The 71,054-nt window shown below is 43.4% G+C and overlaps 5 protein-coding genes and 1 long non-coding RNA gene across 6 annotated transcripts in view; 2 read left to right on the top strand and 4 right to left on the bottom strand.

The window, feature by feature from the left end:
* lmo4a (LIM domain only 4a) overlaps nt 1-9,847 on the top strand; it is a 12,745-nt gene extending 2,898 nt beyond the window's left edge. Inside the window, exons 2-5 of the mRNA XM_035389904.1 lie at nt 5,173-5,430; nt 7,897-7,993; nt 8,408-8,566; nt 8,868-9,847. Coding sequence (XP_035245795.1) covers nt 5,180-5,430; nt 7,897-7,993; nt 8,408-8,566; nt 8,868-8,876 — 516 coding nt within the window. The 5' untranslated portion in view covers nt 5,173-5,179 and the 3' untranslated portion in view covers nt 8,877-9,847. The remainder of the gene's footprint in view (nt 1-5,172; nt 5,431-7,896; nt 7,994-8,407; nt 8,567-8,867) is intronic.
* Nucleotides 9,848-31,422: 21,575 nt separating this feature from the next.
* Nucleotides 31,423-34,888, bottom strand: LOC118212602 (tubulin beta-4B chain). Its single transcript, XM_035390653.1, has 4 exons — nt 34,713-34,888; nt 33,060-33,168; nt 32,860-32,970; nt 31,423-32,677 (listed from the first exon to the last, which is right to left on the bottom strand). Exons 1-4 carry the CDS (start codon nt 34,767-34,769, stop codon nt 31,617-31,619), a joined length of 1,338 nt encoding a protein of 445 aa, XP_035246544.1. The 5' UTR covers nt 34,770-34,888; the 3' UTR covers nt 31,423-31,616.
* LOC118212603 lies at nt 32,200-37,736 on the top strand. Its single transcript, XR_004762277.1, has 2 exons — nt 32,200-32,282; nt 37,596-37,736. It is a non-coding gene; the product is annotated as an uncharacterized LOC118212603 (long non-coding RNA).
* LOC118212601 (tubulin beta-1 chain-like) lies at nt 36,766-39,785 on the bottom strand. Its single transcript, XM_035390652.1, has 4 exons — nt 39,607-39,785; nt 38,381-38,489; nt 38,173-38,283; nt 36,766-37,990 (listed from the first exon to the last, which is right to left on the bottom strand). The coding sequence occupies exons 1-4, from the start codon at nt 39,661-39,663 to the stop codon at nt 36,927-36,929; spliced, it is 1,341 nt and encodes a 446-aa protein (XP_035246543.1). The 5' UTR covers nt 39,664-39,785; the 3' UTR covers nt 36,766-36,926.
* A 7,634-nt stretch (nt 39,786-47,419) lies between these two features.
* On the bottom strand, nt 47,420-58,094 carry glipr2 (GLI pathogenesis-related 2). The gene is made up of 12 exons (XM_035391812.1): nt 57,996-58,094; nt 55,250-55,276; nt 53,134-53,343; nt 52,825-52,902; nt 52,415-52,612; nt 51,925-52,035; nt 51,534-51,743; nt 51,109-51,186; nt 50,719-50,916; nt 50,151-50,369; nt 48,743-48,820; nt 47,420-48,453 (listed from the first exon to the last, which is right to left on the bottom strand). The coding sequence occupies exons 2-12, from the start codon at nt 55,254-55,256 to the stop codon at nt 48,290-48,292; spliced, it is 1,551 nt and encodes a 516-aa protein (XP_035247703.1). The 5' UTR covers nt 55,257-55,276; nt 57,996-58,094; the 3' UTR covers nt 47,420-48,289.
* Nucleotides 58,095-61,422: 3,328 nt separating this feature from the next.
* On the bottom strand, nt 61,423-70,519 carry LOC118213115 (Golgi-associated plant pathogenesis-related protein 1-like). Its single transcript, XM_035391813.1, has 6 exons — nt 70,259-70,519; nt 67,728-67,772; nt 66,227-66,436; nt 65,328-65,405; nt 63,219-63,368; nt 61,423-62,334 (listed from the first exon to the last, which is right to left on the bottom strand). Exons 1-6 carry the CDS (start codon nt 70,275-70,277, stop codon nt 62,327-62,329), a joined length of 510 nt encoding a protein of 169 aa, XP_035247704.1. The 5' UTR covers nt 70,278-70,519; the 3' UTR covers nt 61,423-62,326.
* Nucleotides 70,520-71,054: the final 535 nt, after the last annotated feature.

Here is a 71,054-nt window from a genome sequence, read left to right as displayed (position 1 = left end):
GCTCCTTTATAGTACATCACCTTGTATTGTTCCGAAGCTCAGAGCGGTGTGCTGAAGTGGTTATGAATCAACCCGGCCTGCACACGGATCACACCAGCTCTGCAACGGAGCTGTAATGGTAGAATCTGATTGGCCTTTTCCTTTTGTGTGCAGTAGGAAAATCTTACTCAAGTTCTAAATTGGCTGCCCCGCGGCATACTCTGAACTACCTCTCTAAGCAGGAAGTGGTGCGGTTTCTGATGAACTTGATAAAAATGTGGTATTTCTGCCAATGTGTAAAACTTGTTTACTAGCACAAGTGATGAAATAGTCTCTCCCACATTCAGTGGAAACAACGTGACCATCCATTATCTTTGCCTGCTTATCCTGGACAGGGTCGCAGGGGGTGCTGAAGCCTTTCCCATCTTGCATTGGGCAAGAGGCAGGAATACCCCCTGGACAGGCTGCCAATCTACCACGTACACCATTCACCATTCACTCACGCACTCATACCTATGGGCAATTAAGAGTCTCCTTTTAGCCTACCTGCATGTCCTTTGCCTGTGGGAGGACACCGGAGTACCCGGAGGATACCCACACGGTCACGGCAAACTCCGCACAGAAAGGCCCAGGCCGGAATCGAACCCAGGACCTTCTTGCCGCTGCACCACCGTGCCGTCCGAGACTGTGTGTTGTTCATTTAAATAGGTGGATTAAACAGCCAAGCAGTATGCGCTGAAATGTACAAGTGACACTATGACAGTGACATCTGTCTGTATTTAATAAAGTCATTTGATGTTCCTCTGCCAGGCACCTAACCCCTAACTGCTCTGGTGAATGAGAGGCATCAATTGTAAAGCGCTTTGGATAAAAGCGCTATATAAATGCAGTCCATTTACCAGGAACTAATTGAATGGTGCTTAATTGCCCAGGGCGCAGTAGACTCAGCACTCGCACACTGTCGAGCTCTCCCAAATTGGCTTACATTTTTATATTATGGTTTTACAGTGTTTTTCCCCTTTTGCCCACAATTTGGAATGCAGACATGAGTTGGAGGAAGACTTCATGTGAAGCTCCACTGGTGGACTTTCGTTCACCCGAGCAACCACTCGGGTTATGCGATGAGACGCTGTCATGCTGAAACCCTCCTAACCCTTGGTGATTCTGTGGTTAGTAGTTGCACATCGCCTTGCGTGACTGACGGTCACAGCCGAGATTTGATACTAGAAAGTGGAGGCGGTGGGGGCCTGTCCTTGCAGTTGAATGGTGCCTTAACAAGATGAGCCACCCTGCAGCCTTAAATCGGTTCACACTTTTACAGCAAGTAGCCTACCTCCCACCTCTTTGAATTTATATCACTGTTAAATTAATAATGACAAGAATAGGAAGTACAATGTGTGTGCATGCATACGTGCACGAAACAACATATATTTTGTGTTACATATTTTTGTAGTGCCAATGTGTATGAAAACAGGGCCTTGGGGCCATTGGATGACAGACACGTTAACAGTGTTGCAGTAATGTAAAAAGTGTAGCAGAGCTCTGAAATGTGAGTTGGTACATGAATGTCAATTGCAGGATATGACATCATCCCTGGAAAAGCAATTAGACTGCAGTTTGAGGGTTCTCTTAGCTGCAGACCTTGGTCTTTAGCTCAGCAGGCTAATTGTACCTCTTGGTGTGTGGAGTGGGTCCAGACCTGCTGCACCTACCACTGTTACAAAAACACTAATCCTTAGTGTATGGAACCCAGGCTCTGGCAGTGGCAAGTATGGCTGGCCGCCCAGCGGAGTGGCCCGTAATTGGCCGTAGTGTGGCTGGCCGCCCAGCGGAGTGGCCCGTAATTGGCCATAGTGTGGCCGCCCGCCCAGCGGAGTGACCTGTAATTGGCCGTAGTGTTTCAAAGGGACACATTTCTGACTCCCTCGGTTATTTGTGCACCTGCTGCCTTCTGCGCTGTACAGTGTTTGGATTGAAATCGCAACAGAAATTAAATCAGTCACGAGGCTATAGCCAGGCTATGGCGAAAGCAGTATGGAGCATGCCATTTGACTATCAATGTAGTTTTATGTAGGTGACTGGTTATTGACTGTGGGGATGGAAATTCAACTCTAGAGGCAGCGGAGAGGCAAAAACAGCCAGCAGGGGTATTTGATTTAGGGGCCTTGCACAGTGGGGTGGTTGATAGGGTGGGTCTTGTCTTTCTTGGGATAATTTATTTTACTTTGTTTATAGGGTCAGGGATACAGCTTCCTGTTTTGGAGTACAGGAACATAGACTGATCTCTGTCACTGGTTGGGCGGATTGGGGCTTCACAGGGCTGGCTTTCCTTACCAGAGCACGGTTGTGAGGCAAGCTGGTCTACTGCTCTTTTAGCCAAGCTCCACATATCATTAACCCTCCACCGCATTGACACGTCCTGCCAGCTGCTACAGATGAGATGAGAAAAGACAAGTGTATACACACATAAACGCAGACACACTCTGCTTCGCAACTTTGAATCAGTAATTCCTTGGAGAAGGCTCACTGGTGACCTTTGAACCTTGCTGAGGCTCTGCTGTGCTTGTTGGTTGTGGGGGTGTGCATGGGGGTCGGGGGCTAACGCCAACTCGGTTATCCACAAATTTGTTTAGCGATCTGGGTGACCCCCTTACATCTGTGTAATCATCAAATTTGTGCCAAAATGGCATCCTGGCTGAGGCCCACAGCCACGAAAGGCAATGTTTACTCTGGGAAACAGGCCAGTGGAGGAGATGGCATGGGATGAAGTCCCAGGGCACGGGCTGTTTAATGAGCACAGCTCACCTGGGTCAAAGGTCAAATGCATACCTGAAATACTTATAATTCTTCGGACGCCTGGTTAAAATTTGAAAAGCTCTCCAAGAGATAGCAGAGAATTTAACGAAACATGCTACTAGCCAGAAAGTACAGTATGAGTAGACTATGTGGTGGAATGTTAAAATGAATGACCGTGAAATGATTGGTTTTCCGAAGGGTAGGAATATTTGTAAACGCATAATTATTTAACCCAGGTCTTGAAGAAAGGTCAGTCAGAGGACCTTTTCTGACTCCCGTTGCTTTTTTCCTCAAAAAGAACATCAGGTGGAAAGAATAGTTTGACGCTGAAAGGCGTTGAAGGAAAACTGAGGAAAGTGATCCGTCAGATGGAGGGAAATTATCACCAGTTCCAGAGATGCTTCCAGCAGCTGTCATTAGCTGCTTTCACTCCGGCCTTTATCTGCAGAATGTATCTCATTTCCTGATGAATCCTGACAACATGGGTCATGTTAGATGATCATCTACACAGTGGAATCCAGACGTGGACTGGACTTGTCCAGTTAGAATTTCATCTGGAGGTAGTCTGGGTTGGATTCTGTGATTGGAACTGAATGCAAACACCAGCAGTTCTGTTGACAAAATTACACTGGCGAGGAACATCCCATAATAGGCATGTGGGAGTTGCATGGATATCCTGTTATACAGCTGGAAATGTACTCTCAAAATGCACCAAATCAAATATACACATTTCTAAAAGTAAGTGTGGGAAGATTGTGTGTGTATTATGGTTATTCTAGGGGATATGCATAGCACGATCTTTAGGGCAGCCGACTTTAATTCCGTATACTTGTCCCTTGTGTGGCTGCGGGTTTGAATCCTCACCATGGCTCTTTCTGTACTGTGATCTCATCCCAGTGCAACAGTACATAAGAAGGACGGACTGCCCGATTGCCTTTTACAAAATAAAACAGATCAAGTGTGAACAGATGGCAACACGTAAGCCTCTCTGACATACAGACATCTGATTTGTCTGCTGTATATGATACGTGTGAACAGGGCCACTGTGTCATTGCTTGCCTTTGTACCAGACCCGGGTCAAATAATTGTCTGAAATATTTTAACCCTTTAAACTTCAGTAAAATCATCTGAAGATTACTAAAAATTTTAAAAAGTAATGCATTTTGAATAGCATTCAGAGAAAAATGATTTCAGATTCAGATTTTTTGATTAGTAACTTAAATTCCAAAGGCTCTTCTGGAGTGTTTTTTGAAAATGTGAAGAGTTGAAGTAGTTTGAATACATATTGAATGATAAACGGACTGTGTCCAAACGTCGCCGTTGCTGCTTCTGTTGCTGTTTTTGTTTTTGTTGGCCTTTATCGTGAGTCGTATAATTTCCAGATTCTCTTGCGAGGAGGCGGAGCTGAGTCAGAGAGCTGGAGTCTGGAGCTCGTTACCGTGATGCTAAAACGAGAATATCCCCAATGGCGCACTAAATTAATTTAAATTTCCAAAAGGGGAAAATAATTGTTGCAAATGAGAACCAGAGACAGCCTGGTGGTTATTCCTATTGTACTGAAAGTGCCGTTTTGTATTTGTTTACTCAAACATAAAATGCAGGCTTTGCCAGAAGCCTGACTGACTCTGCCAAGTAGCAGAAAGCCCCCCGGAGCCTGACTCTGACCTGGAAAAAGAGGCTGGGTTCATTTATACTAATGAAATGCTCATTCTTATACTGCCACATTTATTGATTGCATGTTTAGATCATTGGTTATGTGTTACAGGTGCATTCTGGGAAATGAAATTTTCCCTCACTTCTGCTTGATGCAGAAATATGGCTCGCTAGTAATGGAAGTAACTTTGTTTCTGAGGCGCAGTATTTCAGATATATATATATATATACCCTATGTGGTTCCATTTGGCAGTGTCTGTGGGCTACTAGTAGAGAGTGGGTTCTTACCTGGGGGCCAGGTGTGGTAGGATGATGAGCAAATAGGGAAGAAGATTGCTTCTGTTCCCGTGTAATTCAGGTACTCACAGCGTTTTGATCTGCATATTGTGTGTGTGTGTGTGGGGGGGGGGGGGGGGGTACTACTATGTCCATTAAGTCTGGCTCTGTCCTCTGTGTTGTGTAACAGAGAGGGTGAGAGTCTGGGTGACTAGCAGACTGAATCAATCAGACTGTTCCCTCCATAGAGTCCCTGTCCCTCAGTCAATGGTTACGTCTCGCCACCCCCACCTCAGTGTGAAGTGAACCAATCACAGACTGTCCCCTCCGTACAGTCCCTGTCCCTCAGCCAATAATGATGTCTCTCCATCCCCACCTCTGTGTGAAGTGAACCAATCACAGACTGTCCCTCCGTACAGTCTCTAACCCTCAGCCAATAGTGACGTCTCTCCCCTCTCTCCCTGGCAGGCTGGCGATGGTGAACAGCCGGGTGGAGCCGGCGTCGGTGGCGGTGGCCGGGGGAGGGGGCGGCGGCGGCGGCGCGCCCCCTAGGTCGTGCGGAGGGTGCGGGGGCAGGATCGCCGACCGCTTCCTGCTTTTCTCCATGGAAACGTACTGGCACACGCGCTGCCTCAAGTGCTCCTGCTGCCAGGCCCAGCTGGGCGAGATTGGCACCACCTGCTACAGCAAGGGAGGCATGATCCTGTGCAGGAACGACTACATCAGGTGGGGGGGCACAGTGGGTGGACACAGTGGGTGGACACGGTGGGTGGACGCAGTGGGTGGACGTGTCCTTTTATCCTGTTGTCTGTGGTCTGTAAGCAGGGATGTTGCCGCTGTCTCGGTGGTGGAAGAGTGGAAGCATCGGACCCAGGTGCTTTGGTGTGGTGCTTTCATGTCGCTCCACACAGAGCACAGCTGGGAACCAGCAGTCTGCTTACTCAGCCCTAATTACGAAGAAATAAACAAAGCTGTGATAGTAACAGATGTGGTCTGAAACACTCGGGGCATCGTCCAAATATGTTTTCGGCTCATATTATCTTATGACACATTTTGACCACCTAGGCCCAGGGAATACAACCGCTTCGGGAAACGGAAATTAAAACTGGGAACGGAATAAACATTTTCCATTGCCGTTCGGGCCAAAAAGTAAACCACGTAATGTTAATTTTCGATTTTATGGAAAAGTGCTTAAATCTTTCCTTACCAGGTGTCTTTTTATCTTTTATGGTTCCAAGGATTTTGTTCCAAAAGAACAACAAACAAAGACAAAGAATTATTCAGTAACTGGCCACATGCAAATATCATTGGGAAAGCCCCTTATTTCTTGTGTGCATTTACTGAAAAGGCACAACTTATGTGGCCTTATGAACTGCGACACTGCTAGCACTGCTACAAGCGCTCGATGCAGTTTGGAGAAATTAATCACCCTTGATGACTTTTTCCGTGTTAGCTAGGAACACTCCCCCTCCCCAATTCCCTTTGAACACTTTGTTCTTTCCATCATCTCTTTTGTGTGAAGCTGGGAATTTTGGGATGTGGGACTGACACCAAGGAGGGATATGGAGATATTTCTCTCGAGAGGTTTTGAGAAAGTTGTTAGTTAATATTACTATAATTGTAATCCGTTAAATGTTTTTTTATTGGTAGAAGTTCCTGTATAGCACGTTCCTGGTTTGGAAATGGGAGGAGGAACAGGAAGTGCGGTCAGAGATCAGCTTAAACTGCTCTCCAGCGCTGTGTTGGTGTCGCTGAACAGGTCATCGCGGCCTCTTCTTTATTAAACATGAACCTGAAGGCCGAGACAATGTATAAGAGCATGCTTACTCAACCGTGGCACTGACTGATGATGTCACGGACCATGACCCCAGCTCACCGCAATTAGCACTGGTGGGCAGCTGCAGTTCTGTGTGTGTGTGTGTGTGCGTGCGTGCGTGCGTGTGTGTGTGCGTGTGTGATAGTGCTAACGTGTGTGAGCAGGTGTGTGAGTGTGATAGTGCTAACGTGTGTGTGTGTGTGTGTGTAAACTTCAGCATATTAAAAATGCACAAAAGGACAAGGTCTCCTCAGTTATTGGTGCACCACAGAGGCAGCAGCCTTAAAGCAGGGGACAGAACATTAATTAGGGAGAGCAGAGTTCCTCTCTGGCGCCTCTTATTAAATTACTGTTTGGATTAAGATCAAAAATTCATTACGGTGTGCAGCCAGAACTGGGACAGCGATAGGGAAGGAGGGAGAGCGAGAGGGCGGGGGAAGGGCAGAGATGAGAAGAGAGGATGGGAGGGAGGGAAGGAGAACCAGTCAAACGGGTCCGGTTGGTGCCACACTAAATTAAATGTAACCAAATCTCCTTTGATTAAAAGCAGCAGTCAGGTTTCCCATTAACAGAAAAAAAAAAAGAAAATCTCTGGCGGTGGTTTAACTGCTTGCAGTAAGGTCCAGGTGTATAGAGAGGGGAAGAGAGGCTAAAGAGTGCTTATCTGAGTTGGCCTGGAAGAGAATGTCAATTCGGGCCACAAGGGAAAGGAAAGATCTTCTAAGCTCAGTGTAACATAGTCTTTAAAAAATAAAAAAGAGGACTCTGCAGTGAGACTGTAACAGAGCGCAGGTGAATTGACACTTGCGTGTTCCTGCTTCCTTCGCCTCTGGCCCAGTGAAACTCTATACCTCTGCAAATGATGATCAGATGCCAGAGAGATTCGTTTACTCAAACGGTGCCGCCCACTGGCTACTCAGACTGAGTGGGATCGAGCCTGCGGCACCAGTACCCCCGTACCCCACACCTCCCCCCTGCTCACGACTCACTGCAGCATGCTTTTTCCACTCGTCTTGCGAACGTGCGAGTCTCACGTTGCTGGGAGTCCGTTTCCAGGGCCGGCAGACCTGTCCAGAAGGAGCACAGCCTCCTCTCTGTTCTCGGTCATAATCAGCTGAGACACAATACCAGGATCTGAAGACTGGTTTTTCCAAGTATGACAGAAATGTTAAAAAAAAAACAAAAAAAACATTTGACTTAAAGCATAAGAATTATATATGTTGGCTATATGTGGTATATATTACTGCCACAATAAAGATGAGTAACAATATATAGCTTATATTCATGAAATTGGCAGAATTTTCCCTTTAAAGCAAGGAGGTTGATGGTTTTTGTGGTTTTCTAATTTGTTTTTGTTTTGGTCTGTTTGTCCGCAGGCTGTTTGGACACAGCGGTGCCTGCAGCGCCTGTGGTCAGTCCATTCCCGCCAACGAGATGGTGATGCGGGCGCAGGGCAGCGTGTACCACCTCAAGGTGAGTCCGCGCAAAGCGCAACACAGCCGTAACCCACTTCACGGCTCACCCGTTCCCGTCCCCACGGGGCTTACCTGTATCACCTGCAGCTGTCTCTGACCCAGGTGTGCACGGCAAGGACCGATCCATTTCGGGATTTTGTGCCAACTTCTTCTTTTAATTGTTTAATTAGCTCAATCACCTCTTGATCTGACGTTTGTGTAAGCACCAGGTGCAGCCGCAGACTGTGTATCCTAGAGATTTAAATTGTGTTCCAGCACAGGAGTTGAACCAGCATAACTTCTAGAACTGTCTAGACTAAAACTAAAAGGTAATTGGTTGGAGTGAAAACCCGCACGCGGACCGGGCCCTGCAGGACCGGAGTTGCGCAGCCCTGCTCTGACCTGGCTCTCGCCTGTCCCCGCTCCGCTGCAGTGCTTCAGCTGCGCCACCTGCAGGAACAGGCTGGTCCCGGGAGACCGCTTCCACTACGTCAACGGCGCCGTCTTCTGCGAGCACGACCGGCCGGGCGGGGCGCTGGTCAGCAGCCACCTGCCCCACCTGCAGAGCAGCGCGCTGCTGCCCGACCAGAAGGTGAGGGAGGGGGAGGGGCCAGGGCTCAGGCAGCCAATCACAGGACCGAGCAGAGCTGTCACCGAGTTTCATTTGTCAGTCGATAGGGTGCTGGAAACAGGATGGATACGTGTTGGTAAATGATCTCATTACTCGGATTGATGCTTTGGATGCTAATTGTAAAGTAAAGCGCCTCACATCTTGCGTTTTTGGAAAGTGACCCCGGGAATTCTTTCATGTGTTGTGAGGACATTTTTTCTGGCCATTTTAATGAGCTTTATTATGCACATGCAGTGTCTGACACTGTCCCCTCTTCGTTTAGGTCTGCTGAGGTTGCTGTAGTGGGTCCGAAGATCATCTCCTACCCGACAAGCCCCCCCCCTTCCCCCCCCACCCCACACCCCACACACACACACACACACACACATATGCCGCCCCGCCCCCATCTCCAAGGGCATGATGGCTCCTGAAGTCTTATCGCTATACAGTATATAGTCATAAATCTAATTATCTCATACAGATGAAGAGATTACGATGACAATGAGGCCGATGTTGATGGTGACGGCCAAACTGATGATGAGGAAGACGTACACATGTTCATAACCCAGAAGGTGAGGGGCTGAGAAGGGCCTGGTTTGCCAGGGCTTTCCTCTTTCTTGAAAAACGGCAGACCAGGTTTTCTGAAACTGCACAGAGCGTTTTTATTCGGCGCTGCTGATCACATGGGCGCTCATGCGATCACTGACACAGGCATTATCCTCTTAAGATGTAGTCCAGCAAAGCTCTAATGCCCCTGGGAGACCATGTCAAGGAACTACAAATCCCAGAATGCCCCTGTGGAGGAAGCCACACAGGGAGAGCTGAGGTCGTTCTAAGGGCAGGCTCAGACAGACATGGCACCCCTGTGCTGCCAGAACTTTGTCTCCTGTAGCCGAATACCCTCGTACTTGACTTCACACAACGCTTTGCAAGCAGGGAGGTCCACCTCCGGTGCCATGGAGACGCCCGTCCGCCTCATTTTGTGCTAACTCAGCTTATTTAGTTCACTCTGTTCCATCTGAAATGTTCAGTTCATTATGTGCTATTCCTGCTGATTTCAGTGCAGCCAGCTAAGCAAAAGCACTTAACACTTGCTTCTCTTCTTCTGCAGTTACTGTTTCTTATACCTGAGGACATTTAGCTGGATGTATCATTATCTCACTCTCTCTCGTGCAATACTCTTTTGCTCAATTGTAAAACAAGTTTAGAAGTCTTTCATATGCCACCCACAGAATTAAAAGACATTAGCCTGATGGGAATGGATTTTGCTTCCAGTTTTTTTGAATTACATTTCAGTACCTATAACTGGCATGGTGTAATAGTACACATTGTGATGTGATCATACGTCTGTATGCAAAAGAAATTTCCATGTTTGGTTCCAGCTCTACAGTGTGAAAGGGGCATAATGAGCCAGCCTGGTTCCAGCTCTTCAGTGGGAAAGGGGTATAATGAGCCAGCCTGTTCTGTATTTCTACAGGAAACAAGCTTGAATCCATAAAATGTTTTCTGTTTAAAATGTTCATGTCTTTGATCAACACAATTTTTACACAAACCTTACTTATTAAGAAATAAGGGTGATGAATTTCCCGCTAATGCAAGACCACTCCTGTTAAATGTCTTCATTATGAATATAATCTTCTTAGAGATTGCATAGGGAAAAAACTCCCAAAAGAATATGCCAAAAAATCCGCATATATAAGAATCCATATTCAAGAGAATCCATATACTGTCCTATGATAGCCTGTGTTTTTCTGTTTCGGCAGTGTAGAGTTCTGAGATTCACAAGGCATACAATAAGTGTATGAGAACATCTAGAAGGGGTAGAAGTGGGTTGATAACTATGGTGGGCAGGGCTTGATATTAAATTTTTGGCTCACCAGCCATTGTGGTCAGTGGTTTTCCAAAGTCACTAGCCACTCAGCATTGTTTTCATGTGCTCATGGGAGTTGTAGTATCAGCTGGAATGGAGTTAATTATTTCAGATGTGAAATAAACTGTTTGTAAACTACAATGTTTTTTTTTTCATAGAAAATGCTACCAAAAGTCCCCAGCCAAAGTGGTTAGTAAGAGTGACGGAGCTACATGCTCTGCATTTGGCAGGTGGCAGGTGTCAATGTCAAGCCCTGATGGTGGGAAAAGTATGTAATGGGGGGGGGGGGTGGCAAAATGTTTTTCTAATGTGGTACAGTGTATTCTGTGGTTGAAGATTATCACCTCAGTGAAACATCCAGTTTCAAAGAAGAGCTTGATTTGAACTGGAGGCCTTTTTTTAAACAAACTAAACCAAGGGGGTGAAAAAAGCAACTTATTAAATAATAGTAATGTGGAAATCACCCAGCCAGCTGTTTTGCATCAGGTCATGATTACTCGCATATTTAAAATATATTTCATGTAAAAAGAACAGGACGACAAAAAAAGTAGCCTCCTTTTGGAAGAAAGGTTTGTTTCAAGTATGGCGGGTGGAATAAAGCCTGACTGTCCCTCAGGAGCAAGTTTAAAGGCTTTGAGCTCTGACCATTAGCGAAGCAATTAAACACAAGTGCTGTATATCTTGGGTCTGTGCACTGGGGACGGTTCAGAAGCTACATGTTGGGATTTAATGAGGCCTAATCGGCCAGGCCGGCTAATTAGGAGGGAGGAGCCGCTGCTGCAGCCTGTCCCACCAAAGAGATCCGCTACGCTGGCTAACCGAGCTGCCCTAGAGTGGAAGTGAGAGGAGGGACACCCGTCACCTCTCCTCTCCTTTCAAACCCCCCCCCCCCCCCTCCTTTTCTGTTATTTTTAGCTCAGTTCTTTTTGATGGTGTAAAATTAAAGCCAGTTTACAACACTGAAGAAAGGAAAACAGGTAAGCTGCTGTTATTTGTCAAATGTTCAAAAAGGCTGTTGTTACCATTGTTATTTCAAGAAGGAAAAGTAGAAGTGCAAGACGTAGCGAGGCACTCAAAGTTTGTGCAGTCAGGATTTGGAGGTGGGTGTGTGTGTGGGTGGGGGGTTAAGGATACACCCTCTTCCCCTTACACCCCCCCCTCCAAATTACAATTGCTCATGGAGGCCAACTGCCCCACCCCAAAAGAAAAATAATAATAATAAATTCTTGATTTTCTTTCCCCCCCCCCCACATTACTGATTTTAAAAGTATCAGACAAATTCATTAAAATATGCAAATGACCATAATTGCAATTATCTCCATATCTTTATAGGTAATGGGGGGGGAGGGAGGCACCCAAAGTTACACTTTGTATTCAGACCAATCAAGCCTTATTTGCATATTACTCATTAGCTCAACATATTCAGAACCCAATTAGCGGCTCTCACGAATATATTCCCAGTAAAGAGGCTTTATCTCTTATCAGAAAGTTTCCAGGTGTGTGGATTGGTATGCAGCTCCAGAAAAAGAGGTGATTTTTTTTCCTCCATTCTGTAATTAATCAAATTAACACATGCAAATTAGTATAATTGCATTGAGATTTTGCACCTCATGTTGTGTGAACTGAAGAAGTGGGGGGGGGGTAGCGGGGATATTTATACCAGATGATGAAGAGAATCGCACCCAAACCAAAAACCCCTCTGCCCCATGAGGTCGATCCTGGGGCACATTCAGAATGCAAGCCGTTTTATTACAGTTCCCCTTGAATGCTTCATTTTCTCTAAATGGGTTTGCGATGTTCGGCAAAAAAAACTTTGAGATGCGCCACACTCAGAAAAGATCCACACGCAGCATTTTTAGTTAAAATGAATGTTTCAAATAGAAGACTGCATACTCTGTGCTTTATTTAGCAGAATGCAACCAAAGTTTCAGCACTATGTGCCTTTGACAAGATTTGATTTAGTGGGTGCAGTGATTGAGAATATGCTATGATTTAATAGGTAGCTGGAATAAAAATGAATTCAACACATGACAAATTGACACAATTAGATACCAGTTAGTTTAAAAGCTGAGAAAGGCAACATATACAAATGATCCATTGCAAATAATTTTATCAGCTGCAAAATAATAGCAAATGGGTGCAATGCTGAATTCACTCAGACTAAATGTCATTATGTACTAGTTGTAATAATAATAAGCTTTTCAGGGTAAATTCCTTAAAATTATTTTATTGGTCAAAAGCACCTCAGCAATATCAGTGGATCAACAACAGGGGTCACGTGATTCGCAAAATTATAATGTAAAAAATGTGTACCATTGTTATTGTACCTTTTTATACCTGTCACCTATTAAAGTAGAAAATGTGGGTCAGTAGAATACATACCTCCACCACTATGTAGTTGTCAAGGTAAACCAGTTCTGCATGTCAGATATTCACCAAAAGTTAAAAATTAAACGTGGAGACAAGTGGCGATGTCATGCCCTTTCTGGTGTTCTGCCCCCATGTGGCCGGGAGGGTCTGTAAACAAGCGTAACCCAATGTTTCATGGTGTTGCGTGAATCAGTTCGGATGTTATATGCCTTTTTCTGAAAAGCCCACCCACTGCCACATCTCGCCTTTGGCCAATTGGAGTGAAAAGTTTATCGGTTCTTCCCTCCACCATAACCATGTTTTCAACAGAGTTTTTTGGTATTGTGTGAATCTGTTCGGTAGTTACATGCCTTTTTGTGACAGGCCACGCCCACCACCATACACACCTTTGGCCAATTGGTGTAGAAAGTTAATCAGTTCTCCTAAGCCTGGAGAAATGATCCGAGCGCTAGATCTGTGTCCAGGAATTCAGCTTCTGCGGATACTCTCACGGAACCCACAGTAACGTGACACCAGAGCCGATTCCGTGTTCGTATCTGAGTCAGCTGCCGTTTGTACACACTGTACCGATCAGGCCTGCCAGGGAGGGTGATGTCACCAGGGATAAAATGGGGAAACGACAGATACTGCATGTAGTCACATAGAAACCAGCTAGACCAATCGCAGAGTACATTGGTGACAACAATCGGAATAGCACCAATGATAACTGGTGTACGGCTTCTCGCTGCACTGCCAAGATGTTTTAAGCCAGGATCCTGTAACCGGAAAAAGTATCCTCCAATCACTGTTGCATTGTTCTGTTTCTTATTACTAACATACTCCATGACTGGTGGAGTTCCTCTCTCATTTCTGTACTAAAAATAATGACGCATTTGTTCAATAGGAATGGCACTGTAGCGGTATTATCTGCCTCTCTGAGGAGTCTCGCCTTTTGGTGATGATTTTGGTGATGATGGCTGCACCACAGAATGAGAGACCACAGTTCAGTTCCCTCATCCAGTAAAGAGGACTCTGCCTCCTCGGGAATCCTCCATTTCAATTTCAGCTTAGTGAATCTGTGAAATAATTTAACCGAAATTCAATTAATACATTGAAGAATCCCCAAGGCACACTGCAGGCAAATTTTATTCAATTAATGAACTGAATTTCCATTCATTTCTCAAATTGACCGAAATGAAATATAATTGACCCCCCACCCTTGCTCAGCGCACTGGTGTCAGCGGTGGAATGGGCTCGCGTGAGTTTTGCACAGGGTCGGTCTACACACAGGGCTGCACTCTGGTCACAGCTGTAAGACAGGACGACGTACGCTATCCGTAGCTCTTCCCATTCGCCCGCTCTCGTTGCCCTTTCCCTCTCCCTCTCCCAGCGGTGGGACGCCTGCCCTGATTCCCAGGTCGAACACTGAATCTGCCGTCTGGGCCCAGTTCCATGGGCTGTGCTGCGGTGCTGCCGCACATTCAAAAGTGCTTCTCCCATCCAGCGTGTGCAGGTGATGTAGCCTTGAGAGCAGGCAAGCTCGAACACGGCAAAGTGAGGAACTCGACGACAGCCTACTTCAGCCAGACGGCGAGGCAAGAGGGGACAGGGAAAAGCGAGAGAGGGGAATAAAAATCCGTCCAATCAGAAAGCTTTGAATAATTAAACTGATCAGTTTAATTAGCTCAATTACGTTAATTTGACCACGGAACACGGCCATATGGCGAGAGGAAACAAAAGAGTGGGGAACTAATTAAAAGTAAAATAATGAGCGTTTTAATTAACCGGTTCCCCCAGACGTCAGCAGGCTGGTATCTGGAGCTGTAATTAAAAAGTGCTGTAACGTTGGCAACATTTCATCCCCATTTTTAATAACCGCCAGGGCTTCATCCATCTAATTAAATCTGTAAATGAATTAGCAACATTGAGGGTCCCTGCATGATTTTACACCCATCGCACCCTCACTTCCTACCTACACCTCCCAAATAACTCTGTATAGCACACACACACACACATACACCCACGTTTTCAAAACATCTGTGGTGAAAGGAATTGTGGGTATGCTATGTGCCATCGTGCCAATTCTGTAATTTGTAGGTAAGTAGTTAAGTGTACAGTATATGCGTGTAATTTTATTAGTGCTTGTGTATGTTTGTGTGTATGTGGATATGACTATATTAATGTGTGGTTGAATTTGACTGAGTGTGTGTAAGTATGTGCACAAGTTTCAATGGGTGCATGCGTGAGTATGTTTGTTTTTGTATATGTATATGTCTATATTTGGATGTGCATATTATATTGGTTTGAGGGAGTGCTTGTATGAATGTGTATGAGAGTGGGTACATAAGTCTGTTCTTCTGTATGTAACTGTGTAAGTGTCTGTCTCTGCCTCGGTCTGTTCCTATGTCTAATAAACACTGCAGTCCTGGAGCACTTGGACAGAGAGCACCACACTACTCCCCCCTCCCAGCCTGGAACACACTCGCTTCCAGCCCTCCAATTTGAACTCCCACACCCCCCACCCAAACACAGACCAAACTCCAGCACCCACGCCTGCCCAACAAACATAAACCAAACTCATATCACTTCGACTGATGAGAGAAAACCCTGCAAATATTACTGACAAAACCACTTCCTCTTTCAGAGTCTCCTTTCTCTGCCATGCTAGCTATAATCACAGGCAACAAGGCATGTCCAGCATTTTAAACATGCCCCTGTGCATGCTGGGATATCAAAAGCCTAATTAATGCTCAGACACACCTGTGTGGTAGCCTCTGCTTGGCAGACACTAGCTGTCTGTCATTTACCCAGGTGTTTTCATTTCTTTGTACACTACTTGCATGGTATGACACAAATATCAACGTGATCGAGTTTAGTTTTGTCGTGTTTGAGCAGAACATTCTAGATGTTTTACTTTAAATAAGTGCAAATACTGTTGTTGTGAAAGCTCCAATCAGCAAATAATCATTTAAAAAAGCATACATACATCATCATAAATCAAAAATTTCCATGAAGATTTTACCCCAGTATCAAGTTCAAGGATTTGATCATTGTCCTTATCATGTACGTGTGGGACTATTCCCTAAATTACCACAATTACACATATTTTTTTAGTATTACTGAAGCCAATAACAACAGCCTACCAGTGTCACAGTAAGTCCCAAAGGTTTTCTGTGCCTGCTTAGAGAAGGCTCTTTCAGATTTTTCTACCTGAACTCTGTCCGTCAGTAAAAATCCCATCTGTGAAAATCACCAACCCCCTACATGTCTGATTAGGGTTTCATCAGAAATGCAATTTCAGTTCCAAAGAAAGCTTATTTTTTTGGTCGCGCCATGCAGCGTTTGATTTGTTCGTTTAATAGATGATGGCAATGACATTCACGGATTTGTTAACAGAAAATCAGCGGCAGATTGCAGGGAAGAGTCCCGACAGCCTCAAGGTCAGGAGTGCTCGCAGCCTCCCTCCTCTAAATTTGGATTTAGGCATGACAGGGAATGTGGGCTTTGTTACAAAGAAATAATGTATGCATGTGCACACAAAGGGCCAAAAATGTGCATGTGAATGTGTGTGCATGTTTGTATGTATGCACGAGTGATTGTGCGTGCATGTGTTTGTTTGGCGTGTATTTGTGTTTGTTGTGGTGCGTGCATGTGTCTGTGTATGTGTGTGTCTGTGTGAGTGTCCATATCTATATGTGTCTGTGTGTGTGTGTGGTGTGTTTTTTTTCCTGCAGATTCACATGTACGTTTAGATATTTAGCAGATGTTCCTATCCAGAGTGACTTAAACAACTGTATACAATGAGGTTTAAACAGCAAACAACACTGCAGAGTTACAACTGATAACCCAAAAGTGCACTTTGAAAAGGTACGGTTTCAGTCCGCAGTGTGTGTGTGTATGCATGCGTTTGTATGATGGGCATATGAAACTGATTTATTTCTGAGTTGCTTCAGTGTAGTGCTTCTTCTTAAGATGCAGGTTAAACTGTGGTGAGTTGGGTCTGTACGATGTGTCTTTGTGGGGCAGGTAAAACTGAACTGAGTTGCATCTGTGCGGTGTGTGTCTGAGCTCTAGATTAAACAGGGGGCTAAGCTAACGACCCGTATTCCAGCGTGATGCTAATGAATCAGGGGCCTCCTTGTTGTTGTGTTGGGCAGTGGGGGTGCAGGGTGTACCCTGCCTCATGCAGGGCCTGAGTACAGACAGGGCACACTTTTACTCTCACCTTTCACAACCTGCTAATTACTGCTCCTGTTTACACACACACACACACACACACATACACTTTAACACAGATACACACACACACACACATGCACACACACCCACACACAAACACATGCACACACACACACACACACACACACACTTAGACACAGGTACACATGTGTACACACACACTTAGACACAGATACACACACACACAGGCGCATACGCTTCGACAAAGATATACACACACACACACACTTAGACACAGATACACACACACAGGCACATACGCTTCGACAAAGATATACACACACACACACGCACACACACACACACTTAGACACAGATATACATGCACTCACACACACACACACACACACACACTTAGACACAGATATACATGCACTCACTCACACACACACACACAGTTAGACACAAATATATGCAGGCCAACACACAGACGTTTAGACACAGATACAGAAGCAGAGGACAAAAACATTTGTAGACAGATACATGTAGACATAGAGGCAGATGCTTTTAGACACAACCGCATGCAAATACACATTCAGACACACTACACATAAATATATCCACACACACAGACACATGTTTATGTCAAGCAGACATACACAAATACAAATATTAATTTACACACAGACACAAACACATACTGTACTGTACATGCACAGACACACTCATGCGTACACACACCTTATAGCCTGTTTTTAGCCTGTTTGTGAACATTGGCGAAATAGTAGTTTTTAAGACTATGCTTAAATAAATCGGCTTTACACCAAATCGGCCCATTTGTTCAGACAGCTATCCTCCTGCTCAGGGCCTGTGGGTCACTGTCCAGTCCTGACAAGTTCCTGCTCCATGAGATCAGCCATTTCCTGTCACATTTCCTTTACCTTCTTATTTTTAGGAATCTTAATCTCTGTCAAGGCACTATTCCAGTGTGTGGATGGACCCCACAGTCTGCTATCTGTTAAGACACTGTTCCAGTGTGTGGATGAGCCCTACTGTCTGTTATCTGTTAGGCACCGTTGCAGTGTGTGGATGGACCCTACAGTCTGGTGACTGTTCCAGTGTGTGGATGGACCCTACAGTCTGGTGACTGTTACAGTGTGTGGATGGACCCTACAGTCTGGTGACTGTTTCAGTGTGTGGATGGACCCTACAGTCTGGTGACTGTTACAGTGTGTGGATGGACCCTACAGTCTGGTGACTGTTACAGTGTGTGGATGGACCCTACAGTCTGGTGACTGTTTCAGTGTGTGGATGGACCCTACAGTCTGGTGACTGTTACAGTGTGTGGATGGACCCTACAGTCTGGTGACTGTTTCAGTGTGTGGATGGACCCTACAGTCTGGTGACTGTTTCAGTGTGTGGATGGACCCTACAGTCTGGTGACTGTTTCAGTGTGTGGATGGACCCTACAGTCTGGTGACTGTTACAGTGTGTGGATGGACCCTACAGTCTGGTGACTGTTACAGTGTGTGGATGGACCCTACAGTCTGGTGACTGTTACAGTGTGTGGATGGACCCTACAGTCTGGTGACTGTTACAGTGTGTGGATGGACCCTACAGTCTGGTGACTGTTACAGTGTGTGGATGGACCCTACAGTCTGGTGACTGTTTCAGTGTGTGGATGGACCCTACAGTCTGGTGACTGTTACAGTGTGTGGATGGACCCTACAGTCTGGTGACTGTTACAGTGTGTGGATGGACCATACAGCCTGGTATAAGATCTGGAGCATGCCAGAACCTGCTGTGGCCAGTAGACCCACAGGGCTGTTGACCGGCGCGTTCCCTAGGGAGGGATGTTTCATCATGCACCGGTGACCCTCTCTGGCCATTCGGCATCCACAGGCTGTCTGCACAACTCGCACGTGAAATTTCCTCCTCCGGCTCAGTGTGTGTACAAGCCTAACTGCAGGGAGAAAGGTATTAGGGCCATGACATCACATATTTTTGAGAACAGCGAATGCTTGAGTGCACTATCCTGAACTGACAGATAAGCACACAGTTGGGCTTACATTACATTATGGTGCATTACTGCCATTTAGCCGACACGTTTATCCAGAGCGGCTTGAAAGACAAGCAAGCGAGCACGGATAGAGTAATGAGAAAATGAGGGGAAGAAAGAAGACTGCCGTTTGTCCCCTAGAATCTGATCCAGACCCCGCCACTGAACCCCCAGCCCCTACCTTTCGGCTGAAGTGATGACTATGACACAGCAAATTTTGGTCTTTGGAATAAACTCCCTGGGAGCTGGAATCAACTCAATCTGAGTGTTCATGCGTGACCATCAAATAGAATCCAGCCCAGCGTTAGACAAACTCTCTTCTGGGAGGTGATCTCTTCAAGAATTGAATTTAAATTTGAAAAGCTTCCCTTGAACTCGGGCATTAAAAAAAACAGAACGATCTGTGAAGGCGGAAATGAAAGGAAAGAAGCGACCTGTCACTGCGCCGTTTCCCCCTCCGTGACGGGCGGTCGAGGGGGCTTTCTTTAGAGGTGGGTGCAGTCGATTATCACCGGCTGAAAATGGGAATGTCAGCGCGTGTGAAAGAGTGGGAAGAACAGCCATCCATTCCGCATGTGCAGTGCCCCACTTTGGAACGGAACTGCAAGTGTGTGTGCGAAAGCTGGGGATTGGGGGGGGGGTGAGGTGAGGTGTGGGGGTGGGGCTTCCATTTGAAAGTTCTGCACAGAATTCTCTATTCTCCTGCGTTCTAAATCGCGCTGTCTGTGATCTGTTTGTGAGGTAGGGTGTTTCCCGCCATTATGAGGTTTCCCACAAGACACCTCTGCTTTGCTGCGTGCTAAATTGAACGGATTGCATTTCACTGTGAATATGGGGGTCGGACATTTTAGATATAATTTAAGGTACCATAATGTATTTAACGTAATGATGCCTGAATCCCAGATGGCCAAAAATCTTGGTGTCGTTAAGTCTTTCACTGAGGATATCATGACAGGAACTTGAGAGTAACGGAGCTGTTGACAGAATTCACTGAATCCATCCTTTCCTTAGTACATGTGCAGCTCATTATTCAGATCCTCAGATCCTGGCGTTGTCCAAACTGGGACTTCACTATATGTGTGTGGTCCTGCTCATGAACCAAAGAAAAATAGAAAACAATGCGCTGTAACTGAAGAACTGAAAAAGATTTGCTGCTAGATGTATATCTTCCACCACATATGCATTCACACATAAATACACACACACACACACACACACACACACCCTCACACCATCCTAGACACCTACCTACACATGCAAACGCATAAATGGTGCCTCTGACCTCACACTGTCCCTGACTCAGCCATCAGAATGAAAAGATAAATAAAAGCAAACATAAATCAAACCTGCAAACCTCCCTCGCCATCCCACCTCAGACCACACAAGCATGTACGAGCCTGCCCAATTCTCCAGTCACTCACAGATAATGACCGTTCCAGCATCCCCCCAGTCCCTCCTGCTTGTCCAATAACCTGGACTATGATCAGATCTCTCTCTCTCTCTCTTGCTCTCTCTCTACTATTGCATATTTGTCACACTAAATGGTTTTCATATCTTTAGGGAACCTGAGTAAACACAAAACACATTTTTGATTAAAAAAAAGATTCAGCTAACCATTCAGATCTAAACCTCACTAAATTTTGAACCTTACCATCAGAGTAAAGTCGTAACCACAAAGATGTGGCACACTATGCTGCAATCATAGGAAATTTCAGAAGAGGTGAGAAAATAACATTGCTGAATTATATTAATCTGGAAAGGGTACAAAGTCATTTCTAAGGTTCTGGGATTCTACCAAACCTTAGTAAGAGCCATTATCTTCAAATGGAGAACACTTGGAACAGTGGTGAATCTTCCCAGGAGTGGCCAGCCTGCCACAGTTTCTCCAAGGGCACAGCAACAACTCATCCAGGAAGTTAATCTAAAATACTACAGGCCTCTCTAGCCTCAGCTAAGGTCAGTGTTCATGACTCCACAATAAGAAAGAAACTAGGCAAAAATGGGATTCATGGGAGAGTAGCGAGGCAAAAACTCTTTCCATAACACACACTGTCTCTATGTGGGTCCTGTAACATTGTAACATTCAAGACATCAGGCACATGCAGTATGTGAGTGCAGAAATGCTTTTGAACCCTTCCTTTCTAAAAGGGTTGCATGAACAGATTTTTTTTTCATAAAATAGCAACACATCATGAAGGTCACAGCTGTTTATATTCCCAGTTAGGGAAAATATATATATATATATATTTCTCATGATCAAAGTCAGAAATTAAACAGCTGGCAGGAAAATCTTGACGTACAGATCGGCAAATGATAGCGCAGAGAGATTTGGTGGGTGTGTGGATTGGAGGGGGGGGGGGGCAAGGGGTGGGGCAAAACAGCCCCAGTTATTAAAAAAATGAATAAAAAACAAAATGCAATATGGCACATCTGCGCTCATCTCTTACCTACTACTAATTTCCTGGATTCCCAGGTGTGGCTGCTGCTGTTGCTTCCACATCTGGGATTACTGGGTGTAAATCGGAATTCCAGGGAGGGTGGGGTGGGGGCAGTGGTGAGAGTGTTCTGGAGCGGCATGAGGATGTGTCAGCAGGGTTTTGGGGAGGGGTGGGGGGACAGGGCAGGGTGTTAGGCCCTGTGTTAAAATGCAGCGCTGGAGCTGCTGGGAGGTTTCAATAAAAAGGTTTAATTGTGAAAGTGAGACCCCCGCTCACCGCGCTGCAGCTAATTGGCTATAAATGAGTCCATCTGGTTTCGCTTGGCGCTGGGCGAGGCGGCGGGAGAGGCAGCGCCGCTTAACCGCTTCCCTGCCGGGCCTCTCCACTGCCTGTGCCCTGCCGCCGGCCTGTTACATAACCAAGAAGCAACGCTCGAAAAGGGCCACTGATGACGGTGAAGATCCGAGCTTTTCACTCTCCGCGGGTTCATTACAACCGCAGTGTGTGTGATGTGTGACTGCGGCTTGACCGGTATGTGATTGCAGCTGTTCTCACAAAAAAATGCTTCTAAAATAAATATAAAACGAGGCTCAAGATGGAGTTGGTGTTTGTGCTCTGTGCTGCTGTGCAGTAACACCACCGTGCTAAACCATTACACCACACATCCTGTACGCTCACCAGATATCCAGCTCCCGTGTTCCTACTTCCCTCTCTGCTTCTTAATGGTGCAGTTTGTTTTAGAACACTTCTGTTATGTAAAATCTCATGTTATGTTAAATTTCCTTCACATCGCGACAAATGTCAATAAATTTAAAAGGTCTAAAAAAAAATCTAGTTTCTCTGACTGCCCCAGGCTCTGAAATCAGCCATTCCAAATTTCACCTTGCCTGAATCTTAACAACCAATCAGAACAGTCTGTCTGCAAGGAGGCTTCCATACCTGTCTGTCATTCCTGTTGCACGTTCACACTGCAGAGATAGTGATAAAGCTAGCTAGCTAGTAGATAGGTCGAGATATATCTGATGTAAACTTAAATAAATTGTCAATTAGCTAGTTAGTCATTGCTCACTTGCTTGCTTTTTAAAGCTTTATTAACACAGCCAGCTAGGGATAACTTTACTGCTATCAAGCCAGCAATACTGTATCAAACCAATAATATCATGTTTGCAAAAGCCCACAGCAGTAAATAAAAACTATAGCTATGTTCATTGTTTACGTTCATTGTGTGATTTTATTGTGTTTTATTTTCTACCTGTGAATGAGACATGATGCGCTGCACTCCTCTCGCTGCTTTTCAGCGCTCTCTCTCTCTCTCTCTCTCTCTCTCTCTCTCTCCAGTACTCAGATGTTAGGCAGCATGTGTACATGTGTTTGGAGGGAGGGGCTTTGGAGGGAGAGCTGAGGGGAGGGGGTGGGAGGTGGTGGAATGGTTTTTTTTCTTCTTCAAAATCTAGCTGTCTCTCTGGAAGCAAATGTGTTTATCAGGTGAATCAAGTAGAAAGAAATTAGCCAGTCAAAAAAAAGTTCTGAGTTCCTTCCTCCTTCCTTCCAATCAGAAGCCAGTTCCTTAATTAGAGAAAAACGCTACCAGCACGCTGTCTGATTCTGAGGAATCGTCCTGGATCAGGGCCTTGGTCTCTGCAGGGATAGACAGAGATACTTAGCCTGGCAGAACAGCAGAAAGGAAGGAAGGATGAGAAAAACTAATCTTTCTCTGTAGATGAAGGAAGAGGAAAGAGGAAAACGGAAGGGAAAGAGAGATGGACAGATACAGAGGAGACAGAGAGATTGAGATAGGGCAGATTAAGAATGACAGACAGAGAAAAGAGGAAGTGCAAAATACTTAGTATTGATAGAACGAGACGGGAGCAGACTGTATTTTGCTGGCAGGGCCAGTGCAATCAGGACACTGTGTGTGTGTGTGTGTGCGCACATGTGTGTGTGTTTATGTGTGTGTGTGTGTACGCACGTGTGTGTGTGTGTGTGTGTGCAGCTTGCTAGTCAGCAGACAGAGCATGAGCACCAACAATCTGGGGCACACTCATAAACACAGTGTGATCTTTCCATCAAATATACAGAATGCACAGGTATCATTAGCAGCGACTGAAATTAAGAGTCGTAGTGTAGTGTAGTGTAATGTAGTATATAGGTAACTTAGAGGTTGCCGGTTCCCAGGCAGCGGCGCTGCAATTGTAGTCTGCTGATATTTCTTGTATTTGCATATTTCCTTCGACTGCTCCAGGAAATATGCTGCTGCTTTTATGGATTTGAAAAAGCTGTGTAAGTCTGTCTGTATGACTGAAATCATAACAATAAACTGTATATATGAGCATATAAGTCTCTAGAAATGCGTCATCATTGTGGGCGTGGGGCGGGGGGGGGTGAGAGTTAGAGACACACACACACACACACATGCACACACACACACCAGGCTAATTAATGAGAGGATTAGAGCATTCTCTGATCCTGGGACCTGCTCAGCTCTGCGCAGCTCCCCCAGCTACACTCTTTCATTTGTACCTCATTTACAGTCAGCACGACTAGATTCCCCTGCGTCTGTAAGTGTGTGTGTGTGTGTGTGTGTGTGTGTTTGTATGGGTGTACACATGTGGTGTGTGGGTTAGTGTGTGCGTGAATTACAGCAGATTGAGGTGAGGTGTCCAGGACAGAGCAGGGGAAACAGAGATCCCTGGGACACCCCCTCCCCTCTTCCCAGTACCTGCAAAAAAGCCTCCCAACACACCCATTATGTTCATTAGACTATGCAAGTGCTGAACATCTGTGGGGATTGCCGTAAATCAGTTATTTATGGTAGTTCTCTAAATTATTCTCATTTTTTGACATATGATCTATTTGCACGGATGTATATTTCACTGAAGCAAATTAGGTTCAGTGCTTTTCTCAAGGGAACAACTGCTGTGCCCCACTTGGGATTTGAACTGGCAATCTCTGAGCTACAAGCCCAGTCCCTGAACTGCTAAACTGCACTGTCCCACATTGAGACACTGCAGAGGAAAGACTACAGGATGCATAACAGGAATCAATCGCAGAGGCACTCATTGAGGGAGTGTGTGTGTGGGCTGAAGGAGTGGAGGCTTATGTTACATAATCACAATCTGAATTTAAATTGAAACAATCTGAAGATGCACTGAATTAAGTACTGAGAACAGCTGTGTGACTATGTGTGTGTGTGCATGTGTGAGGGGGTGGGTGTGTGTGTGTGTGTGTGCGTGTGTGCGTATGGGTGTGTGTGTGCGTGTGTGAGTGTGTAAGGAAGGTGGGAGGGATGTTTTTGCATAAGTAAATCAATAGTGTGTGCGTCTATGTGTGCATGTGTATGCATATGTGTGGTCAAGTGTTAATTTGTGTCAGAGAGGAGAGCGAGATAAAAACAATCAAATAAAGAAATGTCCAGAGACCAATGAATTCTCCATCCGGTTTCATTCATGGATGGATACCCTGCAGTGATGGCAAAATGAGCTGGACCAGCGTCAGTTCTGGGGTCCAGCAGAACCTCCTGTTACAAACCGGTATCACAGATTCTATAGACCCATCAGATACTCAGCTCCATGTTCGGAAGTTCTGTCTCCGTACTGTTGAAACAGACACATTCGCAATTTGATGCATCTTCTGCAAGTTCATTAAGGAGCAGTCGTTATGTCTACAGCACTGTGTAAATGGACATTCTGCACTGTAAAATTGAACTGGAGACACCTGTGACCAGCCGGAACCTCCTGTGATTAGAAAGCACAGAATACAGAAGGAACATAGGAGCTGAGGTTGAGGTGGGGAGGCCGGTAGTCTAAGGAATCTCTGCCAGTGCTGATTAGCAAAAGGAAGTACAGAGAATGAGGGGCAGATGTACTGGAGTAGAATGTATTTTCATCGCATTTCTTTGTTGACAGGTTTCCTAGGGGGGCAGTGGAGTTTTGGAGGGTTGAAGAGATGGGACACTGCACTAGGGACACTGACTCTCACTTAGATAAGAATCTGTCTCTTGTACCCTCACTTTAAACCATTCACTTGATGCGTATTACTTTCAAAATGGCTGCCAGAGCCTCTGAACACCTCTCCTCTTACACACTGAGAGCATGCACCATACTTCCACTTTCATTTTTCACACTGAATGTTTCTCACATTTTATACTGTAAATATCTTTCACATTTCATACGAAGTATTCTCCTCTTTTACACTGAAATATCTCTCTTTCATGTTGAATATGTCTCCTTTCTTGACAGCTGTTCCTGGAACAGTCTGAGGACACTGCGTGTGAGCGAGACTTCATTTACACGGAAACCCAAAAATAATTACACCCAGCTCTGGTTAAGACCCAAATACATAGGAGGTGACATCACAAATGAGCAAACAGGATCTGGAGATGGGGTGATAATATCGCCTCCTCCCAATCTGGATTTCCTGCTGTTGAGTGGGTGGAGAGAGAGAGAGAGAGAGAGAGAGAGGGAGCCGGAGCCTGCCAGAAAGACAGAGATGTCTATCGCTGCTTGGGTCGGAAATGAGGGCGGGATTAGAATCCTGCACCACACAAACCCTGGGGCCAAACCACATGGCTGTCCCCTCTCCCGGGAAACAAAAAAATATATAATTGTAAAGCAAAGGGGTGCATTCCTCTCCTCTCCTATCTGCCTATCTCTCTTGTTTTCGTTCTCATTTTTTCTCATTCTGTCTTTCCGTCTGTCTCTTTCCTTTCTTTCTCCTTATCTTCCCTTTCTCTATTTTCAGTGGATTTATAAAATGCAAATGTGTTGGTGCAAAAGAACGATCATTATTTCATCAAACAATTCTAAACCCATGACGTAATAAAAAAGAAAAAGATTTTTTCAATAAATAATAACAACATTAACAATGCATAAACACCGTAAATATATATAATTAGAAGAGCAACGAGCAGCAAATTCATCAAAATGATCAGCTTAATATAGCCGATTAAAGATTAAAGCTGTCCTCTTTGTCTCTGTCAAGAGGAGGAGAATGAGCAATATGATGCAGTGAGTGTTGTCAGATGTCCGATCTGTCTCTTGCCAGTGAATGGTGTGTCCATGGAACCTGGGGAAAGTCACCACCTCAGACACGTTCCACTGAACCCTGCGATAACATCTGCTCTGACATTTCCCAACCGTTATATTTGAAAGAAGGTGGCGATGACATTATATTTAAACATTTAAAAAAAAAAATGCCCTCAAATGCCTTTTTCATGGCCGACACTTTCAGATGTCTCATTGCAAGCCACATGAAAATAGAGATTGCGGTAATCTTCCGGAACTATTTATGGACCCATGATGGGTCACACGCTATGGGGTGGGGAACACACTGCCTTGTGACCTTGGATCTCACAGATTTTTAAAAATCTTTCTTTCTTTTTTTTTTGGGGGGGGGGGGGGGGTTAACTTCTGGAAACATTCTTGGAGCATCAATGTAAACTTGCTATTGATAGCTCACTACTTTTCACACAAATACTGTTCATCTTTACTTTGATCAAATTGCAACTGCCATGACGTATTACACGTTGATTGAGCTAAATGACCATTATTTAAAAAAAAATTTGTTTTTCTTGCTCTTGGTCTTGGGAAGGTGTGTTCAGTCATGTACTTAACCCTTGAAAGCATACGTGGTCTTGGACTTCTTTCCCATCGTCTTGCAGGGCTTTGACATGAACACTTGCAGTCATAGGGTAGCCTCACCCTGTACGTATGACTCTTGGTCTCATTAAAACTAAACTGGACTTTTTCCATTACTTCAGGTCTTCGACAAGGTCACACTAATAGCTCTGGAGATCTTCTATAACTCTCAAGACGTCTTGGTGCTTCCTGATCACATGATCTCATTCTTATATACAGTGTTCATGGTCAGTCTTGTACTTGGGTCTCAGGCAGGCTGCTTGCTCATGGCTCCACTGGTGGGCTTTCAGCCCGTAACTTTTTTTGGACCAGGTCCTGGAGCCACACTGGTTGTGTTTCTGTATCCGTGAGCCGACGGCCGCTCTCTCCAGTTCTGGTGGAGCCATTTCAAGGGGAGTGTGACGTTAATTTCTCAGGTTGAAATGTAATTATGGCCAACACAGCATCCCCCTCCTTTTCCCACACAGAGAATTAGCTACCAGGCATTTTAAACCTAATTAATTTTCCCACCCGGCTGTAAAGTTTGAGCTGCGGTGCTAATGGCTACAGGGCTAATGCCGTTTAACATTAACAAAGCACTAACCCACCCTATGTTCAGAGGGAGGTTCAGCCTTGTTAAAAAATGTTTGTGTAAACTTATGACCTTATCTTTTCCCAAATCTCTCTCAAAATTAAATTCAAAAATACTTTGCTGGCATATTCATAATAGGCATACTGCCAAAGCAATCATCTGCATAAAATGCTAATCAATAGTAACAATAATATTTCATATCAGAGATATTCATATTTACATTAATAGCCTCTTATTGAATATTATTTTCTTTCTTTTTACTTTTAATGAGAGGGAATGAAGCTGCCTTAATTGTGATCGCACTGGAACAACACTTCTGCTCATTTTTCCACTTAAAACTCTGACCTATTAACTTCCCTGGCTGTCGTCATCCCAGGATCTGAGCCGAGGGATACGGTTGGGAACCCTTCCTGTAAAAATCAAAACAAGAGCAAAGCTTGCTGTCCTCCACTGCCCCCTGGTGGTTCTTGCACATTTGCACACACACACACACACACACACACTGGAAAAACTTCAATGAGAAGTCCCTATTCTTTCACACACATAATAATTACTTGCACAGCAATGTGCAAAACTGACTTTAAATGATTAACATGAGTGGCCGTGGCTGTTATTTGTTGAGCAACAATGCAATAACAGCCCCATGCCTAGCCCCACAGCTTTTCGTGTTCCATGATTCGCAAACCTCTTCAATCATCGCAGAGTTTTAATGAGCGGGCGGGCATATGGCCACCGAGTGAGTGACGGGACTGTCCTGTCTGTCCATCCCATGTGTTTATTCCTTGTTTAAAAAAAACTGCCTCTAACATATTTGCAAGAGTTGGTCAAAATTTGCAATGGTTGGAACCGGATTGGTCTCGGCTGCGCCGGCTGGTGGAGAGAGCACGCGCACCTGTGTTGCGTTAATTAATCAGCACGTGTTTTCCTCTCCACATTCGGGGCCGAGGGCGGGAGCTCATACCGGGAGTGCGTTTCTTTATTTAGTTTCTTTGTTTAGTTTTTGTTTACGTGTTTAACAGAGCACACAACTAAAGTAAACCGTCACTGGAAAGTGTTCGCTCCATTTTACTTTCTTTTGTCTTTGTTATTTTAGTTTTTTGTTTTTGCCTGGAACCCGAGGGAGAAGGGTGAAGATGTTCGTTTTTTTCATGTTTTGTGTGGGTGCGCTCTCTCTCATGTGACAACAAAGGGTGTTTCCCGGAACTTCCGCATCTCCCTTCCAGGGGTGTCATGCTGACCTGCGACAACAATATTTCAGGTACGGAAGATGAGAGGGCAACCATGAGCTGCCTTTACTCTGTGGTACAAACTTTAATTAATTATGCAATATATTTCCCCTCAAACATTCTCAGCCCACAGGACACACCCACAAAACATTTTGCAAAACATGGTGAACTGTTCAGATCTTGTTCAAAAGAGAATGTTGGAAAGGCAACCAATATCTACAAAGAAATGTCTTCTTCTATAACTAGCAAAGTACAATGAGTCTGTGTGCTAAATTTACAGAGCTCCAAATATCACCAATCCAGAACCTGTGACAATGCTGTGTTTAGACTGCAATCTACACCTTAATTAGATGAACACTCAGGTTCTGATTAACAAAGTTCTGGTATGGCAGACAGGATAGTAATACAGCAGCAATAAACCATTTCTCCCATGATCCTTTGCACATGACTCAGACATTTTGATCAATTTAAGTTCCTCCCTCCTCCTATCCAGAAGTTTCTGCACAGCCCTGTGTTCCATAAAATTAGGCCAGATTGTGCCGTCTCTATAATTAAAGCCACTTCTGCTGCACTAAATGTAATTATTTTGTGTTTGGCTCATAATATATAGGGTTTTTCCAGCTTAATTAAAGTACCCAGGCCCCTCAGTGCCAGTTGTGAATGGATAAAATTAAAAAGGCTCAATCTACATTAGTGTAATATAATTAAATGTGTTTTCTTGGGTTATAATGGGAATTAGGAATGGTGTTCTTTCTGTGGTCACCATCACTTTGTTTTTTCTTTTTTTTTCTGACATGCAAACTGAATGGAATCAACTATCTGCTAAAATAATACTTTGAAGTTATAAAATGCTTGCAGTACGCATTTAGGCATTTTCATAACACAAACATTCCTGCACATCACAGGACAGATGCTTGTGGACGTTCAGGGATGAGAACACTATGAACACAACCAATTGAAAACTAGAAATGGGGGGTTTAAAAACAAAACCAAACTTCTAACTTTCAGGCCACACCATTCATTCATCCTCACACATAGACCATTCTCTGGACAGAGCCTTAGACCCTCATTTTCTGGACTTGAAATCGGTACACCCCCGATGGCACAAAGCTCCAGTGAAGTTGCCAGATCAATGCGGGATCCCCCAAATGTCAGCAAGAGGAGTCAAAGGTAGATTGAGGATTTTGAAAGGAGGTATTGGGAGAACTGTCTTGAAATTTTGAAAAATATTTTGCAGGATTAAAAATCTCAAGTGCCTGATTCAACTCAGAGCCATTCCACAAATTTGTCTATAATCTAGGTAGATAATCATATCATACACAATAACAAACAATAACCATGCAACTAGTACAAAAGAAATAACACAATTGGTTCATTTAAAAAAAAAAAAACTATCTCGAATTAGATATGATATCTGTATTCAAAATTGTTCCATTTTCAATTAATCCATACATCTGTAAACTTTGTATGGTACCTCTGTTAAAATCAGGCAGTTTTCATCGGACCTCTGGTAGGGTTGGAAAAAAGCATTCCTATAACCAGGTTCTGTGCACAAATTTAGCACATTTGACCACATGGGGGCAGCAACACACCGCTTCCAGGGAGGGGAGGCAATAGGTAAGTCAACAGAATCAAATGGCACGTCAATTTGATCTCACAAAACACAGCAGAAGACACGTTTAATTGACATAAAAAGCCAGAATTGTTAGCCCCTACAGTAAAGGTAATAGTCTGTTCACTTAGCTGTGGAAATTCTTGCAGCAGTATCACGATTCACTCCAAGCAAGGGGGTGTAACTCTGATGCTTCTCTTGTATAATCCTCTTCTCTTGCTGTGCCACAGGCCATCTGTCCAGCCCTGCCCTCTGCCCCATGTTAAAGCCTTATTCTGTGCTTGGCGTGCAAGTGGTCTACTATCCCGGTCTGTCTACTATAATCTATAGAAGGGCAGTCACACACCCATCTCCTGTCACTAGGACTCATGTTCACAGGCTCTTGTTCTCTCCTCACTAATCCATTTAGACCAGCTTTGGAGAACGGACCACTGTATCAAAGCTTTGCTGTTAAAATAATTTACTTTGATTACAGCATAAACAAACTGGTTTTTAAAGATATCTGGATTTGTGCCGTCAAGTTCTTTAATTTGCAGGGACAAACGGGTCATGCCTTATGAGTGTGCATCAGATAGAAATACAAGTCGTTTTAAAATGACATGGAGAATGAGCTTGCAGCAGAGAAAAACAACAAAAGACCCAGCGGTAACAACTGTTGCTAATGCATGCTCATTCATTCCCCTGTGTCAAACTGCTCCACAAATCCCACATCTATAAAGCACAAAAAATAATCATGTACTGACAAGCTATTGAATATAAATAGAACTAGCAATCAGAGATGCTTCAAGAGGAAACATGGCAAAATCTGTAAGGAGAAACTTGAACATGCTTGTGAAACTGACTGACCATGACTTCTGAAGAAATGTCAACCGAGATGAAAAAAGAAAAATCACACAAATTACCATGAAAGCTACTTTTTATTTGAAGTCTGCATCAATAAAAAGTTGAGAGAACTTTTATAACATATATATGCCAGTAAAACAGGGAAACAAGCACTGACAGAAAAAGGAAACTCGAGGAACACCAAGAAACAAAACGGCAGAGACAAACTAGAAAACTTTTAAAAATGCATGTGACATTAAGCAGTGCAGTTTAAGCCAGCTCCTCTTCTCCCTCCTCCTCAAACTCTCCTTCCTCTTCTGCAGTGGCATCCTGGTACTGCTGGTACTCAGACACCAGGTCATTCATGTTGCTCTCTGCCTCCGTGAACTCCATCTCATCCATGCCCTCTCCAGTGTACCAGTGAAGGAAGGCCTTGCGCCTGAACATGGCGGTAAATTGCTCAGAGATGCGCTTGAACAGCTCCTGAATGGCAGTGCTGTTTCCAATGAAGGTGGCGGCCATCTTGAGGCCACGAGGTGGGATGTCGCACACAGCGGTCTTGACGTTGTTGGGGATCCATTCCACAAAGTAGCTGCTGTTTTTGTTCTGCACATTCAACATCTGCTCATCCACTTCCTTCATGGACATACGTCCACGGAAAACAGCAGCCACTGTGAGATAGCGGCCATGACGCGGGTCACAGGCAGCCATCATGTTTTTGGCATCAAACATCTGCTGGGTGAGCTCTGGAACTGTCAGGGCTCTGTACTGTTGGCTCCCCCTGCTGGTGAGGGGTGCAAACCCAGGCATGAAGAAATGGAGACGAGGGAATGGAACCATGTTGACGGCAAGCTTGCGCAGATCTGCATTGAGCTGGCCAGGGAAACGCAGGCAGGTGGTGACCCCGCTCATTGTGGCAGAGACCAAGTGGTTGAGGTCGCCATAGGTGGGCGTAGTGAGCTTGAGTGTACGGAAGCAGATATCGTACAGAGCTTCATTGTCAATACAGTAGGTCTCATCTGTGTTTTCTACCAGCTGGTGCACAGACAGGGTAGCATTGTAGGGCTCAACCACAGTGTCTGACACTTTTGGAGAGGGCACCACGCTGAACGTATTCATGATACGGTCGGGGTACTCTTCTCGGATCTTGCTGATCAGCAGGGTGCCCATGCCGGAACCTGTACCCCCACCCAGGGAGTGGGTGAGCTGGAAGCCCTGCAGGCAGTCACAGCTCTCAGCCTCCTTCCTCACCACATCCAGGACTGAATCGACTAGCTCTGCCCCCTCAGTGTAGTGGCCCTTTGCCCAGTTGTTTCCAGCACCACTCTGGCCTATGAACACAGTGAATTAACAAAATTAGCATCTTGACAGATGTAGTACTTTTTTTCCAGAGCACAAATAATCAATCATCCTTCCTCCATATGACTCGGAAGGGTTGATTATTCCATTTCAGCCATGCATTACTTTATTTGTACAATACCCCCTTCTTTACACCTCAGAAATTTCCACTTACCAAAGACAAAGTTGTCTGGCCTGAAGATCTGCCCAAATGGTCCGGACCTCACAGAGTCCATCGTGCCAGGCTCCAGATCCACCAGGACAGCACGGGGGACATATTTGCCACCTGTTAAAACAATTAAAAATGAGATGAGGTTGCACAATTTAAAGTGCACATTTGTTGAATCGCTTGGAGAAACAGAAATGGACTCTCACCCGTAGCTTCGTTATAGTAGACATTAATCCTCTCCAGCTGGAGGTCACTGTCGCCGTGATAGGTACCGGTGGGATCGATTCCATGCTCGTCGCTGATCACCTCCCAGAACTAGAACAAAGACAGGTGTTTGTACCATATGGCTGCCAGGTAACACAAAACCTACTGTTTAGTGATATCCAATCTCCTCACTCCCAGAGCCAGCTCTAGGCAACGACAGCAGTCGCCTGGGAGGGGGGCAAACTAAAGGGGAACGGGGGAATCCACGCTTTACATACATGAAAGTCAGCAGTTACAAAAGAGGTCCAGAAGTATAATAAGTCCAGAACAATGTACACTTAATTAGCAGCAACCGAGTTCTGTAGCATTAACAGTGGCTTAGCTGCCTCTGTAAAATTACAGGGAAAAGTTGCAGCTACTACCGTTGTGCAAATTATTGTTCAGGAATTTCACATTATAGACCTCTTTTGTAATCATCTGAGAAAGTGCTACCCAAATGCTATTAAAATCTTCTTGCACACAGACGAATGCAATGCAAGTTTGTTTTTCCCCCCCAAAAATAAAGAGGAATCATTGTTTTTTTTAATGCTTGCTTTTTGAATTGGTTTTGCTATTTATTTTTTGTACAAGTGGGTCACATAAATGATATTCTTGCCCACTTCCTCAGTTCAATAGTGAAAGGCAAACGTACATTTTATTAGTTGTTGAATACAGTGACACTGTAATAGAACGTTAACTATAAATATTTTTATAATACGTCGCTATAATAGCCACCTGCGAATGACCCAAGTTAGTTTTAGCAAGCTAACTAAAGAAGCCGAGAGCATGTGCAACCCCGTAACTGCTGGATATGTGTGTGCGCGCCTATTTCGAACGATGGCACTGGCTGGGTCGATTAGCAAGTAACATAGCTATCCAATAAATGTAAAACTATTTTTGTGAAAGAACTATAAAGCTAGATTGTCAGATTTATTGGTAGTACAAATGGCTAGCTAATTCTAGTAAATTAATGTAACTTTAAAACCGATGTACCCCGCTATACTATTCCATATGCTTATCAAGAACGTTAGCCATCTAACCGATAAGAGCAGTGGTGTAAGGTGACTAACGTTAAGTTGCTAGGAGACGGTGGAGGACTGGCACGTCGCAATTTACGCTCCAACAGAATCGGCTAGAACCAACTAACAGTTTTAGTTATTTAACAGCAAACTTAAGTAAATCTTTTAAAGACCTATTAACATTAACTTTAGGAAATAAGTTATGTTCGCAAACTACGTTTATTTGCACACATCTTCGTGAAATTCAGCAATAGCTAGCCCAACAGCAATGCTCAAATTGTTATGCAGCAACTTTAGATAGCTACCAAGCAAAGTAGCTAGCAAAAAAGATATGTTCGTGCGTTAGTCTAGCCATCTGGTGAGCCATCAAGTAAACTTGCCAAGCAACCACGCTTAATACATATTTTAGCAAAGATTACTGGTAGTTGGCTATCAAGTGAATTTCCTCCAAATGAGACGGCTAATCGGCTAGCCATGCAAACACTTATTTGACTCCACTGACAATTAAGTAAGACAGATAGATAACGCCAGCTACAGTAACTACATTGGTCTCATTTTTTCCCACAAACATTCCACCTCAGACAGCAACCAACCAACCTTGGCTCCAATTTGGTTTCCACATTGGCCAGCCTGCAGATGAACAATTTCCCTCATTTTTTAGAATAGTTGAACAAAATCGTGCTATGTGCAGGAATACTTCGGGCTCACTCAGAGTCCTAGTTCGAAAGACGCTCAGCTTCTTGACTTCAACGGTTGAAAAATCCCACAGTGGATTTATACAATTCTCAAACCATTCATTTCAATTGTTGCTGTGGTAACCAGTCATAACGAAATCAAATGGCTACAAAAACTGTCAATCCCAAAAATACACAGTCTTATTGGCTAAGCGATCAACCTCTTTGGTGTTCTCGGTTTTCATTGGTGTGACGATGTTATTTCACGTAGTCAATGGTAACGAATAGCCAAACACTTGGAGGCCAGACAACCGTAAAACTGTATTCTTGAAACCAGTTACGCCAAGTAGTTTTTTTTCAGCGGGCAGAGCAGATGTATTACAGTTAGAAAATAAACTGCTGAACAAACTTGTATGAGTTGTAACCTAGCAGCCGATACTTGGTATTGTTGAGACTCGCAAGAAGTCTAGCAGCTAGTGAACAATTAATAATGAGCATTTGGCTGAACTCTTGTACATTATTGTTGCTGAGTGACAGTGTTGCTAGGTTATAGAGGAACAAGTTAGTTAAATGTAAGGCTCGGTAATCGTATGTAAAACAACGACTGGTTACCTAACCAATCATTTATGGAGGACTAAATGTGCCAAAATAAAATAAATAAATAAATGTGGAATTAAATAAATAAATCATTTAATAATTAAATAAATACTTCATTTTATGTCGATTAGACTAACGCATGTAATCCGAAATGAAAACAAACTTCAACAGTTAACGTGACGTTTAAATGCTCCCATTGATAGGGATAATCAGTTGTGATTAGGCTTTGTTAAAGAGGTAGCGAGTTAGGGATGGAAGTACTGTAACCTGGGAATTTATTAGTTTATTTGCGCATAGAATGCTGAAGAGGTAGTTAAACGTTAGATTTTTTTTGTTCCGTGCGTAGCCTACCTAATTTGGCAACTCGCCTGCATGGCACCTGTACTCTCTTGTAAAAAGAAAAGTGTGGCACGTTCGAGCATTTACCACATGCTTGAACAGTGAAACGCTTAAAAACGTTGAAGCATGTACCCATGCACATGTTGTCAACGCATTCGAAATTGTCACAAGCGTCATATAGGGGTGGAAATTAAGACCATCGAAGTGGCCCAGGCTGACAGGGGACTAAAAAAATATGAGAACATAGGATGAATAACTTTTTGCTTCAAGAGAACTGCAAGTCTGCAAAGGTAGTTATTTGAAGTGTTAAATGGTTGATTATTATGCTCTGGAGGTGTGGTTTCAGTAATTGTGCAGGATTTGGGTGGCCTGGGGTTGTGGGGCCCAAAATCCTTGGCGATGCCCCTGGTCACTAGCATAAGATGCTTGTAACATACTATTATAATAATACTACTGTATATTATACTAGTATAAATAGGAAACAATGTTCCTCTGTGTGATTGTATGCAAAGGTGAGCCAACATGGATCATACTATACCACCAAACTATTTCTGCTGGCAAAGTGTATATTGATAAGAACTGTATTAAAAATAAAAAAAGTAACATTGTTGTCGCTACAAACACCTTCCAGTAAGTTTGTCTTGTAGATACTGCGAAAATAGTTCCAATTTAAAAAATATTCTTCAAATAATTTGACAAAGCAATGCAGTTTGACAGCTATTAAAATGGTGCATCAAGTTCATCCCCTTTTTGTGGTTATATTTGCAATTTGTCTTTGCACCGGCCAAACCTAAAACAAATTCCCAGTTTGCGAGCAGTGTCATCTTATTTGCATAATTAATTTATAAAAATTGTCAGAAAACTTTAGTCACAAAACCATATCCTCTCAGATAGTGTTGTGCATTCATGAGAATAATAAATATTTTGGGCCTTCATCTTTATGTTGTGTCACTAGTTGTTTTGCAAAGTTGTGAATACAGGGCATGTGTGATGGAGCCGAGTTATATTGTGCTTATAATAAAACAAGTACGAACGCATAATGTACTTTCAAAGGCTGTTTTATTGGGCATTTTCTTCTGTACATAAAGAAAGAAGGAATGGTAAAGACAACATATAAAATTAAAGGGACAATGACTGAATAGGATACAATGCTCAGCACATCAGTGAAATGTTACAGCTCAGTGTATATACAAAAATCAGTTTAAGCCAGCTCCTGTTCTCCCTCCTCATCCTCAAACTCTCCCTCCTCATCTGCAGTGGCGTCCTGGTACTGCTGGTACTCAGACACCAGGTCATTCATGTTGCTCTCTGCCTCCGTGAACTCCATCTCATCCATGCCCTCTCCAGTGTACCAGTGAAGGAAGGCCTTGCGCCTGAACATGGCGGTAAATTGCTCAGAGATGCGCTTGAACAGCTCCTGGATGGCAGTGCTGTTTCCAATGAAGGTGGCGGCCATCTTGAGGCCACGAGGTGGGATGTCGCACACAGCGGTCTTGACGTTGTTGGGGATCCATTCCACAAAGTAGCTGCTGTTTTTGTTCTGCACATTCAGCATCTGCTCATCCACTTCCTTCATGGACATACGTCCACGGAAAATAGCAGCCACTGTGAGATAGCGGCCATGACGCGGGTCACAGGCAGCCATCATGTTCTTGGAATCAAACATCTGCTGGGTGAGCTCTGGAACTGTCAGGGCTCTGTACTGTTGGCTCCCCCTGCTGGTGAGGGGTGCAAACCCAGGCATGAAGAAATGGAGACGAGGGAATGGAACCATGTTGACAGCAAGCTTGCGCAGATCTGCATTGAGCTGGCCAGGGAAACGCAGGCAGGTGGTGACCCCGCTCATTGTGGCAGAGACCAAGTGGTTGAGGTCTCCATATGATGGTGTGGTGAGCTTGAGTGTACGGAAGCAGATATCGTACAGAGCTTCATTGTCAATACAGTAGGTCTCATCTGTGTTTTCTACCAGCTGGTGCACAGACAGGGTAGCATTGTAGGGCTCAACCACAGTGTCTGACACTTTTGGAGAGGGCACCACGCTGAACGTATTCATGATACGGTCGGGGTACTCTTCTCGGATCTTGCTGATCAGCAGGGTGCCCATGCCGGAACCTGTACCCCCACCCAGGGAGTGGGTCAGCTGGAAGCCCTGCAGGCAGTCACAGCTCTCAGCTTCCTTCCTCACCACATCCATGACTGAATCGACTAGCTCTGCCCCCTCAGTGTAGTGGCCCTTTGCCCAGTTGTTTCCAGCACCACTCTGGCCTATGAACACAGTGAATTAACAAAATTAGCATTTTGACAGATGTAGTACTTTTTTTCCGGAGCACAAATAATCAATCATCCTTCCTCCATATGACTCGGAAGAGTTGATTATTCCATTTCAGCCACGAATTACTTTATTTGTACAATACCCCCTTCTTTACACCTCAGAATTTTCCACTTACCAAAGACAAAGTTGTCTGGCCTGAAGATCTGCCCAAATGGTCCGGACCTCACAGAGTCCATCGTGCCAGGCTCCAGATCCACCAGGATAGCACGGGGGACGTATTTTCCACCTGACATATGTTAAAGAAACAATTAGGGCATTTGAGCATTATCTAATACAAACAGTCACCCACACATTTTCAAAGCGCAGACTAAAATGGTAAATACCTGAAGCTTCATTGTAATATACATTGATTCTGTCCAGCTGCAGATCGCTGTCTCCATGGTAAGAGCCTGTAGGATCAATGCCATGCTCGTCACTGATCACCTCCCAAAACTGAAAGTTTAGAGAGAAAAAATAAACAACTTATATTTTTCTACCATTTAAATATGCAACATTTGACAAAGGACAACATGTGGAAGAATTAATGCAATGTATAGCCTAGTGTTAAATTATTTTAATTCATTAGGTCTTTTTTCTATGATTGGAAGGCAAGTAATTGTGACTGCATCACTATCATAGAATTACACAAATTGTATAACACTAAAAAAAAAAAAAAAAAAAACAATTGTGGTTTGGTTTAATAATTTCATATAAAGGTATTGCATAAAGGTATAGCATGGTATAGGAAAACATACAGGCAAATCTCTTCAGATAGGGTTGTCAATTAAAATTAAAAAAATCTACTTTATAAATCTATATTTTTCCTTTATTCACTTTGACAGACTTAACGCTTTTCCATGTTCCTACAAATCATTCTAGCTCAAATCATCTCAAGCGCGGAGGGGTAAAATTTGAGCTCCCAGGCGGTAGCATGTATGAACTATGAAGCCGCGCGCGCTTTATGCACCGATTGGTTGGACAGTTGATTATTTGAATTCTAAAACCTACGACGTCATGCGCTACAACGTGCCGACGCAGAACCCACGTCCGCAAAGAAGGAATTGGCGAGTCATCCTGAATTAAATGTAGGCTACTATAAGGGCGGCTAACATCTGCTTGGCCAGTATATTTTAATCATACATATATTGACGTTTTATAAAATGACGTTATATAAAATTAGTGAAAGCTACGATATTCATTTAAATATACTTTAAACTAAACGTACAGTTCGAGCAAATGAACGCCGAAACAAAGAAGCAAGCGGTGGCGGCCTTATCCAGTGCCACAACGCAGTAGAAAATTAACGTGGCATAGACCTTTTCTACAAATTTTTCCACTTTTTGCCGATTGCTACGCCATATAATATTTTTTAAAGTGCATAATTTATAAGATTGTTAGCCACCAAAGCAGAATGGTTCGATTTAAACGTTTATAGAGGGAAATGCAAGATGTAGTTTTATTTGCCCGTCATTTCAAATCTTTGTGTTCTCTTGTTTAACACAACCTCACAAATTAAATACAATTATAAAACGCATATAAATATGGATTTTTAAAATGTAAAAGTACTAACCTTTGCTCCAATCTGATTACCGCATTGCCCTGCTTGAAGATGCACAATTTCCCTCATTTTCGTTTAGAAAAACTCGTAACCTAGTTTAAGACAAAAAATATACGAAGTATCTTCTGCTTACACAATTCTTTTAGCACAGCGACGTCAAATAAATGCTCCACTAGCGGATGTTCCCGGTTTTGATGCAAGATATAGGACGACACCATCAGCAGCCATTGGCTGGTATTTCAAAACGCCTACTTTCTGCACTTTTAAAACCAATCGGAATGTGAACATACAAGCAACTGTGATTGGTTAAGGACATATGACATTCAAATTAGATATTAGAAATGGTAACTGCGCAACACGATTGAATGCTTTAATGTGGGGTGTCTCACGTTCCAATAAGTTTTTAAATAATTAATGATTTTGAGTGGAGTGGAGTTCTTTTTCTTACCTCTTTGTTACGCCCAATTCCAACTACTGCATGGAAGGTGATTTTGATGAACCATTGCTACTTTTTAGGTTTTCCTATATAAAGAGTTCCGGTAATACCATGCACCTCTCGGAAACATTTGCAAGCTATGTATCGCTTTGCACCAGCTGCTGATTGTGATCAAAACAAGTGTGCGAAACTGGTTGCTGTAATTTATGTTATGTATGATAAAGAAATACGTTCTCGGTACATTCGACATGCTTTTCACAGTTCTGTGAAATTTGTGTATATGCAATGGCCTGCATTTATGCACAGATTGTTAGCCAAGGCAACGGAAACTGGGCGTGCACGATTTGCAGTAGCTTTTGATGTCAGCCCTGGACCAGAAACATTGCAACATTATATTGCCGGCTTTTGTGAAATCGTAAAGCATGAAAACAAATGCTGTACTGTTGCGTCCATTTGATATACAGTGGCAATATAAAATTAACATTTAATTCTGTCCACAGCTGAGTTTGTTCGGAACAAAGTGGGTCCATTAGCAAGAACGTAGGCTAATGCATGTTGACTACGCTGTTTTTTACTGGCTTGAAAGCACTTATCCTTTGTTCCTGCAGCAAACAGGAACACCTGGGGTAAAGCGGAAAAATACCAAATGTAAAATCGATAGCAGAGGCTACATGGTGACCTAGCATGCTTGAGTACACGGAAGCCGGTGCAAATTAGATAGCAAAAGAGGACCGTTGCAACCTCTGGTCTAAAAATCCCCACTGTGGCAAATGTGTGATTTTTAAATCGGTGATATCCACTCCAGCAATCAATCAGATCTTGTCAGATATAAAGTATTAATCCAGCGGACTACCCCATGTGTTGTAATGGCATTATAGCATTTGCTTGCCTCGGCGACAGTTTGGATCAATGGGCGATTTAGAAGGGCACATGTAGTATGACAGATACAGCTAGATTACAAAACCAAGACGTGGCTCTATCGAAGAAAAGAAGCAGCAAACGATTAATAAAATGACTGTTGTTATTCATTATACTGGGTTCCATTCGAGAACCATATTAAGGAACAGCAAGTAACATCCTGGATTAAAAATTAAAAAAAACGTTAATGTAATAAATATGCGCATGACCCGCTCAAGGTGCGGAACAGAAAACCAGAAGTGCAGGAAGGAAGAACGGGTGTGTGTGCGCGCGCACATGTGTACGGCTACGGGCGAACTAGCGGAGTCAATTCTGTGCTACGGTGATACTGCTCTTTCGAGCACATCCTGCCGCGCCTTGTTCCACTTATAGCGGTGAGAAACCATTGTCCAAAAATCAGGATTGAATTTCAGCTGCACAAGACTGTTAAAGTGGAGAGTGAGCTGCCGACAGAAGCTCCAATGAGAAATGCCATGCATCCAGTCATTCCGCAAAAATCGCAGCAAACAAGTAGGACAACATGGATACGAAACTAAGACAGATTTCCCTTAGCTAATTATCCCGCAGAAGCTGAGCTGCAGTCTCGTGATGCAACCAGGGGTTCAATGGTCTCATTAGGGTAGTTCAATATGATAAAAGCATGCGGGTAAAACAGAAAAAGATCAAAGTTCGCATAGCGCAAATGCCTAAGACCTCGTAATGCATCAACCAACCCTTTGCAAAGCCTAATCTTGCAGTGTAGGAAAACAGACGGTTCACTTGTTTAACCCTTTTAGTTACGTTAATCCGCTTCACACTGAAAAAAGACGGTTTAACAACCAACGTTCTGGCCTCATACCCGGTTCGTCTTGGCCAGGCCTCCGGGGAGCCTTCATTATTAGCTTTTATTTGGCATTTATTACCACCGTTAAGTTTTATTTATACAACGATTATGAATTTCATATTACACTTTTCCTTTATGACACTGAATAATAATTAAAAATTGTGTTTTATTTGCATATTACTGAACGTATTAGGCCTAGCTAATTGGCTAAACCTAACGTTAAACATTTTGCTAGCTAAGCACTTAGATTTGCTGGTGTAAGCCTACAGGAGGCTGCAGTGATTTTCTAGAGCCACGCTACGGCAAAGATGCTTGTGCCAGGAAGCGTCACGTGAGGAAGAAGTGCATTGAAAACTGGGGCGCTGGCAGGAAGAGGTGAGGCGTGGGGCAGTCAGTGGTGCCCTATTAGGACAGAACGGCCTGCAGGCAGTTGTGCTTATGTGGAAAATACTGAGATACATTTTCAAATGTGTTGTGCATTCTGATTTTGTGTTTACAGGATTCTTGCAACTGTATTTAATGTTACAGTGGACATTTTCATCTTTTTTACTTTATAACCGATTCATATGAAGTTATATGTTATTATTATTATTTTTGCTACCTTATGTATCTTTAAAAGTAGGTTTTTTTGCTTTTTGTTTTAATAAATCCACTTTTGCCAGTTGAGTACTGGTTTGGATGTAGGCTTCGTTAGAACCTAGACATGTTGTTGGTATGCATTGTCTTGTAAATATGGAGTATTTTTTTCTTGTTATTTCGAGTAGAAATCCTGAGAAACTGACACCATCATCCACACAAAATGTAACTATATCAGCAATTTTCTTCCAAAGGGCAACTATTTGCTCTCAGGATGGGATCCTTGTTGTAGCATCAGTGCCACACCCACATCCTGCACCGTTGCACAGCCCAGACCCAGCCCAAATGGCCAAAACACAAAGCGCTGTATTTGATGCTGGAAGGAGGGCAGCCAAGCGTGCTGACATGATTCCCGAAAGATACAAGTGCTCCCAGATCAGCCTCTCCCTGCTGGTGCCCGCTGATTGGCTGTGCAAATATTCTGCATCCCATCCCTGTGATTGGCTGCTTCTGGTGCAGAATTAAGCCCCTGCAGTATGAATGCATTGGGCCTCCCTCGCAGTGATGAGGATGCTGGGCAGCAAGTGCATTGCTCATACGGAAGAGTTTTCCCTGGGGTGCAGGTCGGTGTCAAACTGGGCAGGGCCTGCTTTTGCATCATGTTTAAGTGGGGGGATGGAAAAAAAGCAATGCTGTAACATTGTAAAAGGCAGCACAGCGCACTACAACGTGCAGATCTGCTGATTAAAGAATGGAAAGTAGTTGGCGAATAGTTCTGCTTTTAGTGGATTGCAGTGGTACTTATTTTTTTTCTTGGTGGGTGGAGTATTGTGTTTTTTTCTCTCCACTAGAACAAGGCTAGTTCAAGGATGTTGGGTGAAAGAAAAGGTTCACAGTCATTAAGAGCCATAGGCAGTGCTGGGCTTGCATTGTGGGAGGGTCATCTCTGTACATTTGAGCACAGCACTTTGCTTGCCCTGGTGTGTATCCAGCTGTGTAAGATATAATGGATCAGCCTTCGACTGAAGCACACATTATAGTAACGGCGTCTGCTATGAATATAAATAAGACGATGTTATCAACACAGAACAAAATGTGCCACATCCATTTCAACCCCCTGTCCCATCCCCTTTTGACTCTGGTTTCGCCCTACTAAAGGCAAAACAATTGATAGTGGAAATGGTTCAAGTCCATTGTATTCAGTGTAAAGAGCGGTCCTTCTCTTCATTTGAATGAATGAATGAATGAGGAGGGGGGTATGCGCATGGGGGTGTGAGATTACAAACATATGAGCATGAGCCACATTTTCCTCTGGCGCTTGTTAGCCGTAGGTAGAATTTACCTGATGCACACAGGATTTCTTACCACTGCAAATTGTATGATATGGTTTTCACCATAAGTCAGGTGTGGGAGTCAGCAGTGTTCAGGTAAAATAGATGAGCCTCAGTCTTTCACAGTGCCAGGTAGCACAATCTTGTCGCACTAAAAATAATATTTAAAAACTTTGTTCCGTTCATTGGTTCTGCACATCATCGGAAACAATCGAAGAATAATCACTGAACTTGTTAATGAATGTGTAACATGGGCTCCACAACCTAATGGATTTAAAACACACTTCCTTGTCATCTGCCTTTTAATTTGAGGCCAAATGAGTTGTAATTTGAGGCCCTGATGCGTGTCTTAGAGAAAGCCTTTATCAGAGGCTTTCTTCATTTGTGACACCTTTGAAAACAAGAACGACGGTACATGTCCCGCACCTGATAGTGGGAACGCTGGCAGGCACACATTAATTAAGACTGATTAACGTGAATCCAATGTTAATGCAACGTGCTGCAATGCTAATTCTGGAAACAATGAGTGAGGTACTGCAGCTGATGTAAAATCAATGAGCACAAAGACTGTTGTTAGGCAAATAGGGCTGTGTGAGTGTGATATAACTAGCACAATGTGACATAATTCTTTATTGTATAAACAGCCTTCAGAGTGTTTCACCACAATCTTTTTCTTCCAGTCTCTCTGAAACGGGATTGACAAAGGCACCAGACAGGCTCGATTTTTCCATCATGTTTGTGAGGGAAAGGGACACATTTGCTGTGCAGTATCTCTAGTTTACACACAAACCTCATTTTGTGACTGGTAATGGAAGTGCCAAAAAAAGAAAGCTAAGACGCTAAGACGCTAAAGCTTTTGGGTTCCGCTGTATTCTCCTGCTGGAAATTGCAACACAGACCAGTTCAGGATGGTCAGTCGCAAAATGGGGCAAGGAGCGCTGTATCCATTTCTGAATTTTATGCCAGCTTAATATTTAATCATCCCAATCATGTACATGCTCTGACGTTTTAGCCAAATTATTTGATAAGCTAATGAACGACAGCTGAAAATGGTTCTTGCGTCCCTACATGAAACTGATCTAACGTACGGGCGAACAGGCAGAGGTTTGCATGGATAATTGAGCCAGGCGTAATTGGTGGAGATGAGAAGCTACGTACGCATCGGCCCTCTCGGATCATAACCCACTTCCCCTAGCTTGTCAGATTGTCACCAGCTCAGGCTGTTTTTTTCTGACTCCTTTGCTGGTATTGCATAATGAGGAAGTTCACCATCTTGAACTCTCAGGCTAGCAGTATACAAATTAGTTCACCAGCTTCAGAGGTGGAAAGTCTAGGTGTCAGAAAGTAAAAGTTCTGCCATGTGTTTCTTCCCGTGAACTCAACCAGTTGATTTTACCTATTAGTTTTACCTCCTGACTGAAGAATTGCACTACTTAGCAAATCCAGGTGTTAGTAACAAAATACTGGGGAGGACTTTTACTTTCCGAATCTGGATTTTCCACCTCTGGCCAGCTTGACCAGCATAAACTAGCCATAAGACCTGCAATGGCCCGCTTATTTTCAGCAATATTGAAACATTCATTTGAAATGTAAATGTAATGTGTCCCATAGTGGGTTGCATTATGAAACTGAAACAGAAACCAGACAAATGATGAAGGTGTGTGTGAGTGAAACATTATGTACGCATTACACAGCATACAGGACTCCCTTACTCTGTTTGAAGGGGTTATTGTTTCTCCTGCATACTTGTGTGTAAAATATAATTTCAGTTGGGCATAAGTATTTTTTTCTGCCTTTGCATTATAAAATGAAAATGTAGCTGCGCAGGTGTGTGCATTCCGATGGGAACTGGGTTATTGTGAACAATAGGGCCGCGGTGAGAGGCGTGGCTTCGAAAGAATGCACTTTGACACCCACTGTGGGGTAGGATGGGCGGGGTCTGGGTTACTAGGGCGACGTCTGGATCGTATTACCACTGATCTACCTTACTGTACTCGAGACGGGGAGGGGGAGAGGGAGATCATATTTCACATCCGTGGTGTCATATTAGGGCTGCTTTGAGGCACAATGCACAGGCTCATCGGTTACGGTAGATAAAGTACTATTGTGTAAATATAGTACTATATATTGATAAATGGCATATAAACTCTTCACTGTTATTGATGGGTTTTTTTACTTTTTCTGAGCTATATTGTGTCTTATTTTCTTGAATTTCTGCCTGGGATAGTAATGTTAGGGCTGTGTAAACATAAGGGTAGCCGTTTCGTAGTACTTACTTGTTTCCAGTACACGTTGTTGGTTTTTTCTGCTAATCTCACAGTTACTGATTATAAGTGGGCCTCCTGTGCCTTCTCGGTGACATCTCGTTTTAACCGTTTCCTTCCTACAACTAAATTCACTTTGAAAATTAGCTCATGTTCACACAGGCGTGTGTGAAAGTTTACTTGAACCGATCCAACAAAAACAATTAGAGCAGAGAGGTTATACTCTGGTGTACATTTTTCCTGATGAAGATATCCAAATTAGAGAAGGAATGAATGTGTCCTTTTAATAATATTGTGCAGTCATTATTATAAAAGCAATCCTCATTAAAGTGAGTGTATGATCTCTTTATAGAGGTATCTGCTCCTTGTTGAAATTATATAATGATACGAGACGGGTTGATCGGCACAGTTTTATACTTCCTTGATTATTGTAGTCCTGTTCAAGGTTGCAGACCCAGAAAAGTTGCCTGCCTGACATTCCATACATGGTTTACTGACAGAACTTCATAAATGTCAAGTTTGTTGAACCAATCCCCAACCCCCTTCACCACTCCACCTCTAAAGCCCTGCTCATGTTTTTAAAACTCAGATTACCCAATCAGCTTATGCTCCAGCTAGCAGAGCCAATCAGCCATCTCCCCGCCAAGCCCGGCTGTTTTTCCGGGGGTTTTTTGGCGGCAAGGACGACGTACCTGGGGCCCAGTGGCGGGGGGAGGGCGGACGGTGGGGGGTTGGGGTAGGAAAGGGAGGGGATTCATTTCTGTGTCGCGCAAAAACTGAAAACAAGCTGGAGCGCCCTGCCCTGCCCCCAGCCTGCTCCCACTCACGGCCTCCTGCTGTTACCCTGCCCCTCACCCACAGCTCCCCAAGCTTAAGCACGTCAGTGGAGGTTAGCGCAGAAAACTCGCTCCTTCCATCCCCACTCCCTCCCTCCCTCACTCCCTCACACACTCTATGACTACTACTGTTTTAGTCCTGATTATTTAAAACATTTTTATCTGGCTTTGACGTGTACATAGTCTGCTTTAAGCTACAGGCCTTTTAATTCTACGGGCCAGTAGTGTTTTTCGGATGCTATTACACAGATCATGTTTTTACCTGCAATATGTTTGTACAGCTGTATATTTTACTGAAGTAGTTAAGTACCTTGCTCAAGGGTACAACGATAATATTTTGGCTAAGAATCAAACCCGCAACCTTTGAGTTATGAGCCCCGTTTTCTAACAATTATAGTACACTGCCGCCCAACACTGGCCCATTGTGTGGTCAAGAAACTGTACTCACATTTCAAACTCTGTTTGGTGTGGATAACACACCTGTGTACAGCCAGGCCGCATTGATGACACAATGAATTGCCAGAGACAAACGTATTCAATCGCAGGGCAAAACACAAAGGTTAGCTTACTGGATGGAGTTTTACTACTCTTTTGCTCGGTTATCACACTCATTCTGTGGTCAAACAAAAGGAGACAAATGCTTTAACCTTTTAGCTGATTGTATTTATTTCAAAAGGTACAAATGACACCAAGCAGACATCTTTCTGGAACATTCCCTCAGATGAACAACAACGGCAGAGAAATGTGAGATCATGTGAATCCGGTCTGGACTCATAGTGCTGATATAAAGCTTTTCTGTTCCTGTGGGGATGACAGAAAGAGGAACCCTACTCTGTGTGTGTGTGTGTGTATGTGTGTGTGAGAGAGAGAGACTGTTTATTTCTATTGGTGTTGTCTTCTATTGCTAATGAATTCTGCTTGTCTTGTTTCATTGTTAAATACTTTGGCAATATTGTTATATGCACAAATGTTGGTAATGAAATACCGAATTGAAAGAGAGGTAAAAACGTGCAATTATTTATTTTGTCAATGAAACAGTATAATCATGAATGGAAATACTGTCTGTCTGAGCGAGACCTATTTTTCCAATTACAGTGATGCATTCCAAGTATTTAACAGAAGCTCCAAGCTGCCATCTAGTGGCTATTTTGTAAGACAAGTAAACTGTAAGAATTTGTTCAAAATAAGAGCATTCAAGGTTCAATTCAAGACAGACTCCAATGACAACAGCATAACACTTTGACGTGCTGGATTGCTAAAACACTCTCTCATGCACACACCACTGAAGCAGATCAAGAGCTTCGCTTTCAAAAATTTGAAAATAATGATTAAAAGTTTTAACATCCTGCCCATTATGTTTTATTGTAAAAACTAACACATAGAGAGAATTGTAACTCATTATTTTAAAAAATATATGTATCCTACAGTGTATTTACTGTTGGCATGGCAACTCCTATCACATGGCTTAGTTATCTGTTACCCCGCCCTCTTTCCTTCATTCTATTTGACATCTATTTTGTCTTCTTGGCCAGGACGTTGTCACGGTAGTAGGCTTTTTTTGGGATGTTCCCACAGGGGTCGTAGTAGGCCACAACAATGAACAGGCCCTGGCCATTGGTGGCCAGCCCGATGCCTACATTTCTGGAGTATCTCCACACCATCTGAGTGAAGGAATCTATGGAGAGAGCACAGGGAAGCGTGCGCTGAGCATTTTGACACAAAATGGCCGCCCTGCAACACCCAGGTGGGTGTTACACAGTTGTGGCAGTTCAGGTGATTTTCACCTCATTTACTGTAAAGCACTTTGCAATCAATTGAATGTGAAATATTATTATAATTGTTATTATTATTTTAGAGATGGGGGGGGTTATTTTGGCTGCTCTTGGCTTCTGAGAAGTTATCTTATGCAAAAAGCATATTTGAATATGAAATGATATTTGAGTGTGAGGGTCACTGCATCATACCTGCTCCACTCTGATACCCAGGAGAGGAGAAGTCGTACTTCTCACTCTCTTTGTACCAGACCTCGGCCACTTCCGAACCTGCAGGGCACAAGAGTTTCATCATTATTATTTCTGCTGTTGTGCTTATGGCTTATTATGCTATTTATGCTGAGTATTGGGGTTACTGTACCTCGTAATCTTTATCGTCTCAAAAAGGGCCACCCTCTGAGTGAGGACTCTCATTTAAATAAAATGACCAAAACATTATACTTTTATCCAGCTCCCACAATGGGGAAGCTATTATTCTTGGGCTGTCAACACACTAGTAGATGTATGCGTGTCTAAATGAGACGTAATACACTAAAGACGTAAATCGGACCTTAATCGGACCTCATCCGTATGAATATGCAATGAAATATAAGAATCCCATTATTACCACGGACGTGAAAACAAGGTGTGCTTTAGCCTAAAAATGAATGCTCTACACCTAGCATAGTAGCATTAATCAGACTTATGATACTGCATTAGCCTTAAACAACCTGAACCTAGCATGTTAGCATTAATTAACTGTACACAAACGTGTTAGCCTATCCTTGCCACACCAATTGACTTCAGAAGAACTCTAAGTACAATACTGTTTGAATATTAAACAGTACTGACCTAACACTTGCAGAAGCATTTTGCTCTTTTTTTTTTGTTTTTTTTTGTTTTTGTTCACTAAAAAGGTAAGCTACAACTGTTCATGTACTATAAATATAATGGGGGTGGTTAGTTCTGCAAAACAAACAAATGTTAGGTTATGTTCATTACAAAAAGGGCTAGGCCTGTCAACATACATCACTGATTCAATGAACCAAAAAGCTCAAAGATTCTTTTTCAGATCCTTTTTTCTAACTCATTAGCGATATGCTTAATTGTCTGGGAGCCAGGCTGCCAAAAATTAAATGCTAAATCCCACATTCACCTTAAAGACCCTGTGCAATCATTTAAAGTGTTCTTTAATCCACAGAATAAGATGGGCCTAGTTTAACTTTTTTTCAAATTCAAAAGTATGTCATTGCTAAGTACAAGAGCTGGAGGTCTGGCAATTTAACTTCTGATTGGCAGTCCATTAGATGGTCACACTGCTGATGGGTTAAAATGTAAAACATAATGTTACTTGCCACATGCATGGTCGCCCAATGACCAAATCCTCCATGGTTTGCAGTAAAAGAATCGTTTTGCTTTCTGGATGAAAAAAGCCTATTTAAAATCTGAATCTGTCATAATATTTATGTTTGTTGATTCTTTATTTATAAAATTAAGAATTATTAGAAATAATTATTTTGATTGCGCAGGGTCCTTAAAGGGCTATTCTCCAAGCGCCCCACTCTCTGATCCACACCAGTAACAGAACTTTTATCAGGCCAATGATGGAGGCAAAATGCACCTGTGGGGGGCGCTGTGTTGGAACTCCAACGGTTCCAGAAGTTCTGCCCATGTTCCTCATCGCTGTTCTTCAGAGTTTTGATGGTCACCAAGTAGGCGGCCCAATCCTGCGCCTCCTTGGAGAGGGCAGGGCAAAGCTTCAGAGGCTCCGCCCCATGCTGCTTCCGATAAGTGTTCTGTGCCTCTAGCAGAGACTGCCTGAATTTCTTCAGCTCCACATCTTTACAGATCCAATAGGTAAATAGATTAGTAGATAGACTTGTAGCCACTGAAATGAGCTTCTTGATGAACAGATATGTCATATTTGAGTACCAATCTTTCCTGGTCATTTTAAGTTCTTTAAACATCACCTCATCCTTATAGATGCACATAGTTTATAAACAATCACCAATAATGTATATTCAGTCAGAACAACCTCATATTTACAGTTGGTGGATGGATAGATAGATAGATAGTCAATAGTCAACAGCAGCATTACAACAAAATAAGTAGTCTAGTAAAATATAAACACACCCCTACAGATGGGGAGCAGCTATATACCTATAATATAGGGTGATACCGAAGTATACCTGCTGCGCCCTTCGGCTTATCTTCCCCACGTTCCTGTGCAGATGTTCCCGCGGGCAGGACGTTCTTCTCAAAAAATCCCTGGTTTGTGATGTTCCCTGCAGGGTTGTACTGGCCCACCACAAACACAGTGTTTCCGTCGGTGGCGAGACCCACTCCCACCTCCTCCGAACTCTTCCACACCACCTGGGTGAAGTGCCCTGTCGGGGACACCAGAGGGCGACATTGTCAGCTTCATCACATTGGCTAAGCGCTTCAGAGCTGCTCTTAGTTTCGACTAAAAGTTAATAATGTAAAATATTTATTCAGCACATGGCTTTAGCCTTTTTGTCTAAAACCCCACAACCTCTCATTTAGACATTTGTCTACACTCTTATTTAATTTGAAGTTACCAGTTTTTGATTGGAATCCCGATTTGCTGAAGTTGTAGTCTTTGATCTCACTGTACCACTGTTCTACGGCCTCCTTTCCTGCAAACAGTCAGATAATGATGAGGGATGATGCTGATGATAATACAATAAATATATAACACTCTAAAACAGTCACTTAGAACAATTGGAGAACTGTACACACATAGGAGAACGGTGAATATTTATAGCAATCAGTATTTTATCCCAAACCATTTGGCCATCATGATAAACATATGACACAAAAAAAATTAACTTAGACATTTGCACATGATTGCGACATTTAGTCACATACCATGACTGTATAAATATGTCATGACTTTGCATAATAAATTTGTTTTTTTTATTATCCTGAACTAGTCACTCGACCCCTTGTAGGAGGAATTGCGATCTAACGGCTCGCTGCGCACCAGTAAGTTTCTTGGGGGCGGAGCTCCAGGAGTAGTACAGATTCTCCCCGTTGTTGGTGTTGCTGTGCTTCAGCGTTTTGACGGACAGCAGGTGATCCGCCCAGGACTGCGCAGATTTGCACAGGTCTCGGCTCAGCGTCAGCGGCGGAGCGCTGTGTTTCCGGCGATACGCGTTGTGCGCGTCCAAAAACTCCTTCTCAAAGCTGCCGTCTGCGTGAACAAAGCCAAGAAACCAGCCTGACTGTGACTGTGAGACAAAAAAACGTGACATCCATACACAGGGACAGGTACACTGAGAGAGAGACGGGGGGGGTTACGGTGTCTCAGCTATCGCAGATCTCAAACCGAAGGCTTGACTGGAGGATTAGAGGCAGACAGAAGAACCACTGACCTGGCCGAGTGACCACACCGCTTTCTTCCTTACTTTTCACGGCAGTGTCCTTAAGGACCACGTGAGTGACCTTCAGCTCCCTCAGTGAATCACAGGTGGACCTGTAGGGTTCTGGAGGGACGATTCCAATTAGGGTCAACCAAATAATGGAACAAATTAAAATCATCAGAGGAAATGTGCAAAATTGTAATAATGAACTATTGCTATTGGGCTCTAAACAGAGAATTAGGCATGGGTTCTGCGTAGATTTGGCCGATACCGATGCTAAAATTATGCTTTTAAAATGGTACCAGTGCCTATAGAGTGCCTGAGTTTGTGGTGGGGCACAAAATAAAGGGCAAAAAATGGCATTAAAGTGCATATTTTTATCGCACTGGCAAAGAAATTTAACAATCTTTTGTGAAGATTGTTATGAAAATATGACTCTATCCTGTTGCAGGGTGATAATGGAGTGTAATGGGTTTAATGATCTCAGGTTCTGTCCCTTCACCTGCTGTGCCCTTCGGCTTATCTTGCCCACGTTCCTGCGTGGATGTTCCCGCGGGCAGGACGTTATTCTCAAAGTAGCCCTGGTTGGTGATGTTCCCTGCAGGGCTGTACTGGCCCACCACAAACACAGTGTTTCCGTCGGTGGCCAGACCCACTCCCACCTCCTCCGTACTCTTCCACACCACCTGGGTGAAGTGCCCTGTTGGGGACACCAGGGGCGACATTGTCAGCTTCATCACATTAGCCTAAGTGCTTCAGAGCTGCTCTTGCTAATAAAAGTAAATCATGTCAAATGTTTACTCAGCACATAGTATCCTAACCTTTGTGCCTTTTTTGGCCTAAAAAACAAACTTCTGGTTCAGATCCTTAACTATTAGATGACATTGTACACAATATTTGTTTTAAGGTTACCAGTGTTTGATCGGAATCCCGGTTTGCTGAAGCTGTAATCTTTGATTTCGCTGTACCAGCTGTCTACTGCCTCCTTTCCTATAAAAACATGCAGTCATTAACAAAGCAATTATTAAAAAAAAATACATAATCAACACGGTAAATACGTAGCAACACACTACAAATGCACTTTACATTTGTATATATTATTTTGTTATATCAAAACTGTATAAATGTATTTCACATTTTTGTAATAAATTAGTCTTTTATCCTGAGCCAGTCACTCGACCCCTTGTAGGAGGAATTGCGATCTAACCGCTCGCCGCACACCAGTAAGTTTCTTGGGGGCGGAGCTCCAGGTGTAGTACAGATTCTCCCCGTTCTTGGTGTTGCTGTGTTTCAGCGTTTTGATGGACAGCAGGTGATCCGCCCAGGACTGCGCAGATTTGCACAGGTCTCTGCTCAGCGTCAGCGGCGGTGCTCCGTGTTTCCGGCGATACGTGTTGTGCGTGTCCAAAAACTCCTTCTCAAAGCTGCCTTCTGCGTGAACAAAGCCAAGAAACTGTTGTGACTGTGATGAGATGGGTTTGCAATGCTGATTCCTGCAAAAACCAAAGCTTTCAACCACATCTGTCACCACATTAAGACATGTTTTGATGTATAAGAACCTGATCTTTACAAGGGACTGAAGTGGTGGGGAGATCGCACAGAAAATATGAAGCATGCTTCCCTTTGGGCCGTCGTGGAGACTGCTTCAAATTTGAATATTAGGGACACTAGATGTTGTAGAAAACCATCTACATGCAGTGTCCTTTTGGGGAGAACTTAGGCATTTTAAATGGTGTTTAATATTTGTTACATAAATTAATTTTACTCATCGACGTGTTTGACAGTGTTTAATATTAAATGTGTTCAGCTAATCTGCTTGCTGTGTTGAGGCTCACAGGCATTTATGATAAGCACACACCAGATTGGTCTGTATAGTAGGCTATTTGCTTTGTAAAAGCTTACCTGGGCTTTAAGAAACAAATAAAAGCAGCTTTCCTCAGTGATGAGAAGTTGCTTGGGTATCAATGTTTGCGCAGTCTTTTCTCATAAATAAAACCCCGTGCTTCATAATCTGAGGATGTGGCTGGTCTCACATTACCATTGGAAATGTGTTTGCTTGATTAACATTAGTATGTGCAGAAAAAACCTCCATGCCTACATTATAAGGCGTTTTCATTTACTGTTAGTTATTCTGTTACAATGTACCGACTAGGTCATATGAATGTTACATCGGACTTCTTGTACATTGGTTTAAATTGTATCCAACTTCATTAAGTTATGAATTGACTACTTACGGGTAATGACTACTTGCATGCCAAAGCTGTTTTTAGTAAAATTTCATTGTGCTAGGCCAAATATTTTATGAGTAAATGAGCAAAATCCATGTTTATACGGACTCTCCTCTACCTCTATGTACTTCTGTGTATACTAAAAAAAACCCTGAGTTGAGATATTAGAATACAAGTGTTACAGACAGTTAATTAAAGGCAATTGTGGTTAGTGCATCTGGACAAACCACAGAAGTTTTGCTAATTAGTAAAAAAAAAAAAAAAAACAATTAATACAGTCCGTACTCATTTATGAGTGCTTTGTAGTCTGGATGAGTAAGCATGTCATACTGTTTCTGACCCTTTTTATGGGCGTCTCCCACCGCAAAATTGTGAATGAGGCCGTTTAATGTATTTGGCTGTGTGGATAGAAACAGTCTTTGTAAATCAGTCACTAGTGTCAGTATCTGCGACCACTGCAGCACCGCAATACTGCTGATGTTTTCGCGCTGTGACTGTTTCATTGGTAAACCTGGCCCTCTGTCTCTGCTTCGTGACCTTTCAGGCTGTGTGACCCGCACAGTGACGTCTCTGTGTACAGAGAGTACCAGGTGTCATTTCCCCACAGAGTGCTTTGAAGGTTGCTGTGGTTTCACCCAGGCCAGACCATGGTCAGGACGGCAGAATTTGCTGATGCACACTGAAGACCCACCCACCTCTTTAAACTGCATCTTGGCTCTCATACAATCCCCACAGCCTAGCACTTTAGTCTGTTGTAATGAGTAATTATGTTTCTAATGGCAGTTTTTGTGGTTTTCTTTTGATGTGGCTCGATATAGATGCAAACTCAATGTATTCACAATATGTATTTGGGTTCTTGGTTATCACAGTTAACTTGCTTCAGTGCTTTAGTGATGTTGTGCATGTTCTCACTGGTCTGGGAATGTTGTAAGCAATGTCTGGCACTGCTTCTAATGAAACTCGCTTCTAAATCTATCTATTAAGTTGTGTTTATTAAATTGTAATGAGTATAATGTAAATGCAATGGTAGTGAGACTTTTTAAATAGAAAACACAATGTAAAAAAAAAATAATAATGCTGATGGAAGGAAATATAGGATATGAACATACCTGTCATGGTTCTGTTTTTCGTCACTACTGCAAGCCAAAGAAAAAAGAACAGGAACATTAATTAAACGTTTCTGCCAGGCCATCCAAGGGTTTGTGGGCATGTTGGGTGTACTATGAAGTTTCTTCCTCCCTTCAAAAAAGTATGAAATAATATATCTATATCCACATTTCACCTGAAAGAGAAAAGGCTACTGGGAACATTAGCATTTCCATTATCACAATCACAGCGGCGCTCTCAGCCAGTGAGAGGAAGGAAAGGTTAAGACCTGCCAGCGAATATGTATGCCAAATACCTCCCCCTCGTCTCCACCCCCCACCCCCCGCAGCCCTGCCCTCAGCTCTGTGTTTCTTAATCTAAGTGCAAGGTTAATAGCAGCAGCAGACCTTTCCACACCTTATTTCCCGCACCTACAGTGTACACAAGCCTAAATGTGTATGTTCTTAAGTGCATGTCTTAACACTACCCAACCCATCCTCTCCCGTGCTCTTCCTCATTCCCAGCTCAGTACTAATAGTTGGAAAAATGCCAATCTCCCTCCCCCTTACTACCCACGATCCTCTGCATCACAGCTCTGCACAGCTAATAATCAGCTGAATTACTAGCCTGGGGTTAACTGACGAGATTTGATTATGATAACCATGACGATCCAGGAAGCTGGGATTTGGTGGGGTGGGGTGGGGTGGGGTGTAGCTAGATGAGAGAAAGTGATGCAGTCTGTCCAGATGCCACGGTAGGCAGCTGGCCCCTCTTCAGTGAGGCACTATAACATCAAAGTCAAAGCCACGCGTGGTCACTTGTTCAAACCAGCTATCATTATCATTTCAGCCCGCTACCTGCTATTATTTTCCGTTATTATTTATGTGACTGCTGTGGGCTGCTAAGCAGCTCACCGGTGGTACTCCTTCAGCGAGCAACACGGTTTTGGATCGAATCCGGCCCAAGCCACTGGTGCCTGCGGCTGGGAGCCTTGCAGATTTGGCTTTAAATCACACAGTGCATGTACTGGAAGGATTCAGTCTGTGGGGATAGCAGCCCTCATAGCTCAAGCGACCCTGTTGGCTGTCCAGGCACCCGTGGTTTTCTCTCTGCACACGCATACAATTGGGTCTCCTCCCTCCCTGTTGTCCACATGCCCCGCGGCCTGTGGCTGCGGTGTGAGAAGAAGCAGCTGGCTGGCACCGAGTGTTTCGTGAGTTGCCTTCACCCTCCCAGGTAGTTTTCACAGTTTGCGAATACTCCAAATTTGGGCGGAATTGGAGATGACAAATTTATATTTTTTTAAAATAATAAAATTCATGCACTTGCTGTTCTGCCTACTGCACACATTTGGTTACCACACCATTCTATTGAACGTCTACCCCATAAGCAACGTGCACAGTATTGCAGTAGCGCTGTAGGGTGCATTATAATGTTCCTCTGTGTGTGTGTGGGTGTGGATGGGTGGGGGTGGGTGGGTGTGTGTGCTTGTCTGTATCAGGCCCATTCTTTAGTCCCTTTGCATTATTTATATTATTTATTATTGTTGTTGTCATCATGGTTGTCCTTGTCATTATTATTATTGTTGTTTAACTTTGTTTTGCACCTTTCATACAGTGCACTGCAGCCCAAAGTGCTTCACAAGTTAATGCACATAACAGATGGTCCATTGAACGTAGAATACATAAATTATGGTGCATTAGGCTGTTGTCAAGCTGCGCTGCAAAGACGACACTCATTAGTGGTGCGTACCAGCAAACAGAAACAGACAACTGCGTCTGTTTGCTTTACACAGCTCTTATTCTGGTTTATTCAAATAATATACAGCATTCCTATTTGTAAATATGGAGTATCCTGAAATTTATGTATGCTTGTTTACCAATTGAGGCCTACTGCAATATCAAGCAATAAGAGCAGAAATAATGAATATATTTGCAAATATATTGCCCATTGCTGCAATATCCTGATGATATATTTTATTTTACTATATCACCGTATATTTGATTTAGGGTTTGGTAGTTGATATCTACTGAAGCTGATTGCACCTTGCAGGTGAGTCATACAGTAAATATGTTTTGTTCATTTTCACTGTGTAATCAGTGCACAAAGGAGAATCCACTACGCGCCTGCTTCCTCTATTAAGCATGCTAACAGGGTCTCTGCTAAATGATCTAATTCCTCCAGCTGTTTATGCTCAAATGAGCTCTGATTGGATCTGATCTTGGATGTTTGTTGACAAGAAGCGGTGTATCGGTGCAGTATTCTTGCTGACTGCTCATTTATTTTTATAATATTTAATCTTAAGTCTAATATACCTTCTTAAAGTTATCCAGCCTTGCAATATGAATGAACAGTTTCTGCAGTAACTGTATTGCGGACACAAGCCTCTACAAAGGCAATAATCATCAAGACAAGTGCACTGAATTGATCTCACTAAGAGTCAGACTCTCAGCAGGTGCAATAAAATCAGCAGAACAGAGATTCCGGCAAAAGCCATTTCCACACAACAAGAGCATGCAGGGAACAAATGCTGACAAAACCGCGCTGCCTTCCGCGCGCTATTTACACATACACACTCGGGCTGCCGGTGTGAAATCACACACCTGAATAATGACCCTAGTTACTGTACGTCTCGCCTGCCTCTGCCAAGCGCCTTCTCCGCATGGAAGGCTGTGATTAAGGAATCATTCATCAACATTTTCGGTAGCATCCATCATATTACGTACACAGACAGACACACGCACACACACACACAGCCCGTGTACACACCTGCTTCACTTCTGCTTCCTTTAAGGCCCCGTCAGCTTCTGCGCTTGAGAGTCTGCAGTCTCTCGCTCTCTCTCTCTCTCTCTCTCTCTCTCTCTCTCTCACCCACTCTCTCTCTTTTCCCACGTATGTACTGCAGTTCTATAAATATTAAGGGCACTAGAACCTGTCCTTATTTTATCCCACCTAAAAACAAAAAAAATAACGAAAAACACACTCGTGCAAACATATACACATACACACACATATATGTAAACGCACACACATGTACATATACATGTACTCACACACCGTTCTCATTTGTACTTTCTCTATAAATGTCAATAATGCAAGTAATCAGCCAATCAAATTTGCCATAATCATTACAGTGCCCCCATGGAATACTTCCCATAGTGAAAAAAATGTTAAAATTGAAAGTCAGACTCTAAGATTAAACCACTTTTGCCTGATTGGAGTCTAAATCTTAACAATAGAAAAGTATTTCCTAGTAATATGAATATATGCTCACACAACGTTTGGGAATCAGCAGAAGAGCAGAACCTATCCCATGGCCCCCTTGACCAAAAAATACAACACTGACACAAATGCATGCACATGCAGATCTATGCTTATACATGCATGTATGCACACACACACACAAACTGTCTAGTGAACAGAAAAGTGCATGAAGAAAGAGTTTCATTTTGAGCTCCTGTAAGTAGATGTTGTTTCGACAACACTGCGTTGCTATGTGTTGTAGTGTTGCAGTGGTCACAGATTCCATTTCCTGTGTTGCAATCTGCCTTCAGAATAGGAAGTACAGAGAGGGGCAACAAGTTTGTGCCCAGGTATTAGAGGCAGGAGTGTAGCATGATGGTTTGGGAACTGGTCTTATAACTCAAAGGTTGTGGATTAAAATGGCGACTCCCCCGCTGGGAGCATGGCACTCAAGCTGAACGCAGTAGATGTGCACACTGTGCTTTTAAGCACAGCTCAGCTCAGCTTTGTGGCTTCAGTGTTCAAGCTGCACTCTGTGTCATCAGTGAGACACCCCTGATTTGAAAACGAATGTGGTAACATAATAGCTCCTCCATCTTAAGATTAGCAGGTAGCTGATCTCACTCGTTGTCCTTCTGTCTCAGTCAGGAGACTGAGGCTGAGGTCACAGTCTTCTGCCTGAGATGTAACGAGAGAGTAGCATCCATCATTTCACCGATCTGAAGTGACTACTGATCGACTAAGTGAGGTTTTGACTGTAATGGTTTCGTCTGATCATGTACATCATGTGAAGGAAGGGAGGGTGGTTCTTGAGGGTTTTGGGGCTCAACCAAGAGAAACGCTGCGAGCTCAAAACCCGAAGAGTTCAGAGTGTAGAGATTAACCGCAACCTGACTGAGAGTGCCGCTCTGTGCCACACCCCACTAAGGCTCATTTATACTTCGTGTGGCTGTGCACGACACATTAATCTACTTTAGACAAAAACAGCTCTCTGCTCAAGGGTCTGGAGCAAAAATTGCATACAGCCCCAAAAGTACCCCAGCTGGGCAGACCTAGACTTGTATCTGACCGCCAAATCGCCCTCTACCTCTGATTGGCTACCATTGCATTCCCTAACTCTCAACCCACTTTGATTCCCGAGTAACCCCTGCAGAAGGGAATTGAGTTCTCAGTTGACGTTCCTGGCTAAAGGACATTTTAACTTACTAAATAAGCCAGAGCTAAGTGCAGATGTCCCCGAACACTGAGGAGGCATGAGAACTGAAAGTGTGCAGACCTCATGCGTGCTCGCGTCGTGCTGCAGCCGTGCAGCTCTCGGGCGGATTCGTGGCTTTACTCACCCGAAAAGCTGAACGCCATGTTCAGGGGATGACGAGGAATCGGTGCCGATCGGGTCGTGAGAACTGGTCGCAGAAGTGCAGCACCTTGGTCCGTTGCCGTGGCAGGTGTCAGTGACTGCCGTTGCTGTGACGGCGTGCGATTAGGCGCTGCAAAGTCACAGGAAGGAAGCCACGCTCGCGGAGGGGGAAACCAGTGGCAGTTCTAGTAAAGAAACCGCATGTGGAGAAGCATGACCCAGCTCTGGTCTCAACAGGGGATCCACAGAGATTTCTCACTATTTACTACTAGTAATACAGTAGAACCTCAGAGACATGGGTGCATCGTGAATGACGATCGTTCAGAACTCAGAATTTTGAAAGCGATTTCAAAATGCACAAATATTGAAGAATTTGGTTCCTTTATTGATCTGAATAGTTTTGTCGTTGTATTCTTTTTTAATTAGGCTGCTCTCATTTTGTGGCTGTAAACCTCAGTTTCACAACCAGGCCCCTCCAGCTCAAACAGAATACTACAACTCACCTGATCTACAGCCGCCCAAAGTATTCTCATGTCACCCCCCTTCTCACTTGCCTCCACTGGCTACCTCTTGCGGCTTCCATCAAATTCAAAACCTTGGTGCTAGCCTACTGGGTTGCTAAGGGGACTGCTCTGGCTTACCTTCGGCGATCATCAAACCTTCCAGAAAAGCTAGACCCCTTCATTCTGCAATCTCAGCATGCCTGGGGCCTCTGGGTGCCTGCATTTCCAGGTCATGCCTGCTGTCTGTCCTGGGCCCCCAGTGGTGAAATGACCTCCCCACATCAGTCAGAACAGCAGAACCACTTTCCACCTTCAATTGCTGACTGAAGACTCACCTCTTCAGTCTCACACTTTGGCTCACCCACCAACTCTCTCTAGCGGTTCTTTTACCAACAGTGCGACTATTGTGGCCACGATATAATTGCACTTCCATTGATTTTGTTGTTACATTGTTTGCTATTAAAATTTTTGCATTGCAATCTTGGTATTTTGCTAAGTTCTACATCTTAGTTAAACCTGTTTTCCCTGACAGGTTAAACTAGTTCACTGTCTATCCTAGGTTTTCACATTTGTGGCCTCTAGAGTTTCCACCACAAATATATCATAACCACCTTGGGGAGAGGGTGGGAGGCATAGAGTACATGACTCAGTGGAACCAGAACAGGGACATTGTGTATTGTGACAGACACCCACCCAAGCCCACACCTTGAATTATGAAGACTCACCTGAGCAACCTTTCACATACAGACCTATCAGCCCTCACAGAACAGAAACCAGGACAGGGGAGGTGCCATCTTTTTAAAAGGTGGGTTATATGAAACATGGTTTAGGGAGAACAATTAACAGAGAAGGGCCTCTGTGCATTACCTCTCAGATTCTGAAACATGGCCCTGATAATGTACTGGCAAAATGAGCAACTTTAGGGAAACTGTGGTGAAACTGCCTTGACTTGGCGAGTGTTGTCTTTCTGCAAATATGGACACTAAATCTCAATATGAGAATGCACTTGTCACACGCAAGTTGACACCCCTGAGAGGGACAGAATAGTCGGACACAGGGTGTTACAGTAATTTCGGTTTTCACCGGTGTTTATTGTCAAAAAAGAGAGAGAGAGAGTTTGCTCATTTAGTGAAATGAACAAACAAATGGAAAAAGTCTCCTTTCACCCTCACGAGTTCCAGAAAAAAAGAAAAAGAAAGGCAAGATAAATCAAAACAGCACCACAGTTTTTCAGCCAGGCTTCCTTGTACTTTATTGGCTCGCTTGTACTCCACTCTCGGTTTCCTGGTATTAGCCTCTTTTTTGTGGAAAGTAGGCACACCTTATAAATGTAACTCCGGTTTTTGTGCCCACTCAATAAGTAGGCATGGCTCCAGCCAACCAATAACAGTGTTGCTGTTATTGTTTAAAAAAAAAAAAAAATTATTTAACCCTTTAACAGTGGCAGTGATTGGGCTTCTTTTTGTTTCCAAATGTAGCTTACGTGTCCATATATTTCTGCGTATTAATTATATTTATTTGCTTAATTTGTTCGTTGCCTTTTGCATATGTTCCTAATTACACAAATAAATACATCACTCAGCTGAGCTGGCAGTTAAAGGCTTAATAACCAGTGAGGCAGCATTCTTCCCACAGAGTTCCAGAGAAGGGCAAAGATGAAGGGCTATAATTTCACAGTCGAGGCACATTTGTCACACAAGGCGCTGGTGAATTGAAATGGGTTGATTAGTTTGGAGTGAAAGTGAATATGATCCTCTAGTTTGAAAAGCGACAGAGAGGATAACATCGGAGTCATGACGACTACAGTTCTCATTAAAACAAGACAGTGAGGACGATGTTTTAACCATAGAGATGACAGTTCTTTTGTCGAAAAAGGACGGGGTGATAATTTCAATAAAAAGAAGCCCATTTTTTTTAACAAATTCAGCTCCTCTGGGCTTAGGCCTCTTCGCTGTCACCCGTCACATGGTTTGCCACCTCTGATGGATCACAGGTGCTCATCCCACTGTGGGACAGGACACATGAGTGAGGAAGGGTACAAATAACCACGAGAGACAAAGATTAGAAACATACAGTACACAAAACCACTCCGAACAACATTTGCAATTTACAGAAAACATGTTGTGAAAATAAAGGTCAATGGTAATAAGTAATCTCACACAATCTAATCATTTTATTATTGTTGGATTTTCAGTTAGCCTTTTATGCCTAGCCTGAGTGCACATCCCTCTTCTGACTTCTTTACCAGTACTGCTATACTACTGGTGCCCATCATAATTAATGACACAACTCTTGCACTGCAGACTATGTACTAATATCCTCTCTCCAGTGAAGGACATATGTGTGACAATATGTCTATTATAGTATTGTTGTTTTACACTGATGATTTGTTTTTATAGTAAGTATAGTATAGAAAGTCATGTTCTGCATCTGCACTAGCATTCATTTGTAATTTAATTATTATCATTTTTTTTTTTTTACAAATTAGCTTTACTTTTAACTGTTAACTGTTCACTAGCAGGCTACTGCAGTGCCGATTTACCAATGCTGATGGATGACAGCTGTACTGACAGTAGGCCACTAGTGGGCACTGTATGCTAGCTGACTAGGCATTGTGCGCTCTGGAAAAAAACGGTCAGTTGAATAAGCAAATTAAAGCTATTATTAAAATGAAAAAATAATGTCTAATGAACACCTGAGAGTTGTAATTTTTTAACCTCTTGTGCTAAGTACCAAAAAAATAAATAAATAGAAAAACAGTGGCAGTGATCATATTTAACTATTTAGACCCACTTAGATTCTTTCATTACTTGTTTTATTCTCTCCAAAACGATTGTGCTGTCACCCTGTGACCTTTCATGCAAAGCACACTTTTCACATTTAATTTACCTGCTGGCAGGACGTTATTTTCAAAGTACTCCACAGTGGTGATGTTCCCCGCAGGGCTGTACTGGCCCACCACAAACACAGTGTTTCCGTCGGTGGCCAGACCCACCCCCACCTCCTCCGAACTCTTCCACACCACCTGGGTGAAGTGCCCTGTCGGGGACACCAGAGGGCTACATTGTCAGCTTCTTGTGCGCTCAACGACGCTCTTCCTACAACACGTCTGTAATGTAATAATGTCAAGTAAAGGGGCAGTTCACCCAAAAATGAAATTACGGTATGTTTCCATTTGGCATCTGTCCATCCAGACAGTTTTGTCTCGCGCAAGTGGACGAGTATGAAAGCTGAGTGGCGGTTACGTGACAGAACGCATGACCATCACATCACCACCAGTCAAGTCTCAAACTAATCCGCCTGCACCAGACTTTGTGCAGATATAGACTTCACGGTTGGTGTACTTTGGTAGAAGTAGTAGTTCAATAAAACCATGCAGAAATTAAGCTCTGTGGATGGAAATTAAGCTCATGAACAACCGCGGGGTTATATTTGAAAAGAGATGTTCCTGTTGAATTTTTCTAGGGTAAATTTGTGGCACAATGAGGCCACATGAAAATGGTCCCATGAGGTCTGTTTTATCAGGGTGCAGCAAATATCTAGAACACTCACATTTCAGCGAGATTATCTGCATGGTCAGATACTGCTCCTGCTAAGCGGAAGCATACTTTAATTTTATTTTTGCATGAACAAACGTGAAACAGATTTGAACAGGTGTCAGATCTTGATATGATGTTTCCAGTTTGTGTAACGGCAATGTGCATCGAGACGCATAGCTGGGCTTTTAAAAACAACCGTATGTTGACTAATAACACAAAAATACTACAACCAATACTGTTGTTACTATGACCATTCACTGTAATTATATTTCATTTGCACAGGGCTTTTCATTTTAGGTTGGTTCGCAACCGCAGGGCAATTACTAAAAAATACAGCTGGGGTGCTGTAAATACCGAACATTCTCAAGAAATGAGCCGTGCGGAAAGGCAGTGCTCCAGAATACTATTAGACCAGAAGGGGCGGGGCCAGAGGGACAGTAATTGACAGGCTTGCCACTTGAAAGGCCCGCCAGCACCGTCAGTTGTGAAACAGGGCTCCGCAGCTCATAATCCCGAACAGCCACAGGATTTCTGTTTACACTCTGAACCCAAGAAACCGTTGGGGAGGTTCAAACCAGGGATGTGAACTAACTAACCGCGTAATCGTCCGCTTTAACTGGCCAGTTAAGTGCTGCGCCCCGGTTTCTGGGGTCTGAACTGAGTGGCAGTTTCGTAGCGGTGTATTTGCTGGTAAGAGCTGGTGGTGCCTTTTTTTTGCAATAGGGGTGTACGACCCTGCTCTTAGAAACCAGGGTTGCACACCCCTATCGTAAAAGATGCACCGCCAGCTCTTACCAGCGTAAATACATACTTTTAAATCTGACTGGTGATGCCTGCTTGAGTTTTTACAGACTCCAGGACATATACAATACATCACATACTGGTACCAAGGATTCATAAAACGTATGGGTGGGGCATTCTACAATTTTCTGTAAATGATTAAGAGCTGATTTGGCGTTGCCTTTACTCAAGCACTCGAGTTGTGGGCATCATGTCCAGTACACAATAGGCGTATACAAGCTCCATTGGCTTCGCTGGAAATAATAATGAATCACGTCAAACGGGTGGATGAATTGTGAGCTTGTTTCACAGCAGCAAACCCACTTAAAAGCTTCACAAACATTCTCTCTGGAGTCGGGCTAGCCCACACAACAACACTCTTAAAGCTTGTTTTGAGCAGTTACCATGCACTGCAAAAACATTTTTGGATTTCCTGATTACATTGCTAAACTTTTAAGAATCTGCTGGTGAATAGCCCAACAATTAATTTGAGTGATGGTCCCACCTCTAATCAAAAACAAGTCTACTGTTCTTGTATTTAAGCGATAGGATTGGTTCTAGTTATTGAGTGTTTGTTAGCAAAAGGTGACTGTGGCTCCATCCATGTCAGGGTTAGTGGGACTTCATTCCTACAGCATTTGATTTGGCTATGTGTACACAAAATTTTATTTGGAGTTACCAGTGTCCATACTGGGTCCCGGTTTGCTGAAGTCGTAATCTTTGATCTCACTGTACCAGCTGTCTACTGCCTCCTTTCCTGCAAACACAGCAAAAGAATAACATAATGACAGTGATAAACCCTAATAATGATAAACACACAAAGCACTAAAAACATGTGTACAAAATGCTTCCCTTAGTCATATTAATACCATCACAAATGTCCACCCATTCATCATCCGTCCGTTTTATAAACCGTTACTCCGTTGGGGGGTGGGGAGTGGGGGTGTTGGTGGCTGCAAGAGAAAACTCTTGACTGGCAGTCACCCGATCTGAATCCAAATGAACATGTGTTTCATTTGCTGAAGAGAAAAGTTAAGGCAACTGGTCCCCCAAACAAGCAGGAGCTGAAGATGGCCGCAGTACAGGCCTGGCAGGGCATCACCAGAGAAGATACTCAGTACCTGGGGAGGTCTATGGGCCGCACCATTCAAGCAGGCATTGCATGCGAGGGATGTGCGACAAAGTACTAAACACGACTACTTTCATTTACATCGCATTAATATGGCTAACATTGTGGTGCCCTGAAATGGGGGGGGGGGGGGGGGGTTTGTATAAAAAGTGCTGTAGTTTCTACATGGTGAAACCAAAATGTACTCAAAACTCAAATTAAAGCCAACAGTCTGCACTAACCGTGTATTCACTGTTTCATTTCAAATCCAATTTGCTGGAGTATGGACAGAAACAACAAAAACTGTCACTGTCCAAATACTTTTGGACTGCACATTAGATGAAAGCGGGTGAAATTTACAGTATATATTCAAGATTTATATGTAGTAAAATGAGTTTTTTTAAATATCCTGAACCAGTCACTTGGCCTCTAGTCAGAGACGTCCTGTGATCAAACGGCTTGCCGCGCACCTGTGAGTTTCTTTGGGGCGGAGCTCCAGGCGTAGTAAATGTTCTCTCCCTCGTCGGTTTCGCTGTGCTCCATCTTTTTGACGGACAGCAGGTGATCCGCCCACGACTGCGCAGATTTGCACAGGTCTCGGCTCAGCGTCAGCGGCGGTGCTCCGTGTTTCCTGCGATACGTGTTGTGAGTTTCCACAAACTCCTTCTCAAAGCTGCTGTCTGTCATAAGAAGACACTCTATTTAGAACATTATTTGCAATTTATTTACAAAAACCAGAGACACTTACAACGAAAGAACACGACTGCATTCGCCTGATTTATGAGCTTGCGTCCCAGACCTGGCTAACAACATTCCCAGACCTTGCAACATATCTAAAGCACTAATGGGGTTAACCATGTTAACCAATGGCCATACACTCATTCCACTCACGCAGATTAAGAACGAAATATATTAAATATCATAATAACCTCAGCTAATACACAACACACAGTAGTTTGTGCTAGGTGGGGACGGGAAGGGAGCGTGGAAGAGCCTCATGGGTCCCACTGTCTGGTACCTGATAACAAGGCAGTGTGCCCATGTGTGGACAGGCCCTACGGTCTGCAATGTACCTGCTTCGGAATGCACAAAGCAGGTACAGTCCCCGCCAGCTGGTGGCCTACTGTCTACAGGTGCCACTATGACCGCTCGCGCCCCACCCTGTGGGGTTGCTGGACACGCTCGAACCCTGCCACGGTCTGTGGAAGGTTCTCGGTCACCGCTAACATTCATGGTTGAGTTTGTGCGAAGAACAACATTTAAAGTACTTTAAGTAAAGTTTCAGGCGGATACTGTCATTGCAGGGAACAGCTCATCACGACACACTGGAAGCCCAGGGGCTGCTAATGGCCGGGCTTGGCAGCAGGCTAAATACTGTGTAGAACAGGTATCTCCAGGCCTGCCCGTGCAGGTCACCCAGAGAACTGGGGTACTCCAGTCAGGATTATTATTACGGTATTCTTCACAAGGTATGTTCTGTGTGCTTTGTGCCGGGTCTCCTGCTTCTTAGCTTGTACCATGTACTGAGACATCTGTGTTTCCCTAGTGCACACCCTCTCTCCCTACCATCCCCCTGCAGACACCTGTGGTTGGGGTAATAAACCAATTATGTGGTGTCCTGTCTGTCCAGTCCTGTAGGAATTTGGTTATCTGGCCTAGAGGCTAACAGGATTGGCCAGACATTCATTTTGTAAACAATGCTGACGGAGTATCATACTCCCTTAGTACCAAATTTAAATCCCAACAGTATCATTTCCATTTTTACAGTTCTTGTACTATAGCATAGTAGGCATAGTTGGGAAAGCTGTGCAGTATTTAATGTGGACTGATGAAAACACTAGAAAGTGAGCAAGTTTTATAAAGTGAGAAGGTTTTCTAGCATTAAAAACAGACAGCAATGGAAGAAGAGTTTTGAGTTAGAGAAGCAGACAAGAAAACAACAGACAAGAAAAGAAAATAAAGACTGGAAACCTTTGGTGGATCCCTCATCTTTTGTAGATCCAGTTTTCTTTGTAACTGCAAGACAAACAAAAAACAGGAAAAATAAATGTTATCTGCATTATTTGCATACTATCTCATGGAATTCAAGCATGCTTGCTCAGCAGCAGGCAGAGCTGTTTGGTCAGTAGCCATGGCACTCGCTGGCTTCTGCACAACAGCTGAACCTAAGAAGGTCTGGGCTCGGTTAGCAGTTGTAACCAACCTGCATTCAAGATACAAAACATTTTCAGTGATGCAAGCGCGAGGCTTCACGAAACCGAAAACGAGCACAACTAGAAAGTGCAAACAACTAGCAAGTGGTACAGTACTTCTTAATTTGAACCAATCTTCTTTTGATTGGCTCAAACAAGCCAATAACTGACAGCTCACCGGTCCTCCACACATTATTGGGGTTCATAAAACCATGCTCTCCTGTCACTAGGGTCTCTGTTTTGTAGCATTCTTGACCTTCCTTTAAGACAGGTTTGCTCCTGTTCAGAGGCACGTAGTCAGGGCAGCAACCAGGATTGCACATCTCTGTGGTGGGCCAAGGTAGGCACAGGGTATTGCTTCCTTACCTGTACAACCACTCACCTCAGCGCACAGATTAAGACGTGTGCTGGAGGAAAATCCTGTACCAGTAGTAAAGGGTGAGGACTTCCCTGCCTTTAGGGACATGTCCAACCCTGTGCCTTTTGAAACGCATACCTCACTGTGTGTTACTGGTGTTTATGTGCCCACAAATATTTACACTATGCAGAAAATGTGTTGTGAAACAATAATACACAATTTAATAATTAGATTTTTGCTGTATTTTCACTCAGTAGATGGTGCCTAAGCCTACGATAGCTACTCTGATGACATATCACTGGGTTGGTGAATACTTTATTTTAAAAGTAAATACTTCAAATAATTAATAATAATCTGGTCCATGTCTGGTTTTCATAATAGAAAATAAAATATCTTCATCTCATGTGTTTCTTACCATTTAGCTTCCAAACTCCAGATTATTAAAGGCTCATGGCAGTTAGGGCTCCGACAGGAAAGGAAAGGCTCCGACCAACTTAAAAGAGTTGGGATTCATTAGAACAGGCGAACAAGTCCACATTCGGTGGGAAACACTAAAGTCTGCTTTCCCCAAAGAATAAAAACAAAAACTACACGAGTGGTTCCATCCATGCACTTATCCACACAAACTTGTGGACGCATGGCTGGGCGCATCCTCTCGTATAATTTCATTTTCGTCTGGTTGCTCGAGGTGGCAGGATTGGTACCTCGCTACCCAAATAACACTGATGTAACCCCTTTTGAATGCGCCGTCTTCTGCTTTCCAACAAGTTTGCAAGTAAAATGAACTGAAGACATGACTTTTGCAAAAGAAAAATTCATGCGGCAAAGACGAGCGTATAATATTGCCGTATTGTGACAGTTGGCATAGGCTACTTTGCCCAAGTGGCGAGACTTAGTGGGTAAAGAACAGTAGGATCAAAAGCATCTGGCCCCTCCTATTAGGCTACTACAGTTTAATGCTACATTTTAATCAAATTATATATTATTTACTTGTAAACTTAAGTATTACGGACAGGCCACTTTTGCAGAGGCAAAAAACGAATCTATTGCCTTACTCGTAGTGCCGACAACAATAGCATTACCGTGTGCATATAAACGTGACCAGTGAGCTTCGTTATGAGACCCAGAGGAAGGATGCTAACCTTGGCAAAAGTGGCATACTTAGGTCATCACACAGTATACGTCTGATTGGCTACACAAGTCTTTTGATTCCCTACTCATTTTGATTCCCCATGCCATCACTAGAAGAGTGATTTCTCTGTTGACCTGTCGTGATAAATAAAGGTAAAATAAAAGAAATAATTAAAGCAAAATGGTTGCCGCAGCAACGCATACGTCTGGCTTGTTTGCTTTTTAAAAAATATATCTATCGACTCGCCCGGGTCCATCTCGAAACTATGGAAGGGAGAGAGAGGTTCCGTCATAGCCGTAGGACCTTCGTCTTAACAAAGCTCAGACGTAGATACGAACTTCAAAAAACTCCATCCTTCATGGTGCACTTGCATTTTTTTACCGACCGATTAGTCTACTCTCAGCCCCGACAGGTGAGTGTCTTCGCAAATCGAGATGAGTTCTGTTGGATCAGTGGTAACCAACTCTGGAGATCCACCGTCCTCTATGTTTTCATTCCAACCCTAACAAGGCACACCTCATTCAACAGCTAGAGAGCTCATGGATTTAATTAGTAGAGTCAGGTGTACCAAATTAGGGTTGAAATTAAAACCTATAAGATATCAGATCTCCAGGAACTGGGTTGGAGAATCAGTATCAAAAAATCCAACCGTCTTGTTGCGTACACAATACACTAGTTTTGTCCATCTAGACTCTAGCGCCCGTAACGCAAAGCTACAACGTAAAAATTCCCAACGAATTTGGAGAAAGCTGTCCTATATATAATTTTTCTATAAATAATTCACCGGAACTTCCTCAAATATTTGCAGTGATGCACATACCTGTACATAGTTGCCCCATGACAGTGATCAACAAATTCCGGTAGAGAAGAAAAAGTGCTTTTCGGGTGAGTTTGCTTCTACTTAAAAAATGAGTCGTCACCTGAGACGTTTTCTAGAAGAATGAATACACCCAGCCAGCAAACAAGTCAGTGACAGAAGACAGAAAATTCAGCGTTGAAATCTGATACCCTACTGTTACACCATCAGTTTGCTCGTCCAATTGAAGACGAGTGTCCATTCGCGACTTTCTGTAGCCTAATATTGGGAGTCAGATCACATGTCTTCTGGCTTATTTTATTGTAGGCTATAGAAAAGACAGACAAGTGATTACTGATTATTCTGTAGCCTATTTGGGGGACAACATTGTAGAGGTGTTCCCATGCAAACCGTTGCATTAGGGAATGTTATAAACTGTCTGTTGGAGTGCGTATATATGATTTTTTTAAATTCCCACCCATTTTGAGAATTGTATTACTGGCGCACCTCCAAATTGCATCAGTCTAGCTTCAAAGCGATGTAGCCTAGCTCCGAACTTGCGCCGTTTATTGTAATCCTCACTCTAACCCTATCCCTCTTTGGAGCAAGGCCACGACCCTTTTCCAGATAGCCTTATCTCACGGCTGCTTTTCACTAGAATTTCTACAATGAGGAAGTTTATAGACTGCACTTCAATCCCGTATTTATTGGTTTATTTCCCGGTCGGAATACTTTACTTTTAACTCTATATCAATAATTACTGAACATATTAACTTTATATACTCTGCTCTATTTCCCTGCAGATAATTACATGTAGCAA

Source organism: Anguilla anguilla, chromosome 14 (genome assembly GCF_013347855.1).
Source record: "Anguilla anguilla isolate fAngAng1 chromosome 14, fAngAng1.pri, whole genome shotgun sequence".
Taxonomy (NCBI): Eukaryota; Metazoa; Chordata; class Actinopteri; order Anguilliformes; family Anguillidae; genus Anguilla; species Anguilla anguilla.
Note: the sequence above shows the minus strand (reverse complement) of the source record. Positions and strands in the feature narration are given on the sequence as shown.

Bases quoted from the DNA above. Each gene is read 5' to 3' on its own strand.
- LOC118212602 (XM_035390653.1), bottom strand. From the start codon at position 34,769: ATGAGGGAAATTGTTCATCTGCAGGCTGGCCAATGTGGAAACCAAATT. The intron at 33,169-34,712 runs GTTGGTTGGTTG...TCTTTGTTCTAG, and splicing joins GAAACCAAATTGGAGCCAAG to TTCTGGGAGGTGATCAGCGA. The intron at 32,678-32,859 runs GTAAGTGGAAAT...CTGTGTTCATAG, and splicing joins GCCAGACAACTTTGTCTTTG to GCCAGAGTGGTGCTGGAAAC.
- LOC118212601 (XM_035390652.1), bottom strand. From the start codon at position 39,663: ATGAGGGAAATTGTGCATCTTCAAGCAGGGCAATGCGGTAATCAGATT. The intron at 38,490-39,606 runs GTTAGTACTTTT...CTAAACTTTCAG, and splicing joins GTAATCAGATTGGAGCAAAG to TTTTGGGAGGTGATCAGTGA. The intron at 37,991-38,172 runs GTAAGTGGAAAA...CTGTGTTCATAG, and splicing joins GCCAGACAACTTTGTCTTTG to GCCAGAGTGGTGCTGGAAAC.
- glipr2 (XM_035391812.1), bottom strand. The intron at 51,187-51,533 runs GTGCGCAGCGAG...GACTGTTTGCAG, and splicing joins CGCCCCCAAGAAACTTACTG to GAAAGGAGGCCGTAGAACAG. The intron at 50,917-51,108 runs GTAACTTCAAAT...TGTCCCCGACAG, and splicing joins GGGATTCCAATCAAAAACTG to GGCACTTCACCCAGGTGGTG.
- LOC118213115 (XM_035391813.1), bottom strand. The intron at 66,437-67,727 runs GTTTCCAGTCTT...TTCTTATGACAG, and splicing joins AGATGAGGGATCCACCAAAG to ACAGCAGCTTTGAGAAGGAG. The intron at 65,406-66,226 runs GTGCGCGGCAAG...CTGTGTTTGCAG, and splicing joins CGCCCCAAAGAAACTCACAG to GAAAGGAGGCAGTAGACAGC.